Genomic DNA, 72,089 nt, shown 5'->3' with positions numbered 1-72,089 from the left:
AAAGACATCTTACTGAATCACTTATCTCCCAGTAAGGGACAACTGTGTGTTTTCATGGAGACACCAGTCTAAGTACCAGCTAAGTTCACAGTGTGTCCATTTACAAGGTTTTAAATGAGTTTGTGAGAAAGCATGAGCAGGTTGTAGCTGCATCTGCGCTTCCCACAGGAGGCTTCAAAACAAAAAGATACTCTTTTTTTTTTTTTTTCATAATAGGAGTATTCTTAAAATAGGAGCCATGGGAGAAAGGAAAGCTGCTCAAGGAAAGAGCAGTCACGGTTTACAGATTATTTTATCAAGGAAGTAACAAAATGTGCTCAGAATACTTCTATTACAGCTACCTTTTGCATGCAGTGCTTAGCTCAGGCTTTTACGTGCCAAATACCCTGTCTGCACTGAGAGTACCTCTGCACGCACACCCGATAACAACTCCTCTGTCCTCGGCTGTTATCAAACCTCTGACCTGCCAGAAGTCCCACCGCTGCCTGCTCAGCTAGCTGTGAGTCACAGGCAGGGAGGAGTAGAGCTGCCACCGACCCACACCACCCCACCATGCCAAGCTGTAGGTCATGCTCCAGGCTGGGGTTTTGCTTCCCTCTGCCTTATCATAATTGCCACACACTAGTGTATGTGCTGGCGGTGCATGACTCAGTCCCATGGAGGGATACATGATGTCAAGTGTAGCAAACAGCCTCAGGACAGCCCATTTAGTAAACTAGTCCGCAAATACCTACAAATAAGGGAAGAGCTTAAACAAATCAGGAATTCTCTGTGAATGAATCACAAACACTAAAACCTGCCCAAATCCAGCAAGTAATATTTTCCAAGGTGAAGTAGTGTACCAATGTGAAATGTTTGAAGTTTACAAAGGCAACTCATCCCCAGCACTTTTTCACAGATAGATCTCAACGTACTTTGCCAAATAGGTCGATATCATTACACTCCCTTTCTAAGTGTGGTGAAAGAGGCTGGCTTGAAGGTCAGCCTGTGAGCAAGAAGTGAAGCCAAGAGCAGAACAAAGGTTTCCTTTGTAACCTGCCAGTAACCTTCCAGTCTAAAAATCCAGATACTCTCTCTTGTTGGGGTGTGGAAGGAAGGAGGTTGTTTTAACTTCATATTTGTGCTTTGAATTTAATATGCTTTGAAGCTCACTAATTTAATTATTCAAAGTTTAAGGTGGTTTTTTTCCCTTATCAAATATATATTAAAAAAAAATCATAAAAGAATCTGTTTGTTTAAATCAAAACCTATCACACCTGCTGTAATTAGTCCTTAAGTCCATCAGGGAGGTATGTCCAACAGTTAACACTTAAATGGCCCCATTCTCCCCTTTATCAGAATTATTTAAACAAACCATAAACAAGTTCATATGATCCTACTGCTGAACATCACGACAGGATTGTCACAGGACGCAGAGACTTTGCAGAAGCTGGAGGAGACACTCACTGGAAGAGTCCATCTGTTACCATTCCACAGCACAAAACTGGTTTGCAAGTTTACAGGGCAATGGAAGTACAACATTGGTTTAGGGGTTAAGGAAGGAGTGGTGACAGGAAATTAACCTTGGCTTCAGAGAATACCCCAGGCAGTGCATCATAACAGTGACCTCTCTTCTCTCACCCAAACCTCTTCTCTGGGGCAGATGCCAACAAGACCACTGTCACTAAGGAAAAAGGAGAAAAGTGCCACCAGGCAAAATGCTTGAGAGGTGAAGGAGAGATGTGCGGAGGTGAAGGATGGGTCTGCTGTATTTGTCCTCCTCAGCTGCTGAGAGCAGGAGCAGAATAATTCATGAAATTTGCCAGCAAAATTTTTGGCAGTGACTGCTTTGTTTCACTGTGTGCACATTACAGAGGTTCACGGTAGTGATGGAGGAGGACTACAGGGCACCAGCAAGATACTCCATTTCTCCATGTTCCTTTTAAATCATTCTTTCTTTAGAGATTCATTGGTATTGCAACAGGTGTTACTTCATGTGATGTCCAAGGCTGCCTATTTTAGTTTACTGTTTCCATCTCTTCCAGCCCAGATTTCTACCACATTAGAAATATTGCCCACCAAGCACTGGTAATACAAATGGAAAAAAAACCACTGCCCTGCTTCCAGCAGAGCTTCTGACTTGGGCATCAGCCTTATGAATGGCTTTATTTAGAGTTTCCCGAGAAGCAGTATCAATAACATCTAGTACAGCACCAGGTCCATTATGTAGTTCCTTCAGTTATAAAAAGTAGGAGAAAATTTGTTTGTTTGCTTGTTTTCAAATGAAAAATTGAAGTCCATGACTCCCTCTGAATAAAAGCCATCAAAAAAGAGTGAATGAAACTTGCTTTTCTAAACCATGTTGGTGTGAACAGCACCACAGCTTGCTTATAATGTGAACACCTGTTCCTCTACAACATCCAGTCCATCTTCTCACAAGAAAGAGAGAAGAGGAAGGGTCTTATGGACTCTGTTTTGCTCACCAAGAATTAGCCAAGAGGGAAATCCTTCCTTCAAGGCAGTTATTTTTTCAGCATACACAGTAGGAGACACAAGTTTATTAGTGACAATCAATCACATTTCTGCTCTTAGGAAGGCTGGTTCTTCTGACAGGGGAAGTTGTTACCATCAGAAAAAAGCTGACACTTCCTCCTCTGAAAGACAAGCATCATCCTAGCAACAAACCACGGTGGTGTTTAGGCTTTGTTTTTTTCTTTACTCCTCACCATTATCTGTTGTCTCAGCGGTATTTACCTAAACTCTGTTTATGATCAGGGGTTTATAATGAACTGTGGCATACCAAAATAAGTAGATGCAAGACTTGGGCCTTAGCCAATGCAGAGTTCAAGGACTTCACCTTTGTCCTTTGCTTGTACTGATAGTTGTGATGATCTAAACCAGTCAGAAGCAGAAACTTTAACCTTCCACTGGGAATGGAAACCACCAGCATGGCTATCCTTACGCTAACAGTCATCAGCTTTTAAGGCAAGAGCATACCAAAAGGTCAAAACAGCCCAGGGAAGAGCTACCACTGCTTTTCTGTAATGCTTTTGCTCTGCTCCAAATACCGTGTAACAGAGAGTCTCTGAACTCAGAGATTTGCTTGACCTGTGTCCAGCTCCCTTCAGTTAGTGAAGCACATGAATACAGCAGCTGGAAACATGAGAAGACTCTGGACAAAGAGAAGAGGTTAACTAGGGAATGTTTAAACTCCTTTATTACAGCTTCAAGTGATCCCTTCCTAAGGGCCAGAAACCAGGAACTGGCAGACTTCTAAGGGCTCCTTTTGTACAATTCCAGGCCAGAATATTTAACCTCCGTCTTTGTCACGGATGATAGGAGGCAGAAGATTTTGCTGCTAGATTTGCAAGGACCCTTACCACTCCAGTAACTTCCAAAGGTTCTGCTGTGGCTGGGACAATTTATTCCTTTAGGCCATACCAGGGCAGTGCTATTCTCAACAACATCTGCGATAACATACAAAGCTGCCTCCCTGACGGCTGCTTTGCATTGCTGCTCCCTGCGCTTAAGGGCTTTAGGGGCACAGGCATGCCCAAAACAACACTAAGCAAGCACTGAGTATCTTGCCCTTGTTGGAGGGTCTAATGATGTACGCATTTCCGTTGTGGCTTCCCCCACCTCTTCACAGGGTAGGAGCTGTTACAGATGAGGGTAACACAGGACAAGGGGGCAGTGTTACCTACCTTTGACGTACTTACGAAGCTTCCTCCCCAGCCCCACTCAGGAAAACACCTTAAAAATTGAGAGGCAAGCTACAGGAGGTCAGTGTTTGGTGAAGCACCCAAGAACTTGCCTAGGAGCTTGTCCTTCTCTATTTCTTTGCCATTTTGCAAATAAAACGGCAGCCCTGTGTTTTTTCAAGCCCCAGTCCCCCTTTGTGAGTGCTCTCTCAAGAGAGCCAGCAAGGCAGGTCAGGTTCAGCTGACCAGGCGCTGAGGACAAGGAGCAATGCATGGTTTTAGACCTGTCAGAGCTTTGCCACAAAAGTCCTCCAAACCCCCATCCAAAACAAAAGCAGCTAACAGAAGAAATAATCCCTGAGCACATTAAAGCAAATTAAAATGGATAATATTTAAGCTGGTTATGAAATCAGAAGTAAAGGGCAAAGCAACTCAGCAACTCACTGAGAGCAAAGCAAATGAATTTGGCTCTCAGAGGTTTGTTCCATCTGCAGTCAGAAGAACTGATTTCTTTTTTATGCTGTTATGAACATGTTGGAGTCTAAAAATGTTATCAGAAATATCTTCTCTTCATCTCCGTGTGTAAGGGCCGATAAGAAACACCATATGCAAGATTTGCTACCGGTGCTTTTGTACAAGTCATTTAGAAAGGACAATGACAGGAGGAGGAAGTTGAAGTCCAGTCCACTTTGCCCAGATTTGACTTAGTAATTGCTACAGTTTCATGCAATGCAGTCCATAAACTTATCTCTCAAGTTTGTAGATTGTCTGTCAACAGCTGAAAAAAATAATCAGAATTCTAACACAAATCCTCGAGATGTATATCCTTCGTAATCACATTGCCTGAGTAGTCAGTATTAAAAGTACAAGGCAGACTGATGAAGTCTGGATGGCCTGGTGGATCACATTAAATTTTTCTGAATAATTTTTGTTTGTACATCTCAGCTGCATGCGCAAAGGAAAGACCCTTTAAGAATAAAAGGTCCTAATAGCTATATAAATATGACAAGGGTGAAAAATAATAAAATGGTCATAGGACACTTTTCCAGTTAAAAAAAATACTGCTGACTTGACTGGTTATAGACATCAATATATGCTATAATAGAAATCGGTATCACAGGATTACTTCCCAGGAGAACCCTGCATGTATGAGCAGTCCCGGCAACTCATGTATTTTCCAGCACCTAAGACACACTGGTGTAGAAGTGTCTCTCCTCAAAAACGGAAGTTAGAGATACTTGGTACCAACTTCATCCCCTGCTGCTGGGGGTGAAACAGCTCCTGCTGCATCTGTCACTGTTTCTCTGCTGCAGCAGGGGCAAGAGCAGCAGTGACAGCATCCCATTGAACAGGCGTAGCAGGGGTTCATAAATAACATCAGCATGTCAAATACATCTGAATTTGAAGTCCCTCTTACTCTTTCAATTTTGAGGAATAAAAAATGCATCCATTGTATCAATAAATTTGTAATTTGAATGACGTCAAATAACTGATGGTGTCAGCTTATTGTATGCCTAAATGCAAATCTATGCTAATAGGACATTATTTAGCTTACAAAGCAAACAAATTAAAATTTAAGAAATGCCAATAGGAATATTGCTTTTGCAATTTGAGATAGAACCTCTTACGGATGCAGGCATGTACACACATCAGTATGAGACTGCTCGTGACTCAAGTTCTCCAACACTTATTGGAGATATGGAGTATCTCATGTGTTGCATCTGTCCTTCAATATACAAGGCCAGCACTGGAAACTCCTCTTTGCTCTCTGCTGACAAAGGGATGGAGCAAGTCCTAGCCAAGATAAAGCCTATGGGTAGAAGAAATATTTTTAATTAACCCAATTAGTATAGTTAGAAAACCTTCCAAGCAAACAAATTCTTTATAGGTCAGAAACAGAAATAGCAAATTCCCCAAATAAAGTTGGAGGTGTTTGTGCTGAAAACAAAACAAACAAAAAAAAACCCAACAAACAAAAACATCTACAACCCTGGGATCTGAGCTCCATAGAGGCAAAGACTTCTCTGTGGCACTTGATGCAAATCTCCGTAGGTGGTTAATTGCCTGCTGTAGGGGCAGATATTGCTTTCCCCCTCTCCTGAGATATGCTATATGTCTGGGAGAGGCCCTTGCTCTGTGGCAGTCACTGGCTCCAGCTGCAGAGGTAGTGGGAGAGCAAAACCAGGTCCCCCAGCAGCTATGGGTGGGAGAACAGTTGTGGCATGAGCCATGGGAGGATGGGGGTAGCACAAAGCAGGAACTAATCCCTCTCCACCCGTGACAAGTCCGTGCAGCTCCACAACCCAGCCCCAAAACAGGGTAACCCGCAAGGCAGGTGATATCCACCCAGGTATGGCCCTGAGCTCCTTCCCCACCTAAATCACTTACAGCCAGCCTAAGGCACCACTATGCTCCTGCTGCCCACCAGCATTTTGGCACTTGCTCTTGCAGATCTGTCTTCTGAAAAAAGTTATTTTTCTTGTGTGTTTCCTCATGATGATGTCCAAAAGGTCGAAGGATTGCCAGTGCTGCACTAAGAAAATAAACACAGATAAGTGGAATGGGTAAATGAAAACATTACCGAAGTGGCAGGCTGGGTGCAGCAGATAATGAGCTGGGTCTGTTAGCAGGTTGAGCTGCCTCTCTGCCTCTTTCATTTGGGAAAGCCACTACCAAAAGCTTCAACTCACAAGTGAATTATCAGGGATTTACTGGAGGGCAAGCAGGAGCAGCAACTGGCCTGCCAGCCTCTCCAGTTTCTTTTCTGAACTTGCTTTTCAACTTATCTGTTCCTTTAAACTTCTTCTAAGCATGCATGCTTGCAAGTCACCTCAGGTTAGCTTTGTCAGAATAAAACCAGATTATTCCACATAACCAGGTTTTGGCTCTTCCAAATTCCCCTGAATGTTGAAAGCTATTAATCTGACATGTTTTCCAGCCTGTGATTCTCCTAGCATGGCTTTGTGGTGGCCTGATGTCACACCTAACCACAAAAGACCATGATCTAATATACCATAACTGTTAAAAAATATAGTGTCCAACACATTGGTTTCCTAACCTCACGGGGAAAACATTTATGCCATAAAACTTCTTAACCTTTAAAAAAGAAGGGCCCTTAAAGATGGTATTTTAAATACCATGAGGTATATAGGGGGAGTAGGAATATTAAAAGAGTGAGTTTCCTTCTTTTTTTTTCCTTTTTTTTTTTTATTTGGAGAAAACAGAAGTATTTGGTACTTGTGTAGAATAAAGAAAATGTTCTAGAGACAGGAAAGGATGTTTTTTAACGTCCAGGTCTCTTTTGTACCTTTTATACTCTTTTATACACTGTCAGTTCAGCGGTTTGGCATCGCTGGAGCAGTATAAAGCAGCCTCTGGATGAGAATTTGGTTCAGGAAGCATGGAATTGCAATTTAAAAGTCAATCATTTGCAGGCTTAAACTGAAAAAAAAAAGACTTTAAGGAAAGGATACAGGAAAATGCAGTTCATCTATTGCACAATGCTGGTGGTGGGGTTAAGGTGGTGGAAGGTGCTTTCAGGACATTGTGTACAGGCAGGAAACTGTGAAGGGACAAAAATGTAAAAGAAGATGAACCCTTCGGGACAGACGTCAGCATCACAGCTAATCACTTCTTTTCAGCAACTGAGATTCTGCCCTGATTTACAAATGTGCTGTTTGTGTTTAGAGCTAAATCAATTTATCTTGAAATGCAGCCTTTTCCTGAGGGCTTGTGGCCTGTAAAGCTCTCTGCCTCTTTTTTCTGCCCTTTTTTTTTTTTCCCCTTTGCCTGGCAATGGCTACATTCCCATGTATAACTAAGGTGGAAGCTGGCAGTCCCCCAGAGGCGGGGGAAAAGCTGGAAACTTCCAGGTCACGCTCAGGAATCCAGTCTTCCATGAGGCACGGGACACTGCTTCTGAGCAGGAAAGATGCTTACAGCTGCTTTCTGTTCTCAGAGACAAGTTTAGTACTGTCACTGTCTAAATTAACTCATTCTCTGCAGACCAAGAAATGCAATCACTGCTACCACTGGTGATTAATGCATGCATTTCTATTTCCCCTTCCTTTCAATGAGGCAAGGAAAGGGTGCTGTTCATTTCTTCCCTCACTGAAATCTCACAAGCTGATGGTCCTGCAGCTGGCTGTGACATCCCAATGACCCCAAACCTGGAGGTGAAGGTGTGGGGACACCAGGGGGAGGTTCTGATTGCAGTTCAAGCTTGCACAAAGCTTTCTGGTTTGCAGGCATTCTAAGCAATACCTCACGCCAGTCTGACCCCAGGCTGCACACCTGGGCTGATGCAAACACAGATTTGGACTAGAGATGCCTGCTTCAGGCCAGCTCTACCTTCAGTGCCCTCAGGAAGCACTGAGTGCTGCCTCAGATCTGACAGGCAGAGCCTGGGGCTGCAAAAGCTGGGAAATCAGTCTAAAAGTGGATGTTTCAGTAAAAGTTTGTTTTTCAGCTCTGTTTTGCTGCCTTACAGTGCATCAGGGTAGAAATGTGGGCAAGTGGTTTTTGGTACAGAGAGGCGCCTTTTCATTACAAAAGAATGTCCCCACCAACCACAACCCCATGTAAGGAAAAAGCAGCGACTTACTGGTATAGCTGTCAAGTGGGAAAGCAGAATTACACTCTCTGTTAAACCTTACTGTCATTTTAGTGAGACTTTGATGGTTTCAACTGTTCCTTACCAGGAGTGACGTGGGCATGGAGGTCAGCATACACCCCACACCCAGCTTTTTGGGCTGCTAAAAAGCAGAAGCCTTTCAGAGCTATGCCAGGCAGAGTTTCTTTGCTCCCTGATGTGTTGTGGTTGTTTAGGTCTGTGTGTTTATTTAGGTCTGTGTGTTTACCTACATCAGAGAAAACATGGGAGGAAATATTTCTCATTACGGCATGATGTGCTGCAGCTGAGGTCTTGACTTCCAGTTTACTGGATCATCTGGCATAACTACCATTGTGCATTTGTTATGTTTTGACTGAAGGATAAATGTCCCAGTGACAAACTGAAATGCATGGAGAGCATTACAGACAAAGGTGAAGAGAAAAATTTATCTTGCCTTATACAGAAAGCATGCCATATTCAGCTTGATAAGTTAGCCAAGGGAAAAGATAATATTCATAAGCTGTTACCAAAATGTAAAGGTTCCGGAGCACAAGGCAGTCACTGCTGGGTGTTTGGATGAATAAAATATGGATTGTTATTCAAGCATGATCCTGAAAATAAGAAAAGAGTGGAATAGCTTTTATTCCGATTTTGTAGACAAATTCTGCCTTTATAATGGAACGATCTCAAATTCCAGGCACCAGGAAAAGAAACTTGGGAGATACAAAATGTGGAGGACATAGGATGGCATTTTGGAGCACAACTTCATCTGCTGTAAAAAACAAAACCAAATGCTGAACTCTTTAACCCAACCATAGTATCCTGCTGATTCAAGAAGCCCTTCCATTCAAAGAATGTAAACCCTGCTATGACAGGAGCTGAGAGCTCTCTTTTATGGAGAGCAGGAAACTTTCCTAAAGGGCGAGTTTATGACCTGGCTGGAGAGCTGGAAATAATTAAGTGTTCTTGTCAAAGGTCAAAGTCATAGGGTTAAATTCCTAGGAACTCAAAACAACCCTCGGTGACTGTTCCAAGACTGATCATTTGGCCCTTTTCTGCCCACAGTGGGAAGGCAGCAAGCAGCCTGGGACAGGAATGAGCCATGCCTCAGTTATCTGCCCTTTCCAATTCCAAGTCTGACATTTTGAGACTCATCATAGGCTCGTGGTCTAAAAAAGCATAGCTGAAGTTAGAAAAAATAAGTAAATCTGGGAATAAGAATTGAAGCCAAATGATCTATTTATAGCAACACCAAATATGAACTAAACGTGAAATGACAAACTAAGATTCTGATTCAGATTCTACTTCTGATGTAACCCTGCCAAATTCAATGGAGCATTAGACTCTGCAGCAAGAATCTGCCTCGAGATGAAAACAGCAGCACTGGTTTAGCCCTTGGGGAGCTGTCGTGCTTTGCTGTATACATGAAAGCTGCAAAACAGTCTACATCTGTAGGGACTTCAGTGCTTAAATTTGAAGCCATGCATGGTGTTATTACTGAGCAATGCTCAAAAATGTAATGAGGTGGAAGGGGCAATTCACTCATTGGGTGCTTTTCTACCATATGGCAAACTTAGCCTCTCAGAGAAGCAACAGTCTGTTTCCCCTTGTGAAATGCAGCTTAAACATGGTGCAATAACAAGTAGCATGAACTTGCTAATGTCCCCAACACAAGCTATAAGCACTTCCTGGTGAGACATATGGCTTACAGCTCCATTCAATGTGTTCACCAGCCTGAAAGCAGAAAGGCAAGGAGGTGGACTGATACCTCCTGCACACACCACATGCTGCAGGGAGACATGCACTAGGTTATTGCCCTGAGAATGGCTTTCCCCACTGCCTTTCGTTCAAAGTCTTTTGTCCTTGCCCCTCCAAAAAATATTTGACTCTTGCTAATGCCCTTTTGGCAGAAATGAGTGTCTTTATAAGGCAAAAAAAAATCACCCCAAAAAAAACCTTGGAGAGTGTTTCTCAGCTCTAATTTAGTATGGGGTCAAATTGTCATAGGCCAAACTGATTTTCTGGCTATACCAGGAAAGTTTTACTTAGTGTTTTAAGGTAAAAAGTATCTTTATTCATCCTTGTACAAGGAATCAGATCATTCTCTCTCTGAGTCCCTTGCTTGACTCAAAACAATCTGGTATCAAATTTCTCCGTAAAATGTCTCAGGTTGGATCTGAATTCCAAACTTGGTGGACACCTTGCTTCACAATGGGATGAACTGAGGCCAAATAAAACTCCTGGTGAGATTTGGACTAGTCCAGGTCTTGGCACTGTGGGATGGCTCAGCCTCTACTGTAGATGCCCCTTCTGCCTGTGCCTCTTCTCACGCTCTTGTTCTGACAGTCTGCAAGCTATCCTGCTCCATCCATTTATCCTTAGTCATCCCCCTCCTTCTTCCTGTTCATATTTCTAAAGCCGAAGAGCAACTGAGACCATGCAGTGACCTTCTGCACTGACTGCTCTGCCTTTTGTGAATCTAAATTGATTTTCCTTGCAAGAGAACATCCAGGATGTACCCTTTGACCTTCAGCCAGAGGTTGTGTATTAGGAGTAAGAGAGAATGTGAAACCGGCATTTGACTGTCAGCAGTGGCAAGAAATACGAGCCATACTCTACTAGAAAACAGTCTGTTTTTGTCCAGTGCCTGGAAACATGGGAATTACCAGACTTGCTTAGACACAAGGGTCAATATTCCTTCTCTGACGCTAGCCAGCACCAGATGCTCCAGAGAAAGGTCTGAGAAGCCTGTAGCTGGCAGATACAGGATAATCCCATTCTTATCTCCCTGCTTTGGAGAACAGTATAGCCAGCATGCACACGAATACAGGCACATAAAGAGCTCTCTTCCTGGAAATATCGCAGTATTCTGTGTCACATAAAGTACTGTTAAATACCTACTGCAATAGCAAGTAACTGACCCCAAGAACCAGCTCTGTGAAGGAAGGGAAGGAATAAGACAAGGCATGCTGAGGGTTCAGCAATTCTGTTTAGCACATGGGTTTCTATAACTGGTGTGAAGCAACAATTCAACTGAGAATGACCAAAAAACCCCAACCCTGTTCACCAGCCCAGAGCCAGCAGTCCAGACAGGAGCTAAAATACCATCATTTTGACAGAAGAACAAGGTTGTTGGAAAAAACTGCCAACCCTCCACCCGTATTCTTCTAACCTGTGCATATTCTTGATCATGATTTAGTGTCCTTTTTCCATGCATCCAGGGTCAGCTGTTAGGCTTCCTGATAGATTTAGGCAAGTAGTCAATGACCTTCAAGTCCACAGTCAGGGTTCAGTTTGCTCCTCCCAGCACTTACCTGCTGGAAGGAAGATGAAAAGGGACCAGGCTGAGTTTGGATATGTTTCTATGCTGCCCTTTCTACCTATCTAGGATTTAATAACATTTTTTCATAACAACACTGACCCACAAGGAAAAATAGGCTTTCTCTGTTTAAGCTGTAGCTGGGGATTTGATGTGAGGTTTGTCAGGGATTCTGGAAAGCTACTGGAACAGACACTGTAGATTTCCTGGCCCAATTTCTTTCTGTGTTTTGAGTTTATCTGCTGTTACGTAACTCAGATGATTATGAAAACACTGTTCAGTACCCACAGCTCAGATGACAGGAGGAGGAGGAGGAGGAGGAGGAGGAGGAGGAGGAGGAAGTTGGTGTTGACCTGTTAGAGAATTTTGTTATTGATACAGTTGAGGAAAACAGATCTCAGCACGCTTTGCTTGTTTAATTAGTGTCTGTTTCTAAGCCTCACATGTCCCACAGAACTCTTTCTGTAGCAGTAATTAAAACAAGTAAAATTGTAGAGAGCTGTAAGATCACAGAATCATGGAATAGTTAGGGTTGGAAAGGACCTTAAGAGCATCAAGTTCCAACCCCCCTGCCGTGGGTAGGGACACCTCACACTAAACGATGTCACCCAAGGCTTTGTTCAACCTGGACTTGAACACTGCCAGGGATGGAGCATTCACAACTTCTTTGGGCAACCCATTCCAGTGCCTCACCACCCTCACAGTATAGAACTTTCTCCTTATAGCCAATCTAAACTTCCCCTGTTTAAGTTTTAACCCATAACCCCTTGTCCTATCACTACAGTCCCTAATGAAGAGTCCCTCCCCAGCATCCCTATAGGCCCCTTTCAGATACTGGAAGGCTGCTATGAGGTCTCCACGCAGCCTTCTCTTCTCCAGGCTGAACAGCCCCAACTTCCTCAGCCTGTCCTCATACAGGAGGTGCTCCAGTCCCCTGATCATCCTCGTGGCCCTCCTCTGGACTTGTTCCAACAGTTCCATGTCCTTTTTATGTTGAGGACACCAGAACTACACACAATACTCCAAGCGAGGTCTCACAAGGGCAGAGTAGAGGGGCAGGATCACCTCCTTTGACCTGCTGGTCACGCTCCTCTTGATGCAGCCCAGGATACGGTTGGCTTTCTGGGCTGCAAGTGCACACTGAAGCTGGCTCATGTTCATTTTCTCATCGACCAACACCCTCAAGTCCTTCTCCTCAGGGCTGCTCTGAATCTCTTCTCTGCCCAACCTGTAGCTGTGCCTGGGATTGCTCCGACCCAGGTGTAGGACCTTGCACTTGGCATGGTTAAACTTCATGAGGTTGGCATCAGCCCACCTCACAAGCATGTCCAGGTGCCTCTGGATGGCATTCCTTCTCTCCAGCGTATCAATCGAACCACACAGCTTGGTGTCATCGGCAAACTTGCTGAAGGCACACTCAATCCCACTGTCCATATAAGCAACGAAGACGTTGAACAAGACCAGTCCCAACACCGATCCCTGAGGGACCCCACTCGTTACTGGTCTCCAGCTGGACACTGAGCCATTGACCACAACTCTTTGTGTGCGGCCATCCAGCCAGTTCTTTATCCACCGAGTGGTCCATCCATCAAATTGATGTCTCTCCAATTTAGAGACAAGGATGTCGTGTGGGACAGTGTCAAACGCTTTGCACAAGTCCAGGTGGATGACATCAACTGCTCTACCCCTGTCCATCAGTTCCATAGCCCCATCATAGAAGGCCACCCAATTGGTCAGACAGGATTTCCCCTTAGTGAAGCCATGCTGGCTGTCACCAAGCACCTTGTTGATTTTCATGTGCCTTAGCATGCCATCCAGGAGAATCTGCTCCAAGATTTTGCCAGGCACAGAGGTGAGACTGACTGGTCTGTAGTTCCCTGGGTCAGCCTTTTTCTCCTTCTTGAAAATGGGGGTTATATTTCCCTTTTTCCAGTTTTTGGGAACTTCACCTGACTGCCATGATTTTTCTGATCATTATCTGATATTGCTGCTATTTGATAGCTCTTCAAAGTATGAAGCAACCTTTATCTTCCTAATGCTCTTAGAAAGAGGCCCAACACAAGGGGACATATAAGTCTGCTTTCTAAAATCAGTGGGCATAAAAAATAGGATTGCAGTTTCTTGGCAATGAAAGTGTTTCCTTGGTATTAGTGGAGGAAGCTATTTTTAGTTTTGTTCTGAACTCTTTGTGCGGGGCCTCTCTGAACCAATTCAAACCACAGAAAGTCCTCTTCCGTAATCTGGAGAATATCATCATACTCCCTCTCTCTTGCAATGTAAGTTATTGAACAGCCAAAGAATAATTTCATGGGCAGCTTCCTCTGGAAAGGTTCCTTAAATAAAAGCTCCCTCTGCCCTCTCTCATCCTTTGCAAACACACTTCCATCCAGCCAGCACTAGCCCCTCTGCAAGCAAAGGAGAACACCATAAGGACAGCCAGGGCTGAACTCCAGGGTTAATTCTCTTCTAGGACCACACATGGTCTTCAGCCCCTGCAGGCAAACTCGTGCTCTCTGTTTTTTTCAGGCAGGGCATCATTTAGGAGAAACAGTACATTCAGATACTGCTAATGCACATGTGAGACGTGTGACCATGTGATGCAAAAGCTAATGTGATATAAATTCATTCTGCTGGCTCAAGCTGGTTAAAAATTGTTGATGGTCACCTTTGCATTGGCAAGATTAATGCCAGGCCAGACCTTACCATCACTACAAAATCACCATATGAGTGCAAAATCAGCATATACACTGTACTGCAGGTTCTGGCTGACTTGGCAGGGTCTGGCACACCCATCATATTAAAATGTCACTATGTGTCCTTCCCTGGTGAGGACCGAGTACATACTGATGAGTGACCACTCGACATAGTCTTGAAAAAACAAACCATGATGTTGGGCAGTGCAAAGCCTCAGCAGGTTTAGCAGTGCTGTTCATCACATTGCACCTCTGCATCATGATACTGGAGGGAGAAAGCATGATGTCCACTCTCTCACATGCATGTTGGCCCACCAAGCAGAAAACCTGTCCTCACATCAAGCCATAGCCTGGTGTTTCAGCCAACTGCCCCCCATCAGGTGGACACAGATGCCTGAGACCCCTGTACTTGGGATCCTGAGGATACCCACCACTTGAAGGTTTAACTCCTGACTGCTCTCCAGGGTGTACTGAGAGCCTGATGTGTGTTGCCGTGCACTGGTGCTTAATATAAACGTCAGCTTGCAACCAAGATGCATCCCCTTATGTCTTGGACCATGTCGCCTTCCCTGGGGAGCACAGTGCAGCACTGGCCCCTTGCTGCTCCTCTGCTAGAAAAGCTGAGCCTTGATGTTCACAGACTGTTTCCCAAGCAGCCCCACAAAGCTGTTTGGCAGCACCTGCCCTGTAACTGAACCCACTGAGCTCTGCAGGGCAGGCCTGAGCTTTCCAAAGAGAGCAACCTCAGGATATAACAGGAGAAACTGGGGGCCTTGCAGGCCCAGAGCCAGCACCATGCCGGCCCTGAGGATGCTGTTCCATGTGGTCAATCTCTGTAGCTATTAAAGAATAAATTGCTATATAAAGTTGTGCTGCAGTCATGCAGAGCCTCAAGAACATGATGGTCATCAGAGAACTGTTCAAATTCTGGCAGCTACTTACCTGCTGTTAGAAACACTGCCGAGGTTATAAAAACTTACAAGGAAAACATATCCTGCCATAAGCCCTGCCACTGGGACTGAGGCTGTGTTAGGTACCTGGTCCTCCTGCTGCACGGCCCTTTGCCTGCTCTTTGTGCTGAAACAAAACTTTTTTCCACTGTGAATGGTTTCCTATGGAAAAATCAGGGGTTTGGTTAAATGAAATTATCCATCATATACATCTAATAGAGAGAAAAATGTTACTGTTTGGGAAAAAAACAAATCCCAAACCATATGCTCCCAAACTCAGAAAAGTTCAGCCAAAATACTGCAGGTTTTGATTACCTGCCCAACTCACTGTTTTCCATGCAGAATGTTAAAAAAAGTAGCTTCTGTACTAGAGGGACCCTACACCTTCCTATTTTCTCATCAAATGGATCATAGAACCATTTTACTGTTCACAGGGAAACAAAAAAGTTATGTAGGCTGTTCAGAATCAGCCTTTTTTCTGCTTGTGCATTCATGTGGTATTATACTTTGAAGAAAAAGGAAGCTATATGGCAGTGGAATTGTTCAAGGTTTTTTACCTGGAAGAAAACAGGGATAATTGCTTTCTTCTGATCTTGAAATAAGCTTTTTTCCCCTGGAGACTGCAGGAAGAATTTCTTGTATTTTTCCACTAGCAATGCCCTGTTTCGCTTGATTCTTTTCTGTTGGTGCTCCTTTCTCAGAGGTCACATTCACCCCTGTGCCAAAGCCATGCCTTTCTGCCTTCCAGTTTCCTCAGTAACTTCAGAGAGCTGCAGGAATTAGGTGGCATAACTGAGAAAGGGGGTTTGGTCCTTATTCCTGTAAAGCTGTCTTTTAGCAAGTCGAATCTCTTCCAGGCAGAAGAGATGAGGTGAAACAGTTCTCTTAAATTCAGATGATGTTTCCTGAAGAATATCACTTCATCTGTGTTCCCCATCCACCTCTTTTTACTGCTCATCCTTCTTCCTGCTAATTAAGTCCCCGACTAAGGATAGTAGTAACGTTAGTCTGAATTAAGAAATAACTGCTCCATTTGTTACCTGAGCTGTTTCCAGACTCTCAGTTGATTTCCAACTTCTACCAAGCCTGGAAGTTCTTACATTACAGAAATGAGAACATACATCAATGCTGCAGTGCTCTGTTCTAAACAAAGCCCAGAAGTATATCCTCATTCCTTTATAGCACCACAGTGATAATTGAAGCTATTGCCAAAGTATAACTTGACACTGAAGAATGGGCATTATTAGCAGTATCCCACTGTGTTTTATGGGAATGGGAGGTATGAACATCCTTCACACGAACATAAAATATGAATAATGAAGATACTTGCAGGTATGCACTCTCAAAAGTAAAGCTTGAGTCCAAAAGCACTGCACGTAACTTTTTTGCCTGGAAGTGATTAAATGCAGATGGCTACCAGGAAAGCTGGATTTCGCAATAGCAGTCATATAGCACCCTTCAGACTATTTGGCTAGTAATTTAAGTTAGGAAAACTATTCACAGAATGTGACCTCTGGAATGTAGCTATTCCAGGAAGATGCAACATATTATCAGGGAGTGAATTCCAGGACTGAGTTATTTCTGGTAAAAATTGAACGATGACAAAAATATTTACAACTAACTTATAAAACAAAAACATTCAAATATTTGTCAGGGAGTTTATTTACAATGAACATTTTCTGCAGATCTCATTAGTTTTTACTTGGGAGAGAAATAAATGGATAGAGACTTTGGAAATGATCCTATATGTTCATTTACAAGATACATACAGCTCCCATTAATTTTAAACAGCAGAGTAATAAACAGCAAAGACTAACAAGACACGCAACCCACAGAACTGCTGCAAGTGCCCTCACACATTCTTCAGCCTTTCACTGAAGTTCTCCATTTCTTCACAACTGGTCTCCATATGAAAAAATAGCTCAGTCTCAATGCAGGCTTTTACCCTTGTCCAAATAAACCCTAAGCAAACGTAAGTCAGAACAATGGCACTCTACAGCTCTTTGCACAGGAACACAAAACTGCAAGCACAAGGCACTAGAAACATGAGGGAAGGCCTTATATACTTCCCATGTTAAACTGCTCACCAGCTAAAAAGTTTCTGTTCGCACGACCAAAAAAAAGGTGAAAGGGCTTCCCTATCCCAGGTCATACAACACCTTTCCATCTGTACCTTCAAATGAGGCTTGGTTTTATCACACTAATACTCCTTCTTTGCTTCTCCCAAGGGTAGAGGTCTCCATTCAGGGCTGGCATGAACACTTGAGTTCATCTGTTCTTGTGTCAGAGCTCTCTGGAGTAAACAGCTCTTTTTCTGGTCTGTATTTTTTGAAGTATTTATATACAGCAGTTTGAAGCTTTTGTTTTGCTAAGCTAAACAAACCATCAGGCTTTTTAGTACCTTTTCCTAACAAAAAATCAACTCCTGATCATGTACATAATGAACCGAACACTGATCTCTGGATCTACCCCAGTATGAATTAATTTTTCTTGGAAGTAGGTGACTAGTCTTCTAGATGACATCTTGTTGCTATATTATGATATAGCATTGACATTTCTATGCCCTCAGTGGCAATTCATGTTGAGACCACTTTTCTTTAAGAGCAGGTCATGCTAGTGACTCAGGGTGACCTTACAATCAACCAGTACACAGCTAGTGTACTCACATCCTTCCTTTCTATGTGTAAGAAAAACAAGCATGGAGATCGCACGTTCAGGCTGCCCCACCAGTTCTTTCCCTTAAAGCTTAGCACCTACACCGCTTTGGCCAAGAAATGTAGCTCTGGAGAGATGTAGGATGTTCCACCAAAACAAATCTTTGCCCATGAGCACCTCCCAGCCGTCACCAACCCACAGACCATAACATGTGTCACATCTATGTTTTTCCCATTTTCTCTACTGTGCACACACTCTTCTGTGATGCTTCCCCCAAAACAGGACTCTCACCCACCCTCCTCACTCCTGTCTTGCCAGAACAACATACACAAATCAGACTCTGCACTCAGTCATCTGTGGAGTCAGGTTTGCTGTTGCCTCAGGGCCAGCCTTGGCTGCTTTTCATAGTACCAAGAAACAGGACAAGCTCTTTACTCCCAGATATTCTCTATTGCTCTGCCCTCTTCCTACTACACTAAAAAATACCGAAACAGTGTAATAAGCTCTTGCTCATGCAATGCTAGTTACGCACTTCATTATTTTAGGGTAGCTAAAGATAGACCTTGGGTTTTTTTACTTAAGAGCATATTGAGCAATCTAACCTTAGCACAGATAAAGTATCACAGAAAAATTTTAGTGCAATAATCTATCTGCCCTGAGAGAAAGTCATGCCTCAGAAGCTTTGAGTTAGAAAGCAGTAAAAAGGGAATTTAAAGTGAAACTGACTACAAATTATGAAGCTGATCTCAGTCACTCTTTTTACAGTAACTTATTTTTATTATTTCGTTTGACTGCAAACGTCCCAAAGGTGGGACATGCATCAGGACCCTGAGCATAACTGAAATGGATCTATCTGGCCAGTTGCAATGGCTTGGCTTGTGCTATACTTTCCCTCCTCACTGGTCCCAGCTATGCTAAGCATAGCAGCAGCCCCGTCAAGCCAGGACTGCTGTGCACTGTCTGCACTGTTCCATACAAACTGCTCCTGTGTTTAATCCACCCTGGCACTGAGATGCATCAGAAAGGACTCTGCTTACTCTTCCATAATCCAGCAGCGTGTCACTCAACATGAGTACTTAGATATGTATTTTCAGTTTTGTGAAAAACACCCGGCAGCCACTGTTGCCTTTCCTCTTCAAGCCACCACTTTAGTCAGCATCCAAACCAACAGAAGCCTGAGCTATTCTGTTTCCACTGAGTGAAAAACATACCAAGTCCTTTGTGCTACAGCCTTCCTGGCAAGAAACAAACCTCTTTAAATAGTACTTATTTTCAGAGTGCAATGTCAAACCAGATGTGGGACCAGATTTACTTTAAAAGGCTCCTTCTGGGCCATGAATCTTCCAGCAAATCTCTAATGCCCGGACCACAATTCTGAGCAATTATTATAGCCTCCCTCCTAAGCCCAGTGAGACTTATCATTTCACATAATTTTGACACTAGCCCAGCTGAATTTCAGTGGATGATTTTATTCTTTGATATCTCAAAAACTTCAAGACAGCTTCATTCCCTCAGAAGAGAAATGAACTCAGTGCATTGAAATGAGAGGGAGACCCAAGGTAGACTGTACCAGGTTTCAATATCTCTACATTTGGGATTCCTTGAAAGTAGATATTTTTCCAATGAAAGAGGAAAGGGCTTCCTGGAGTGTTTGGTGGGATCAGACCCCAACAGCTGAAACACAGATCTGTCTGAAAAGAAAATTTTTCAGGAAAACTAAAGGAATCTGTCCCCAAAAGCTCACTAATACACACTGATGCAAATGCAGATGCCCATGAAGTGGAATTAGTGTTTCTTTGGACCAAGTCTCTCTAACTCCTTTTTCTTTATTGCTGTCACTACTCAAGGTTTGTACTAAGGATCACTTTAAATGAATCCATATAATGTATAGGCCAGGGGAAGAGGAAGCACTTTTTAATAGCACCAAGAAAAACAGAAGCCAAAAGTCAATCCTGATGCAAAGGGACTCTGCAGATGATACTGCCAAGAAGAGGATCGAGAAGGTATTAAAAGGGTGCCAGAATATCTTATTGGAGGCCACGCTTTATGACAGAGCTGTGAAAAGGGTCTCAAGCTCTTTGGTTTTCAGTCCACTGCCTTAATCAGATATAGCACTTTTATGAACCCTCCAGCTTACACTGGGGTGGCACATCTGCCTCTCCCTGAGTACCTGCCCTGATTGCAGGCTTCATCACAGGTTAATTTAAAATTAATAATTAATGAACTGTGTTATGAGCAGAAAAGGCTAGGACTAACAAAGAGGTAGTTTAGATAAACAGAAAAATGTCATCAGTGCTGCTTTTTAAGGTGATCAGTCAATCAGCTTTAATTACTTATCCCTTTTGGGGCAGAACAGACCTGGGGACAGATTGAAAAGCTTTTTTTTGTAGTTTGAGGCACACAGAAATGAGCAGATTTACCTTCTGCACTACCTTCCCCTAGGAATGGCCTCAGCAAGTTCCCCACTCTGAAATCATGTGCACCGAGGTGAAAAAGCTCAAGTGCAACTAATTAGCCTTCTGTAGAAATTACTAATTAGCACCTGTGGTCAGGACAACCAAAACACCTGTAGTCATGCCTTGTCCAACACAGGAGTTTCCCTCACACTCCCTCCTCCATTAGATGTTCTTTACTTTATGACTGATGGGAGTTTTGCCATTGGAGAAAGGAGTAAGATACCTAATCGTACTTTCCCACTTTGTGGTTTTAGATGAATGGCCAGGCCTTGTCCCAGCTCCGTAGTGATGAAAGGGGGCACCCCAAACCTCCATCAACTCCCAGTCCCTACCTGCGTGGGAAGAAAACCTCCGTCTGTGACACCCCCTCCCTATTCCTTAAATCCATTTTTAAAAGCAACTCAGGCTCTTGGCTTCTTAGCTGTTTGTGATAATGAAAGTGAGTGTCCTAAAGCACATTTCTTACTGCCCATGACCACAGTCACAGAGGTGATGAACTGTACGAGTCAGTACCAATCTCACCACACACAGCACCACTGAGCTGCAGCATGGGAAGTTCAAAGCCCATGATCTGACTTTCCAGAGCTACAAAGCTCTTTTTTTAGCACTGAAACAAGGTTAGAAATATCTTCAAGTATTGCAATTGCCAAGTAAATAATCATATTAAAATGAAGTTACAATTCAGCATACCTCCATTGAATTTGCTTCCTGCAAGATGATCACTGAACTCTCCCTATGGTCTCTCTTATTGTACAAGCACTCAGCCTGAACAGCTGAGATCTTGTCAAAAACAAGGTTTGCCAATCAGAGAGGAAATGACTAAAACCGGAAGAAAAACATTTGTGGTTTCTGTCTTTTACAAGTAAGACAGGAGATGGAGTCAAAATGTATTCCTACCATCAAGGCTTCCCTAAAGAGCCAGTGGGCAGACATGGTTTCCCTGGGACATGTTAACCTTACCAAGGATGCGAGACACCTGATGAGAATGGTTGGTGGAAGGCATTAGGAGCAGCATCTCAGGCAAGGTAAGTGCTGCACGGCAAAACCCCTCCATTGCAACTGCTGGTGTTTTGGAGAGGCGCATCTGTCTAATAGCTGAGCCAGAGCCTGCAGTCTGGTGCCTCTTCATTTAGATATGCAGTGACCATCTTGATTTTTTTAAACAATCCTACCAATTAATTTGAACTCTGTACTTGTTAAAAGCTGTTAACTGCGGTTTTACTCTCAAGGGCTTTTTTGTTGAAATCCTGTTTTCTGTGTGATAACAGTTGCAATCCACATCCTCTGACCATTTGGATACTGGTAAGTTCTTTCATGAAGATGAGTTTTATGAGAAATCAGAGAAGTCCTACCTCATTTCTAAAGGCAAATCAGGAAGTTGGCTGGCAACTGTGAGTTTGTTTGCAGTTGCCACTCCTGTTTGAGAAGGGGCCAAAACCCATCTACTTGCTGTGTACTGAGAGGAAACACATTATAAACCCTTCTGGAGAAAACCCATCCTTACTCTAAGCTGTGCATTACCAAACAGACCGCTAGCTCTTAATTACATTATATTTATCAGACAGGAAGTTTCTAATTTCCTTTTTAGTGTTGAATATAGAGTAAAATCTGCTTCAGTCAGTCCTGGATGCATAAGGACATACTGGTCATTCTCTAAACAGAGATTTAGGATATGAGAAAGCTCAAAGATACTTTTAAAATAGAGTTTTAAAGACGATAAGAGATCATTGTTTGCAAGTGCAGATTTCACCATACATCTGCCTCAGTCATTCCTATCCATCCCTAGGCTTTCCAGGCTATAGATTTTCACATGGTTGAATTTACATCATGATTTTTCTGCTTTGTTTAGGCAATTCATAGTGATATAGGAACATAACATGATTGTTATTTTGGTGGTATGTGGTGGTGGACAAACTGTTTTCTAATGCTGGTGACATCTGATTTGAGAAGCAAGGAAATTTGGCAAGAAAGCATATGTGAACAATATTTTAATGATGGCCATAAAGCTGTGTTAGTGGTACACGTCCCTCTCACTTTCTGCAGCTGTTTACCACTGATCTGTGATTGTACAGAAACCAAGCACAAATACTCAGGAAATCTTACATAGTGACCTGCACCAGGCAGTCCAGCCTCCCTAAGATACATCATTCAGGGTGTGGTAGGATATGACAAAAGGAAATTATTTGGGTCACATTGTGTGTTGTAAGCAGAAAATTAATTGTTCTGCCATCTTTTGGCCTATCTGAAGGAATCATTTCCTGGGCTTAAAAACAGACTCGGATAAAATGCTTGCAAAGTAAATTCAGCTAAGTAATTTGCAACACCCTGTGAATTTTTAAAGGGGGACTATTGTTTCTCCTACACTGAACAGTTCCCCTTACTTTTCTTCTTAAGACCTGTTCATATTCAGCCAGGAGGACAAGGAAAGGCTGTAGTGGCCAAATGCCACCAAAAGCAACCCTCAGCAACCTTTTTATAGTCCGTATCTACTAGCTGAGGATATGACAGCCCTCTCTAAGCCAGAAAGTAACAGAGAGAAAGTCCAGCTCAGTTCTGAGGCTTCCTCTGAAGCAATGTTGCTTCACGGGGTCAGATAAAAAAGTTACCTATGCTGGTCAAAGCATCATATAAACAGTAGGCAAAGCTTAACCAAGGATGGGAATGGGAGTGTTGTGCTGAGGCTAAGTGCCTGGAACGTGAAATTTTTTTGTCTGCTTCTCAGGAAACAAAACAAGGCTGATAATAGCAACTTGTGTTTTCAGACAAGCCACAATGCCTCCTGGAAGGAGCTTTGACTCTCCTTCACGGTGGCTTAGAGAGATAGCCTACCCTGGTAGCAGACATAAATGAACATGTTGGGACCAAGCCTTGAGGGTTGGTGAGATGCAACACCTCGCAGCAGGTGCATTCAGAATTCAGGTCTGGGACAGAGGAGATGAAAGGAGTGCATCAAAAGGAGCGTGACCAGCAGGTCAAAGGAGGTGATCCTGCCCCTCTACTCTGCTCTCGTGAGACCTCCCTTGGAGTTTGTGTGCAGTTCTGGTGTCCTCAACATAAAAAGGACATGGAACTGTTGGAACAAGTCCAGAGAAGGGCCATGAGGATGATCAGGGGACTGGAGCACCTCCCGTATGAAGATAGGCTGAGAAAGTTGGGGCTGTTCAGCCTGGAGAAGAGAAGGCTGCGTGGAGACCTCATAGCAGCCTTCCAGTATCTGAAAGGGGCCTATAGGGATGCTGGGGAGGGACTCTTCATTAGGGACTGTAGAGACAGGACAAGGGGTTATGGGTTCAAACTTAAACAGGGGGGGTTTAGATAGATTATAAGGAAGAAATGCTTTCTTATTAGGGTGGTGAGGCACTGGAATGGGTTGCCCAGGGATGCTGTGAATGCTCCATCCCTGGCAGTGTTCAAGGCCAGGTTGGACGAGGCCTTGGGTGGCATGGTTTAGTGTGAGGTGTCCCTGCCCATGGCAGGGGGGTTGGACCTAGATGATCTTAAGGTCCTTCCCAACCCTAACTGTTCTATGATCCTATGATTCAAATAGGGAAGGAAGAATCTGGTGTTTCAAGGGGGAAGGGGAATGAGGAAGGGTGAAGTAATTTGAAGAAGGTACAGCATTTTCCATCACCCTCCTAACAGTCCCATGAACTCCTTCTGCCAGTTGTCCTGCCTGCCTGTTCCCCAGGAGTGAATTTTCTCCTTACCACTTACCATACATTTGGATTTGCATGGTGTCCCAAACTTGAAGAATAAACTTGAAGGGGCTATTACATAAAAATGTAATGGATTTCTGCACTGGGATCTCCTAAAGCACTAAACTGTGCATCTAGCCTTTCTTCCTACATCCAGATTTTTGGGCTTTCTCAGCTCCTGGTGAGGTTGCCCCCAGTAATCCATGTGTGCTAATTAAGATGATTCCAGAACTACTCAGAATATCTTTGAAAGTAGGTTACAGGTAGGGATTTTCTGTTTGCTTGTTTGTTTTTCTTTTATTCATTCCCTTTCTCTCACTTAAATTTGCTTTTCAGAAGAAAGCATTCTCCAAATGCTCTACCATACTGAGTTAGTGGCAGGCATTTTATCAGACGCAGCATATTTTAAGCAAGTATCGGCTTTTTAAAGAAATGTTGAAGTTGTATTTTCAAGACTCGAAACTGGAAAGTATTGTTCTTGCCACTCAGTGGAAAAACAACTTGAATGAATCAAATACTAACCAAAGAGTATGTCATGAATACCAAAAACTTAAAACACTCAACAGCATCTGGGGAACAGCCTGAAAAACACAGACTGTTCTTTGCTTGTGAGTGGTATAACAGGTGGTATAATATATGCCGTTACTTGGTTTGAAGCATGTAGTCAGCTGTGCTCAGACCTTCTGACATCCTGTCTAAGACCAAATCAACACTTCTCCTCTGTCAGCAGAAAAAAAAGAGATCTAACCAAACAGAACAGAATCTTCTAACCAGAAGATTCTGTCAGGCCAGCATATTATAGGGTAAAAATTAATAATCTTCCATTAACCTTTATAAACCCTCTTATTTAAAACTCTGTGGTTGCATCTACATGGCAGGCCAGAAAACATGCTCCATAATTGATCCACCTTGTATTCTTGTTGGAGAGACTCACAAGATACTGCATATTCCCTCAGGCAAGGAGCAAACGGGAATCAAACCCAGATGAACATTCTTTTTCTTCCTTATGTCCAATTACTCACCAACATCCTCCTGTCGTATGCCTGAAGTGCACTGGGCTCCCTGCACAAAAGGGCATCCAAACAAGTGCCCATTGGTGATCTTCTATTTATCTATCATAGAAAGCCTGATCTTGGTTTCTGGACCTTAGCTGTTGTGATGGAAATGACTGCAACATCCATGTATTTAGCATGAGCAGAGAAAGCTTCAAAGGATTTTGTGGCCTTTAGGGATGCTTAAACCAGAGCTGATCTAAGCACTGTGACATTTTCCCCTTCTTTAAAGCAGCTTGTAAACGTGTTGGCTCCCTCCCACTGGTTGTCTGCTACTGGAGAGGGACCAAAGGGCTCTTCTGGAGGATGACAAGGTGTACTAGGGACTGAAACATCTGAGGAGAGGATATTTGTTCATGTGGTCATGGTAAGAATTAAAGATGGGAAAAGGAATCTTACTTTACAAATCCATCTAAACTGTAAGGAATTACCTCTGTTACCATGATTCATAGGTTGAGGGAGGCTGCCTTGGTTAGCTGGGCACCAGTGTGTCTTTTCTCACACATTTCACACGATGTGTTGAGACACATTGTCACATGATGGCCTAGTGCAAGAACTTGCCCTTAGGGGAGTAGATGGCAATGAAACACCCACATCACTCTCCCCAACTTTGCTCCCAGGGCATAAGGAAACAAATCTAATTTCACTAAAACTTTACCTCCCTCCAAGTAGTGATTTGTTCCACTAGCGTCATTTCCATCTGAGCAGACAGTTTGCCAGTCAGCATCTCTAAATGTCTCATACAGGACACCTCAGCAGGACTTTATTTTGCCTTATATGACTCTTATATGTCTTTCTAAAGATAAGACACTCTGGTATAAGGACAGCACTGATTGTTTGTACTCACCTGAGACAAAGCAGTACAAAAAAAAAAATGTTTTCTAACAAACAAACCATTGTTGAAGAAAAGGGAAAGAAAATGCTTAAGTAGGTCTTCTACCACAATAATTGGTGAGTTTTATCCCCTGCAGCCTGGCTTAAATATTGGACAAGCAGTCTTGTGAGCAGCACACCCTCAGTGCTGTGCTGAACTCTTCAGCATAAGTATTCTGGGCAAGAAGTATCACTGATGATGAACTATCCCACAGGTATTTCCTAGGAAGAGCTGTGCTTCTGAAAATCAATCTTTCTCCTTCCTCTGGCATTAACAGTTTGCTGTTGATAGACATGAACAGAAAATCGTGCTGTTCCCACACTAATTAAACAGCAAATTTAAGGTGGTGCAGAGCTTAGACTCCTGTTGCTCCCCACCCAGGCCCCACAGAAACATCTCACTCAACCCATGACACCTTGATCCAAGGTGACGGAGGTGGAGATTTTATGGCCATTTAAGTCCCCGTGCAGGTACACAGCTCACTTTGCAGCCTATCTAGGGATGTGGCCCTCTTCAATGGAGATGAGAAAGGGCTCCTTTTTTGCCTTTAGCGAGACAGACATTCTTCAATTTATTTTATGGCTACAGATGACATAGCTGTCTAGAGGCACTCTGGTGAGGAGGAGCCAGCATGGGGGTGGAGAGCTGCAGCTCTGCCCCTCCATTTGATGTGGTCTTTTTTAAAGGTCACCCACTGGGACCCAACATCAATCAAACTATTTTTGTAAAAACAGCAGTGATCCCAATGAAGATTTATATAACACATTTGTGCTATAGCTCTTGGTCCCTTTTTCTTATATTACTTAAAGCAATATAATAACTTTTGCAGGCATATCATAGGAGACTGCCAACATTTCAAACATTTCCTTGATGTAGGATGATCACAATTGAAAGGAATGTGAATTTTATCCAGCCATCGGTAAGGTTTTGTTTTTCTTAATCCCTGAGACTAAATCGCTGGATAGCTTTTAGCCTCCAAACTAAATCTTAATTGAGACCTGCTGTCATTTAGGTTTCCTCATGATTCTGCTAACCAAAGCACCAGGGCACCTTTGAGGAAGAGCTATGGACAGAGACCCTTAGTACTTCTCTCTGTTGGGAGTGGGCTGGGCAAGAGAGGTTTACAATACTTAGGAAAACGCAATCAAAGTTTCTTTTCAGTCCCAAAGTTCCTTTGTTTGAGTCCTCTCCTAGTTAAACTTGTGAACAGTGTAACCCAGCCAGGATTCCCACAGATTGGAAAGCAAGCTGGTGTTTTGTGTCCCAGGGTGCTGTCATTTTGCTTTACACATGGGTGATTTCCACCCCACCCCCCCCCCCCAGTGTGAGTTCAGCTTATCTCTCAAGAATTGTACAAAACAAAACCCAGAGCCTTCCATCCCCCAGAAGAACTCGCTAGCAGTTGGCTTTCATCTCGGTGTCTGTGGAGGTGTTGAGGAAAATGAGCAATTCAGCTGTGATGGCTGTGTCACAGAAATTAGTTGTAAAGATCCTGATATAGGGGAGAAAATGAGGGACATTTTAATGTCATTTCTACTGAAATAACTTGGGATACCTCCAAGCACTCTGACAGCCAAATGGCAATATTTTCCCCAGCAAAATAGGTTAGGTCTCTTTTCAACAGGAGCAGAGGGCAGTTTCTGTCCCCATTGCCAGGATCATCCACAGATGCAAGGAGATGGGAATACAAACATCAAGTACAATTCCGTTTGCCTTCCCAGTGGCAACAAACCCATGCCAACACCAATGAAGAGCAAATGTCCTACCAAAGGTGGGAACAAGGAAGGAGGAGGATGAGCACAGCCTTTTCACCATCTCCCTCAGCCCCCCATCTCCATGACATGGTCTGGAGGCTTTGTTTAATTTGGAGGAAAACTGAGCATCACTCACAGTTCTTTTGAGACTAGACTGGGAGAGAAGCACTGAAGTGGTAATGCCAAGGCTTAGCTATAACTAGGATTTTAGCCCCAGGTCTCAGTTAAAAACTAATAATTTAGACTGACTACTCAGGTTCTGCTAGAGTTTGTGAAGACAGGTCATTTCTCACCCTGAAACAAGCACGGAAGAAATGAAATCCAGGAACCTCTGGAGGGACCTGTTTCTCCCTTTCTAGAAGGGCTGTGGATTGCTAGCCTGGGACTGCATGTCTGACTTCCTGAGACATAAAACGAGGTCAGAGGTGTCTGGGTTTCTGCACCATGGCTTCTCCCTTTTAAACAGTGAATATAACTCATTCCTCTTTTGCAATGGAGTCGCAAGGTTGAACACAACAGTGAGTGCCCATTGTGCACACAGAACATGCCAAGTGCTGGAAAGAAAATAAAAAGCCTGAACACAACCAGCCTGAGCACCTCAGCATTTCATGGTGCAAAGAACACCAGCAACTCCCTGAAATAAAATTAACTATTCTTTTTATGTGAGCTGTTGAGAGTTCCTACCTCAGATTCTTACTTCTATTTTGTATCAGGATTTAGCTAAATAATGAATCCCAGTGAGCATTTTGCTCTAGGGAAGTATTCCCAATAAATACCAATGGGCTTTTGATATTTTGAAGATATTCTAAATGCATGGCTTACACATAATTACTAGTAAGAGTGACTATTTCTTCTTAACACAACTCAATCACTACAAAACTTCGGCAAAAATCCTACCAATTGAATAGTACAGGCTGGGGAGCAACTGACTGCTGCAAGGCATGTGGGAGCTGCGGCAGAGAGCTGGTCATAAGTGTGCCAGCAGCACACATTAGCAGCAATGAACGCTAGCAGAGCACTGGGCCGCACCAGCAGGATCACAGCAGCAGATAGTGTGAGATATTTATTCCCCTTTGCTTTGCGCTCATTGGAGCACATGTAGACACTGAGTTTGGTCTCTCATACACACACAATATGTGAAAGACACTAATAGCTTAGGGTGAGTTCAGTGTAGAGCCACCATGATGGGTCTTGGCTGGAAGATGGGTCATAACCTGTGAAGAGAGGCTGATGGACCAGGGCTCATTCATCTTAGAGAAGCAATGGCTTCTCTAATCAGCGGCCCTGCAGTACCTACAAGTAGGATATCATGAAGCCTGAGCCAGGCTTTTCATCGGTGCATGGTGGGAGGATAACACAGAAAGGTTATACTTTGAAAACAAGATACGAAGGTCGTACATCAAAATGAGGGAAGTTTCTGACTTGGCATGAGGAAAGTCATTTTCCCCATGAGGACACCCAAGCAGCAGAGCAGGTTGCCCAGAGACACTAGCCTTGGGGGTTTTCAAGACCAACTGGACAAAGCCCTGAGTGACCTGAGCTGACCCCATAGCTGACCCTGCTTTGAGCAGGAGGTTGAGCTTGGTGAACTCAAGAGGTTCCTTTCCTACCTTTATTATTCTGAGATTCTCATACTGTAAACTGTCATCTGTGATTAATACTTTTAATTTTAAACTTTAATTTTAAACATTGTCAGTCATCACTGGGTAGCTCTTGAGAGACCACAGGGCAGTTAAACTATAATAACCTGTGGGTCTTTTCTCCAATAGCATCATATCCATTTAGTTAAAGATCTTCTCAAGCAAGAACTCAAAGGTTATCATCAGTATAACTACATGAGTGGTCATGACTAAATGCCAATCTGCTAAGACCTGGTCTGGAGCCAAATGAAGTAACTGCAAAGTTTGAGGGTACACATCAGCTGACTTGAGATATAGATATCCAAACCTGAACTCATTACTGGCAACTGAATTACACTCTGTGAGAAGACGTAAGTCCACATACTTAGGCAGAAAGCTAAAATAGGTAAGACTGATTAGTGCCAAAACATATTTACTCTCCCCTGACTACAAAAGGAGTCTGACTGCTTCAGATATAGCTGCGTATAGTGCACACCTGTAAAGTTAGATGAGATGGATGCTAACCCCATTAACTTCAATGGACATGTGAGTGGGATGGACTATGCTTGGAGCCTGTTGAGGTCAGTACAGTCAGATTCAAAAGTAAAATGTACAAACTCCATGCAGAAATACATTTATGGTGCGTTTTCCAATTTAGAGTTTTATTCCCATAACTTTGCAATTGTAACAGTTATTTATTTGGGATATATTTTCCTTCCTATTATGGGTGGAGCAGTCTTGAGGACTATAACAAGAGAGTGGGTGAAAATTCACAGTGAAGAACATGAGGAAGGCAGAGGACAAAAATAGCCGACTCCACTAACACATCTTACTTTTTCTCTGAGGTCTATGTACATTGTGTTGGGCTTCTTCCAAAGTCCATAACAAAGGCAATACGAGCCTGTCCTAATGTGCCAGTGAAAAAGGCTGGTGCCATCATCCGTGTTACCAAGGTATATGGTTCCAGCAGGTGGGGATGAGCTGCCCAGAGTAAGAAGGGCTGTGGGGAGCCAAAAGAAGTTGGGGTTAACCTTAATTTCACAGTTTGTTTCTGTTGGCAGAAGCAGGAGGCCACACGGTGAAGTGAATTGAGACACTGATGTGGGTTAAAAATACTGGCGTGGGAAGGGAGGGAGACTGGAGAGTGAAGAGAGGAGGGCAGCAGATGGGAGTGGGATGAAGGCTTGGACCACTGGTCTCAGCAGCAACCAGCTTGCGCTGGTTGGAACCTGCTGTGTTGAAAACCCAGAAAGCTGAGGAGCTGAGCCTATGTGGGGGGGAAGGTGGAGGAGGGTCTGACTGCTGCCTGAAAACACCCCTAGTAGGGAAACAAGGCAGAAAAGGGAGAGTGACCAAAGACAGTGTTGTTCCCACATCCTGAAAATGTGTTTATGCTGGTCAGTAATTCCTTTAGGTTGGAAATTAGAATGAGGTTTCCTTTCATCTTCATTTCACTTATTTTCTTTCAGCCTTCAGCAGTTTTGCCTTCATAAATAAAACGATGTCCAAACTAGAATCCCTTCACCATCCACCCACCATTAGCGTTCTCTGAAAAACAAATTCAATGTCAGCATTCTAGTGACAGGCAGAGTCACTGTAGCATGAGGATGTAAATGACAAACAGGTCTCAGAGAAGCAATAGCTTGTATTAGGCAAACTGAAATTAACAAAACAGACAAGCTTCCAAGTACACAGGTCTGAAGAAACGCTACATGCCCAAGTCCTACTTGTTTTCTCTTCATAAATACGCCGGCTTACTAGACATTGTGGACTACCCTATCAGCCTTCACTGCCTTTTCAGTATTGCTTAGTTTCCAGCCCCCAGAGTTCATGTTTCCATTTCATTTTACTTAGTTTTATAATGATTGATCACTCCATTCTTCCTATGCCACCTCCAGGCACCCACCACTTCTGCAACTACATAATGGAGCTAATGAGAGAAACCATTAAAACAGGAGAGAGATGTTCAGGAGGCAGAGCACAAGCCAGAAAGGTCCTCCACACAGCCAAGACACTTGCCTTTTGTAGGTCAGACATTCTTTGATACAGACCAGTTCCCGAGTATTCAGGTCTCATATCTACACTTCTTCCTGCATGTTTCCCCCCTCTCCTCACACTAGTATGAGAGCAGACTGCCTGACACTTGCTCTACAAGTAGCTGGCAGCAGCCACACAAGAAACTGTGGCTTGGGCTGCAGAAAAAACATACACTGACAAGCCACATGTAGAAACAGCCCCCCACCCAAAGGAAAGAATTACAATAACCATCATTAGTGACTGCCTCAACTCCCAAACACCCAGCAAAAAATTCAGATCCATTTCAGAACCTCTCTTCCCACTTTCAGAAAGTAGCTTTGCAATTGCCATGTAATTACTCAGAAAAAGAAACATTATATAAATGCAATTATCTCCTCCTTGAGTCACGGCACTTGCTGGCTGTGTGCTGCCTAGCAGCAGGCTGAATTCCCCGACCAACCCAAATGAGACAGTTCTGTGGAAAGCTGACACTGTGTTTGGGAATGCTAAGCCAAGCAAGCAAACAGTTTATCAAAACAAGCTTTTCTAAATCAGTCCCATGAAGCAGAACAAACATGCGGGCAATACCATTGGAAAGGAAGATATGTAGGGCTCCAGTCCTTTAAATCTCCTCTATACTTTGGTTCTACAATAGCTATGAAACAAACAGCTACTGAAAACAAATACATTTAAAAAATCACCCCAACAAATATTTTTATCATAGTGACAGCCCCAGTGTAGATACGAGCATGCTAACATCAGAAGCCCTTCTCCAGCTTGTAAATTTTGTTCCATTTGGGAAATCAATCTGAGCTACACATCAATGCAAAGCAAAGGTTCTTCCACGCTCCCAAGGCGGCAAAGTACATCAAACAAACATGAGATGTGTTACTCACTGCCTGTGCAAAAAGCCTTGCTTTGCAGTGTTTGTGCTGGAAGCATGAAGGACGCCTTACAGATGCAATTGGGAGGCTTGTGTATTTGTGCTGCAAGCACTTATTACTGGCTGATGGCACCTTAAGCAGGGTTATTCAGGTACAAAGCACTCACATACAGGATGGATACTCACACACACATTTGAGTGCACCGTCGCAGCTCACGCATGCCAGACAAGATTCATAAATTGCCCAGGCAGACCTCTGTGGTGGTGGAGACAGATCATTTATGAGAAAGCTGGTTATCTCTGAATTGAGTAATGACCCTCTATGACTCTCTCATTCAACTCCCGTCTCCCTATCTGAGACACCAGTAGCCCTCTGCCCCTCACTCCTACTTTGCCCCCACCACACATCACTCTTCAGAGTGTAATTACTTCATATAAACCATATAACGAAGATTGGTGTGCCTGCTAGCCTACTCCTTTCAGTCCCTTAAGTTAGCAAGGAATAGATTTTCAGGCTGCATATGCTATCTAACATCAAAATGCCTTCTCTTGCATCTAAGTGAAGCCAAATGCCTAACACTTCTGTTCCTACTGCACCTATGGAGGAACGCTGGCGATAGTGGTTCTTACTTCAGATGTACAAGCCAGTATTTTCAGCCACTGACAGGTTCCTGCTGTCCCAAAACTATGATTCAGATTCCAGAGTAGACCAAGAAGTTCATCCTGATCTAGACTGTCCTACGTATATACATACTTCTGTTACCTCTCCATCTTTAACGTATTTATGCAGTTTGCCTAATACTGTATTCTATGTCATTTATATTCTGATGCTATATCAAATGTGAAAGCCAGTTGTAAACTGACATAAATACTCTGTTGCCTCTTTTCTAATCTAAATTAGTCCACCTTCAGCACCTAACCACCTAGCTATATCTAGAGACAGTTTTTTCTTATTAGTCATCTCTTTACTTTCAGGTGCTAGTGGAAGAATATAAAATCTCCTCTTTGACAAAATAAATCGATTTAGCTTCTTTTGTCTCTCTTTAGATGGCCAGTTCAACCTATGCCTGCGCTGCTCAACCATTCTCTGTTCTCTGCCCATCTGTCAACAACCTTTTAAAATCGTAAACACCAGGCTCAGTATTTCAGAAATGGTCTCATTAATGCTGTACACATGGAAATACCACCTCCTTGACCTTTACTCAGCAATCTGCTCTAATCCGAGACAGTAGCATTTGCTTTCAGGTATATTGTATCACACAGGGAGCACATGTTTAGCTGGTTATCCATTATCAAGAAGCCTGAGTCGCTGGTTTCCAAAATACAATCTCCCAGTCAAATGGCATGCCTCTAAAAGTACACTTTTGGCCTGTGAGTACCTTGAATTTGGCTGAAGATTTAAATACATGGGTTTTTGGGGGGATGAAATCAGTTTAACAGATAATTCAGAAGACCCTGAAGAACACTTCCGTCCTTGACATTAGCCTTTATTCCTTCATCGATGGTTGCATCATTGTCTTTGCTTAATGAAATATGACATGTGCTCTCACATTAAAAAAGAAGTAACTAAATAGCCCTGATCCTAAGAATGAGCCTTTGGTATATCTGTCAGGAACATTGATTCTGAATGCTTCCTCATTTATAATCACTTCAGCAAGTGTGAACATTAGCCAGATTGCAAATCATTTAATGTCTTTAATTAGTGTTACATATTTATAGCTTTGGTTTTTACTCAGAACATTATATGGAACAAAATCATATGCCTTATAGAAATTTTGGTAGAGGTATGTTTAAGTAGATTACCTTTACTTATAAACCATTACTTCTACCAACCAAACAGGTAGCGTTCAAAAAAATTACTTTGCAATTATTTGACAGAGAGTTTTCATAAAACTGTACTGATTACCATGAATTGTGTCATCTTCTTCTAACCCCTTACTAACTTCAACTCCATTATCAGCCTTCCTGTGATTTGCCCTAGAATTTATCAGATTACCACCTGCTTTTGAGTCATCCTTCTCATCTTTTCCTTATTTGATCCAACTTTCTGGTTTGGGCTTCAACATCTTGACAACTGACTTCATTCTTTTCCAGTTCTTGGTGCTAAAATATAACGAAGTCAGGTGCAATAAATGAGAACACACTTTTGCTCAGACTACAGTAGTGAAAATAGTGATTTTGTCTTGGCCATTTTGATTTCCTCTACACATTGTCTCCTCTGCTGGGTTAGAAATACTACTACTACTACTACTACTGCTAATAATAATAATAATAATAGCATAGTTGTTTTCCAAAAAATTAAAATAGAAAACCAGATTAAAGCACTCAAAATGTTCACCTTTGCTCTTATTTTTGGTCAGGGGATGGAACCTGCTGTAAGAGGTGTAGGTGGAATCTGCTCTCACTGAGTTTACTTGAAGTGTTGCAACTCCATCAGTTCAAACCATGTCATTTGTTAAGTTTTGTGCACCACCTAAGACAAAACACAATCTGACAGATCCCTTCACCAATGCGGAGGTGCACACGACCAGCAAGTAATGAGGATAACAGTACAGCCTTCCTTCAGCACCTTCTTTCCCTGAGAGGAGCTATGTGTTAAGCAAGGAAAAGTGGCAGAAGCATTATGGAAAAAAAAACAGCTCTCCTTTCTAAGCATCTCAACTCTTGATTCCTTTGGTTCATGCAGGATAACTTTCTGTTGCATTCACTATGCAAAGGCAGCCACTGAAGGTGGAAGAAAGGGATGACTGACCTTCAGGAGATGTCAATTTCTGCATGGTACATCTCTGGGCATCATCATTACTCTGGGTCTTCCCAGCTCGCGCTATTTAAAGAAGGCATAAAGCTGTGATAATTTGAGATAAGCTGCCTGTGTAAAATGACAGTGAGTCACAGGGATACCCCAGCCTGGGCCCAGTAAAATAGACTACTAAAAACCAGTACCCCAAATTCCAGACTGGAGTCTGCTGCTGTTTCTAGTTACATAAATGGTAACACAATTTATCAATTCACATGCCAGTTAGCACTGCTACCTCACACTAACTCACTGCTAAATGCCTGTAACAGAAGCTCAGGTGACCTTCCAAATCCAGGTGGAAGGTTTTAAGAACTGAATTATTACTTACATACCATGGGAAAGTAATTGATACTCTGAAGTGTCTTTGACTAATGTACTTTGTCTAACATTTCGTCTGCTCCAAAATTGTGTCCAATTTATCACTTCTGGCAAGAAATAGGATCACTTGTGTGGCAAGCTTTAGTGATTAAGATTGAAAACAATTTGTACAATGTTATTGCCACCTGTATTAAAGAAGGAACAGCTGCTACTCCTCACAACAACTTTGAAGGGTAAAGATAGATGGCTAGAAAGCTGCATGCACATTTGTGTGGGAAGCATGAGGAAGGGAAAACACTGGCAAGACCCACGCTATAAGCACATCTGGGCTCAGAGAACAGACATCCACTATTAAAGGAATGGCTCCCTGATGCTCAGCTTTGAAAGTGGAACAAATATTTAGTGCTGGCTCTGAATTTTCCAGCTTTCGAGTTTAAAACAACATGAAACAGACTTTGCAGCATGGAGCCATTCCACGCCGATTTGCTCATTGGGTTTATCTTATGGGGCTATTCTGGGGATGGCCAGCCTTCAAGAGGTGATCCACTATGCCTTGGCTGGCTCCAGAGTCAAGCCACCAAAGATCAGCTCAAGGTTTCTAGGGGCCCTGGCAGCACTTGGTTTAAGCTCCATTTTCTTGATTATGGCAATACATGGTAAGTGTTAAGGACTTCTTTGAATTAAACAGAAGATACCAGGGATGTGACACAAGATGATTAAGGGGCTTTTGGGATGAAGTCTTGTGCAAAAACTTGGTTTCTTCCTTTTCATTGGGGATATGCTTCCTCTCCCACAACATGCCCTGGTGTTTTCCTTTGATGAACCCTCTCACACCCAGCAGGAAGGGCAACAGCTACTGCAACAGGAGAGTGGCTCAAGTGCAAGGGAAACCATGCACTGGGCTAAGTTGGCTGACATAAAGCATGCTTATCAACAAGCAGCAGGCAGCCTGATCTGTTGGAAGGGATCTCTTTGGTCAGCCTTTTTTCCTCAATTCAGGAAAGGGCATGGATCATTCTTCCATCCCTCTCTTCAGTGTGACACAAGAGGGTCTGTGGCACAGAATGGGCCTCCCATTGCTGCAGGGAGGTCTCTTCTTCCTTCCTGTAGGGTGAGGATTTCAGAACAGGCTGAAGGGAGAAACGGACACTAGAAGACAGCAGTGGAGGTAGGACTGGGGTGGAGCTCAAACCACCTCAAGTTTTCATTTTGTCCAGTATCCATGTACATGCTCACATGTTCAACAGCAGACCGGCCCAGACTTCTCCGTACCCCCCTGCTCAGAGACAACATACCTTTTTCTTTATTAGTGCTGCCTGGAAAACATCAGAGAGAAAGCAGATACCCATAATGTCGTGTGGAAAAGGCCTCTGGTTTGCCTGATTTCATTAAGAGACAGACTGGATCAGATTTCCTGTCCTTCTTGAAGAGTATTTGCAAGGTTATCTATTGTGGAAGACACAGCTTTTACTACTGAATTCATAATAAACTGGACTGGAAACAATCCTCCTACATGGGCAAAAATGTTTGAGACTTTGAGAGAATTGTTCCAAAGAAAAATCTAAGTTTACAAAAAATTAAAATCCAAACCACATTTATCCCTTCTTTCCCCTATTTTGTTAGCTTTGAGCACTTCAAAATATGTTGATTTTTTTCTTGTTTCAGGGTTCGTATAACTAAGTCAAGTGTTAAAATGATTTTGAGCTGTAGTTTTAGTTTTGAGCTAGTTCTTTACCCCAGAAATATCAAAACAGGGAATTTAAATTTAAAAAAAATCTGATTTTTTTTACACCTAAGTCTCTTATAATTATTAATTCTCATGAAAAGGGTTAGTTTTAGACAAGGTAGGATTTTGTTTTGCTACCGAAGTGTAACATGACATTCCCAAACAACTTATCTCTAACAAGGCAGTCAAATGCCTTGTGTTCATGTCCCAGGGAAACTGTTTTGTAAATTGAAAGTTACTGCTATTGCAAAAGCAGGAAGAAACTCTTCTGACCTCTGCAGCTTCCACGCGTAGAAAAGCACGTTCACAGTGCCATCAAAAAAACTGACCTATTGAAATACTCCTTTGAATGTACAATCTCCTCCTCTGTCATCCATCCAACAAAAAAAATGCTTATATGCAACAAGGAGTTTGTGACCACTGGCAAATAGAAGCAGATGATACAGTGAAACTGCTTTCTGATTGCCCCTGCAAGCATCTGAGTGCTACCAGGGCCACCAGAAGGTTCCAGATCCCAATCTTGTCCAGTGTTAATCACTTAGCACATTCCAAAACTGTGCTATCTGAAGAAGAGCAAATCCATGTCCTCTCTGCCAAGGTTTGGATCTGCTGCCAGATTTGACAGAGCTGGCACAAGTAGTGGGATTCACTCTTCTTAAGGCAGACAGACCCAGGGGACCAACTCGGGGAAGAATTAACCGGTGGTATTTTAGACTGACTTCCCATTTGTTGCATGTAAGAACAATCACACATTTCTATGGATGTGGCCAGGGAAGCTGATATAAGCAAACTGCCACCATTTCATTTGCTACTGACTTTTTCCTCTGAAATCAGTCTCGGCTACAACTGAACACAGGGCAGTATCTCTGGAAGAGGGAAACCCCAACTCTCCACAGTGCTCCAACAGGCAACTCATCCACTGAACTATTTGCAATGAAGACATGACACCCTGTCCAAGGTTCTGTCCAAATTAGTTCTCCACAGTTGTATTGTAATGAATTACCAGATTTATCTGTAGCCATGAACCACAGCACATGAAATAATTCTTCCATACACAAGTTACTGTTCAGATTGAGTCCAAATTGCCCAGAGATCAGAGTAACGGGTACAACAGCTCTTATGCCCACTCCTGAAATAACGTGTCTGTGTGCAGTCCTGAACACACCAGTTGAAAGGGATGGTCCTTCCCAACAAGAGGAGCTGCGGACATCCAGCTCTTGATCATTGCTATGTGGCATACCACTGGACTGAGCCCTTGAGACTGCATACTGCCACACGCCAACATAAATGTGAAGTAGGCTTATGGACCTGGCAAGGGAAATACTCTGGTTTGATTATTGGACTCTTTGAGTAATTACAGATTTGCACTGCTGTGGGCAAAAGCATTCCCAGCTACTCTTAAGAGCTGAATTCCTCTGAAGCAGGCCCAAGTCAAGGTGGTGCATTAGTTCCTCATACCATCTCCTGGAGGTGGTACACTCTGCAGCGGAGCTGCTGGAGCATGAAAGCCTTGAGAATTGCTTTTGTACATGAGAAAACTGTGAATACCAGGGTTATTTGCCTAGGTTGCTCAGCCACCTAAACAAGCCATGTTTCGTTATGGCACAGGCTGCCCTGTTTGCCTGCTGGTGGGCATTTGGCCTGTGTGCTGCCTTGTGTTCACCTCACTGTCTTCGCTGTGAGCTCATCTCACCCCTGAGCCAGCAAATTCCAGGCGAGCCTCCTGTGCAACAGTGCAGACCTTGCTACAAACAAGTGTTTTTCATTATTGTTGTTTAAGGAAAATGATTTCCAGAACTTTGAAAAAAGAACACAACAAAAACCACCAACCCCCCCTTATATATATATATATACATATATAAATACACACAAATTTCTGTGGGAGGCTTGGTGAACTTTGAGAAATATTTGTTACCAAGTGGTATGCCTTTCTTTTTGTCAGCAAGCCCAACACAGACATTTAGGCTTGGATGACCGTGTAACTGGTATGCTAGTGAGATGTTTATGTAGGGATGTAACTTGCTGTGATTGGGGGAATTAAAAACCCACAAAAGCAAAAACACAAAACAAAAATAAATGGCTTAAAATGTCACAGGTATTTTCATATTTATCCCAGTGCTGAAACCACTTTGGCAAATTTTAAAATTCTGATTATTTGATAGGGTTGAAAGTAAGCCAGGGGAAATTAGGATGAAGTGAATGAACTGTTATTTCTGAAGAAGAACTGGATTATTGCTGAGAGGAAAACATACTTACCTCCAACCACCATACACACATCTCATAACACAGAAATGGATGAGGTTCTATTTCTAGGGCTTCAAATGAGTAACTGACAACTGACACTTAACTATGCACATTTAAGCATGTGTCCTTCTTAGGTAACTCCTGCCTTTTACATAAACACATTTGGTTTCAATAAAAAGATATGACTGGGGGTTTTTAATTGGATTTTTTAATTTTTTCAACAGGAGAGTCCAAACTAGTCCTTTGTCTGCAATTACCATCCTGACAGCTCAAACCATAGCTAACTTCATTAGCAGTCATTCATCTCATGAGGCATGTCACTAATAAACTACTGTCACCTTGGATGCAAGTCCCTTCCACTAATGTTACAGTTTTTCAGATAGTCCAGCAAGACTCTTAACTTCATATGGAAAATCAAGCACAGCAGCAGAGGGAACCAGAATATTTCTGCAAGCCTGCAGGTATAGGAGCATTTGGTCAAAGGCAGCTACTCCACTCCTAGCACTCCTAGTGTTTGGAAGATGGACTTTGCTGGTCAGACACTTGTATAACCCATATAACTTGTATAATGCCCACTATGGCAGGCATTTATGTGCAAAGCAGAGATGACTAATATCTTGGCCAAATAAGTTACAGATGAAAAACCTGCTGGCTTGCTCATGTTCAGATTTAGAGCAGCTCTACAGACTGAGACTTCATTTGCCTAGTTGGTCCAAAAGGCCCAGTTTAGTAGAGAGCTAGAGCAATTACTCACAAGTTTGCATAAAACAAAACTCAGGAGGTTGTGTTCCTCCTTGTACTCTATAGCTCAGCTGCAAAGCCAGTAAACCAGTTCTGTTTCTCTGTTTCACTTGATCACCCATGCTTTAACTGTTGTGAACATGCTTAAACCACCTAGTTGTAAAGTCCTGTGGGAAAAGGAGGGAGGGAGGGAAAACTCCTCTGGTCTGCTTTCAGCTCTTCAATATTAACCAGCTGCAAGTCTAGCCTCTTGATTCACCAGTGCCCTGGCCCTCAGGCCAGAGTCACAGAGAAAGTCAACACTGACAATGCAAAACCAGTATAGCCATGCTGAGGTTCCCAGTTCACCTTACATGGCAAAGGGAATGCAGGCACCAAATGTAAAAGCTGTCTGCAAACCAAGTGATGAGATTAATCATTAGCTTGCCAACTATGGCAGTTTCTACACTTCTTTATAGTTCTAATTTCATGTTATTTTCCCTAGAAAGTTTATATTAGACAAGACCACTACCCATCCCAGCATCTTACAACAAAACTATTAACTAGATTATCTGTCCTCCTCCTTGTCAAGTCCAAGTGACATTTACAACTACTAATTCAATGAGCTGATGCATCATGCTGAAAAAGAATTACAAGTTACAATGAACTTTCAATCACAATTGTAAAAATAGTCCTGGAAGCAGTGCAATTGCCAGTTACTCATCCGAAGCCATAATAAATTTAAACTTGGATACTCTGCGATGGTTTTGTTCATTTTTCATATATGCTTTGTTTAGAGTATGGACTTAAGCAGCCAAGAAATCCCAAGAAAGTGGGAGAAGACAAATAAAAACAAGAATTAGGAAAAGGTGAAGTCATAATATGGGCAGTAAATGGACTAAGAGATCCACAGGAGTGTAAGAACATAAAGCTTTTAAGGTAGGATGAGGAACTGGATCTCAGTGATATGCCCTAACACATGAATTCTGAGCGGGGATGACAAAGTGGGTGCCTCAGAGCTGGGGAAGAGGGCTGCATAAAAATTATTCTACCTCCCATAACACGTGTGAGGCTGCAAACTGGGGAGAGAGGATAGTGCTGCTTCTTTTGTCATCTCTGCCATGGTGGCAGATGCTTGTGACAGAGGGGTTGGGCACACCAGCATAGCAACATCATCACCTGCAACTAGACCTAGGAGGAATTGTAAGTCATGTCTCAAACTTGGGAGGAGACAGTGTGTAAATTTAAAGCATTTGATGTTTACCTTACCTTAACTCAGACCAGCTTACTCATAATGGTTAACAGAAGGAGGGGGTGGGTGGGAAAAGGGACTTCCTTCTAGCATCAGCTTTGAAGCTAGAGCTACTGACCTGTAACCTTTTCTCCTGCTTTCATCACAGCATACATCAAGCATAAGCTAGTGTACAGTCAGGCAGAAGATCACAGCTGCAGTTCTGGGTTATGTTCACATCAACAACAGCAGTTTGTGATGATGACGTCCTCAAGGATCCTGTCCATATGCCATGGGTGCCAGTCAGAGTGTTCTCATCCCCCTTACAAATGCGTGGGCTTGCACTGGGTGGAACACCATCCTCCCAACAGCTGCCCAGGCAGAACCCAACGAGTACCTGCAGCTGCTCTGCACTGCCACGTCAACCTTTATTGTTCATTTATTGCCTGGACCAAGCTGGTCCCTGATAAATTGAGTTTGTGAGCCAGAGACTGCAGAAGGATACAGGCTGATGCCTGCCTGCTCACTGGCGTATACCAGGAGGGCTTCTGTTATGCTTATGGGAAAAGTGGGGCTCTGGGAGGCAGCTACAGGCATGTTTTACCTCCCCGAGCCTCTGCTCTGCTGCCTACAACTAATTCTTCACTCGAATTAGAACATGGCGACTCCTGCTGATATGCACTTTCAACAGGACAGCTAAAGCTTTTATCCTCCTTAGGCCTTCAACTACACTACTTTCTCTGCTTTTACATTAACTCATGTCTACTTTGTCTGGGTTCATGAGACTCTTTATTACCTCCTGTTTCATATGACTTACCTTCTCCTACCCCTGTGCACAGTTAAAGACTTGGTGGGTGGCAAACGTTACACACACACACAATGGATAAGATAATGTGAATCTGTAGGTCTGCCCAGGAGCAAGTACAAGGGCAATCAAGACTTCAGGGCCTTGGGATCTGTGGTTAAGGGATCAGGAGCACCGTTAGCATTCTCTATCGTTCCAGCTGCAGGGATTGGTGAGGGAAGAAACAGGAAGAGCTACTAGATCAACACCTAGCTCCGAGACCGGTGTCACCAGCAGAATTTTGGGATTTTTTGATAGTGGATCAGTTTACGTTGTACAAGGCCTGATGGTGATAGACAGGGTACCCCTGTCTCAAAGGGGGAAAAGGATCTTTGCACAGGAGTTAGCAGGGCTTACTGAGAGCTTTAAACTACACTTGAAGAGGGAAAGGTGTAAAAACAGGCTCACTAGAACACCTGCAAATGGTCATGTAAGAATTAGGGTTTCTCCCAGTGCAAAAGGTGGTGGAATCAATAGCCCAAATAAGTACATCTACACCAACGCACTCAGCACAGGCAGCAAACAGAAGGAGCTGGAAGGCACTGGGCAGCAGGAAAACTATGACACGGTGGCCATCACGGAAACATGCAGCTGTAGTGCTGCAACGAATGTCTGTAATCTCTTTAGAAAGGATAGGCAAGGAAGGAGAGGCAGGGGGGTAGTCCTGTATGCTATAGAGAGTGTTTTGATTGTCTAGAGCTTAATGATGGTGATGACAGGATTGACTTTATGTGTAAGAGTCAGGGGGAAGGCCAACAAGGCAGGTGGGAGCAATGTTTACTCCTCTCGGCTAAAACTACAGCAATAATCAGTCACTATTCCCTTTATAGTCCTCCTCTCAGACAGCTTCCAGCAGGTTTGCGGCCTGTTGCAGAGAAACGAAATGCAGCCCAGACCCCTGCTCCAAGCTCTGAAGGAGAAAGACCTCTGGGGTAATGCTCTTCAACCAGTTACCCTCCAGCTCACTTAATAGATTTGAGAGGTATTTATGTTTAAATGTGGTAGTTAAAGCTGCAGTTAAGTAGCAGCCATCAGGTGAGGCCTGTCCTGTTCAGCCATGGCAGAAATAACTCTCAGTTCATGAACTGGGGCTGATTACAGGATCTGTGCCTATAGTTTGACCCCAAAGGTAGGTCATCAACCTACCAGGCATGTGAACACCTTCAAGCAGGATTTTCCAAGTGAGAAGCATCAGGCAATTCTCACTGCAGGTTCCTTGGGAATTTGGGTACATTCTCTGTAGTACCTCTGCAATCTCTCAGCTCACATACACTTTCTGAACAGAGAAACCAGTCACCCGTTAATCAAGGTTTATACCTCAGCCACTTATCCTGGCTCTTCATTAACTTCTCTCAGCTCTCGCCACCCCTACTAATACGTCCCATTAACGCATCTAGCCAGAACTCTTTCAAACAGCTCCACCATAAACAGAGCAGGTTAGATAGTTATTTCCAGCAACAAGTGACTATTTTCTGGGGTCCTGAAAATCCTGCCATTAAGAGTTGTCAAAGATGAAACCCTCCTGTGATGCAATGTTGGGGACTCTGTTCCCAATGCCACCACAGATCTTCTGCCCAGCTCTCATACAAGTCACCTCACGTCCTCATACCAGTGCTTGCTGTCTCACTGTGACCTGCTCAGGTCACAAGGACTGCCTGTGCAGTCTGTCCCTCGGGCTGTTCTCTTAATTAGAAACTAATAACTCCCTGCAGCACTTCATTCAGCACAGAGAGTTCTAGAAGAGCAGATACCTGAAAGAGCAACTTTTGAAATAGAGTGGTGAAAATAATACAGGAAATAAAAGGGGAATTCAGTGTCAAGCAATAAATAATATGTTTGTGGAGTAAAGGCACAGAGTGTTTGTTCATTACGAAGCAAGAAAAGGGGAAATTCCTTATGGCAGATCTGGAAGGCATATGGGTTGTACCTTATTTTCTTTCCTCAGTGCTATGAAAGGGTACAAAGTAAAATCATGCAGTATACAGAGCAGCAGTTAGCCCTTTCAGTACAATGTTGTCCTTCTTTAGAGGAGCTTGGCTTAAGATTTTATGTTTGCCTTTCTTCTTTAAACACAGCTGACAAGGAGTTCTTTAGTGTTTTTACTTTTAAAAGGATTTTAAATGGATTTGTCTTTCCATCATTTTCTAGTACTATGATTTACCCTGGTAAACCACATGACTCATAGAAGAGTAAATTTGCTTTTGGCACTGTTTGGCAAACAAATGTTTTCTGTATGCCCCAGACTGCACAACTGAAATGAATGTATTAATTGAAATGTAAGGGTAATAATCCCAAATCACTTGTTTGAGAAACCCTTTTACTTCTGGAGTGCTATTTGGTTGCCTAAGCTATGAAGTCAAGTGTTGGCTGAAAGCTCAAGCATCCTGCAGCCTTTGGTTCATGGAATTTAGCACAAGGTTACTGCTGCTTAACATGAAAGCAAGTAATGCAACCCCCTTCAAGATTCTCAGGAGTAAGCAAAAGTGGTGAATGCTGTAGGCATTTCATATGCAGGTTTCATACCTCATTCTTGGGCAGTACCAACAGATGAAATAACAGGCCAACAGACTTCAGACTCTCACTTGATGCCCTTAGCAAAACACCATCCTTCTTTACACTGTTGTACAGATCCCTCAGCTAGCAATTTCTCACAGCTGTATCTTTCTTCCTGGGCTGAGTACACACCAGCAGGTCAGCAATGCATCTCAAGAAGGCAGGAGCGTTGCTTGGATCGAATACCTTCCCTGTCCTGGATACTTGAGAGCCTTCACTTCAGAAATAGCTCAAACAGCCTGAATGACAGTCTCGCTTCACAAGCAAAGGAATTGACATTGGCGTTACTGCAATGGCATAACTGCACCCTACAGCTATGCTTACAAGATTCCCACACCTGAACTAGCCCCATCAGTGTTAGCACATCTCCCAGGTCACAGGAAAGATGCATGTTCAGCAGGAACAAGAAATGCTGCATGAGCTTCTTTGACTGCCCTTCCTCAAGGTCGCATCTTGCAGAAGAAAAATCGGCCTGGTGGGAAGACAAGGAGGAAAATAACATTCTTGCCCTCAGCTCTGAGAGGAAAGACCACAAGCAGTACGTGGCTCACACGACAGGGGCTGGAGGAGGAAGATGAGAGCAAAAGAGATTGCCAAAGCTTCTACAAAAACAGAGTCCAGAGAGATGAATTAAGCAAGGCCAACACCAGCAGCTTTGCAGCAAGGCAGAACATAGCGCTTTCATGAAGAGTTCCCCTGTAGCTGTCACCCACCTGGCCAAACTCTTTGGCCCAATGTCTGATCACAGTTCTGGATGCATATTGAGTGTATGCACAGGGAATGGTACAAGTCATCTCTGACCCTTTCATCCATCAAGACCAGTTGCAGCAAGTCCAGAGGAGGGCCACAAAGATGGTCAGAGGTCTGGAGCACTTCCCGTATGAAGACAGGCTGAGAGAGCTGGGGTTGTTCAGCCTGGAGAAGAGAAGGCTCTGGGGAAACCTCATAGCAGCCTTCCAGTATCTGAAGGGGGCCTACAAAAAAATCAGGAGAGGGACTTGTTACAAGGGCATGTAGTGACAGGACAAGGAGGAATGGCTTTAAACTAGAAGAGGGTAGATGTAGATTAGATATTAGGGAGTTCCTCCCTCTGAGGGTGGTGAGACACTGGAACAGGTTGCCCAGAGAAGCTGTGGCTGCCCCATCCCTGGCAGTGTTCAAGGCCAGGTTGGACAGGGCTTTGAGCAACCTGATCTAGTGGAAGGTGTCCCTGTCCATGGCAGGGGGTTGGAACTGAATGATCTTTAAAGTCCCTTCCAACCCAACTTGAGCGGTGAGAAACTGGGTTCAACATACTGAACACCTTTTAGAAGTCTGGGAGGATAAACAAACAAGAAAACCAAACCCTACTTCACAACCAGAAACTGGCTGCTATTTGCACACAAAAATATAACTTCTTTTTCTCCCCTGGGAAGGGCTGCTTTTGTGCTTAACACCCAGACAGACAAGAAAAGCCCTTGCCAGGACATCGGTTTTCCTCATTTGCTGGGAGCAGAGAAAGGAGACTGCTGTGCAACCTTTACTAGCAGTCTCACCCTCAGCTGAAGGAACCTACAGCTTGCTCGGTGCCTTTGTTATAAATCTGTTTTGGTTGGGAAAGGGGGCAAATGCTAGTGCCATGATGTGAGCATATTCTAATGCAGCAGTTAATTCTGCCTTCTTTTATGAAGTTGTGCAGACAACACATTAATGCTGTCTAGAAGAATTTGGAGGCGGGGGGGGGGGGGGGGGGGGGGAAGGCATGCCTCTCTGCATGCTACCGAGAAGATAGTGAAAGCATTCTGAAGTTCAGAAACCACTGTCATACCCCAGAGACGCCCCTGACAAGTCAAGAGAAACACAGCCATTCCTGACAACCGCTTTTCTGGAAGTACAAAGAGCGAAAGTTACTGAGCTCTTCAAAAAAAATAAGTAAATCTGCTCTATTTCCAAGGTTTCCTTCAGACTGACTCTCCTGGCAAGCGGAAAAGATCCCAAAGCCAAGTAACTTTACTCAAGCTCTAGCTCATCTTGCACGTCGCATGCTAGAAGGATTACGTTATGGCTTACTGCAGCCCTAGCCTGAGCCTGGCTAAAACTTCACACCTCAAACGTGTGGCATAAACTCTTTGCATATTCCTTTAACTCAGTTTTCTCACAAACTTGCTCAGCTATTTCCTGACTATGGGTTGTTTCTTTTCTTGCAGTTCAGGTCTTTCTTTGAAACATGAAGTGTCTCAGAAAATTCACATGGAGGCACTGGTTATGAGTGGAAAGACACCTATATACCTGAATGCTCAGGAGGTGAATGCCATGCATGATAGCAGGTTTTGTGTCTCTCATCAGGACAAGCACAGGGCCTCAGCAATGTTATGTTTCAGCTACTCAAGACAACAAGCAGGTTTAAAAAACAAACTAAAATGACCTCTGAAAGCAAAACTGGTCAGTTTAAATCCAGATTAATGATCTCCAGTGCAGAGATCAATCCTTTATTTTCTGTTTGCATAATCCACATGGTGGTCTGGCTCTAAGCACTGTCCCAGTATAGAGAGAAACAGAAATATTTTAAAGAAGACAAAGCTAGTCAAACTCATGAAATATTATATTTTCAATCTACAACTATGGATTGGTCATGCTTTGGTTTACCAGCTGCTTTTCTCTAAGAGTTTGTTCAGTGAAGCCCACAAAGAAGCTGATTTTACCCTGGATGAGGTCTGTTGACCTTTGCAGCACAAAGCTGCAACATTAGGCTGCAGATGAACAAGCTGCTGCAATAAGCATTCCAGAGCTATTGAACAACTTCGGATATCAGCCTTCCTGATAAATGCATTGGGAGCAGTAAAGTAAGGCCATGCAGCATGCACCCATTTATGATACCTGCCAAAATTCCTCAGCCCTTAAAAGGGATATAAAAGAAATGATGTTGCTGATTAAAAACACATACCACTGACAGTGGCAAAGTTATTTAATCATATTTTGGAGGGAATCAGAGTTTTAACCAGGGGTCTGTCTCATGCACCATCTGGAGAGGTGTGCAGGGAAACCCTGCACAGCGCAGAACTGTTTGAATTGGCAGAATGGTTAAGTAAAGGAAAAGACCTTTCTCCTCCTTTGTTCATCTGTTTCACTGACCTTTTCTTTCAGAGAAGAATTAAAAAAACAACTTGGATCTATGAAGAAATATCTGGAATAAGGAAATCCTGCAAGTGAAAAGAAGTCTTACAACTGGGAAAGGCAAAAAAACAGCCAGTGTAACCACAATGCTGGATTTTCTATGGAGATAACCATTGTCGACAAAGCTCCTGTGTTCCTTCGATTAACATACTGTAGGTGGAAGCCAAAAACACTGAATAATGGTAAGTTTCACTTTCTAGAAAGTCAAAAGCTGTTTTGATAGAAGCATAACTGCATTTCTTTTCTGTTCAGCAAGAAAATACTCTTTCTTATAGGCTGACTGAACACCCACGCTGTTCAGAAGTCAGGCAGAGCACTCCTTCTTAGGCTTGGTCACAACCAGTCTTAGTGCCAAAGCTAGCAAAAGCTGGTATCCTGGGTAGGGATAACGCTGCAAGTCTTGGCAGTAAATGCATCTTCACTAAACACACTGCCAGGAAGATTTTCTCCAGTGATGGAGAGGGAGGCTTAACTCTAGTAAATGATGTTTCAGAGACTGGTACAGCACAACGAGGTACAGAATCCATGTACAAAGATGTGAGCGACTTTGTCCATCTCTCCATTCAGGGAGCACTTTTGAAGACTGTGCTGATGACTTCTTATATTTAAAGGAAATTTCTGGATGTCAACGGGAAGAATTCAGCATCTCCTATAAACAACCTAAGACATTTTAGGAGGCCTTGTACCCCACAACTTTAAAACCTTCACGAGTTCCGCATTTCATGCTCCCCATTTGCTGGTCCACCGCACCATAGTTCCCATGCTATGTTGCCATGTGGGCAGCACTACAGGTAAGGCAACTAGGCTCAGGGCAAAGACAGTGAAAGACAAGGAGATAAGAATGCTAGTAACCTACATATTTATGAAGTATTTCTTCTATCAGCCTAATACGCAAATGTATAGGCATGTCTGTGCATTACGATGCACCTATTCTCCAGCGTTTGAAATCTAGATGGCCCTTGAGGCAAGAGTCATGCAGAACAAAGCACACGGCAACACTAACTCCATGCCATAACAAACATTTTATCAGTAATAAGACCAAATTGCGGCTGAACAAGCTTAATTTTGCTCCTTAGCTTTCCCCCACAAAGGACAGTCTTAGAACCTACATCCTTACACAGGTGATAGAAAAGATATTACATTTACGGTGTAATTAAGTAAATCATGTCAGCCTCCCAGAAATGAACCCATTTATAAATACCCTGGAGTCTTCCTATCTTGCATGCACCACTTGAACACTTGTTTAAGGTGCTGCCAGGGTGCCTGTCATCAGTAGGACAAGGTTGCCAGTAGAAACTTTGCAGCAAAAGCCTGCAGACAGGCTTGCTTATCTGCCTCTTCATCTCCAGCACCATATTCACCCTTAAGAAAACTATTTTAAAGGGAAACCACAATGCAATTTTGAAAGGGGCCTGCATTAAAGAAATCGAGTGAACTCGGAATCAATGATTTCATAAGCAACATAAAAGAAGATTTTTTCACTTCTTATTGCTTTGAGAAAAGAAGCCTAATGTAAGGTTGTTCTCTGGCTTGGTTTGATAGGGGACAGGAGGAATCTCAAAGTTTTCCCCGAAACCCCTTAAGATTCCAAATGCAATCTGCATCTCTTCATGTTTTTCAGTGATTCTTTTAACAGAATTCCTTTTCCAGAGACCATACTAGTTAAAGGATTACTACTTGTCCTTCACTACATTTACTTTCCTCATCTTTTACTGTTCTCACTGTAAATGAAAGTCATGGGTCTTTGTACCCCTCTTAAAGAAGATAAGTACATAAATTACCACCAAAAATATGCCCTGAGTAAGTCATGTCAGTTACACAATTAAGCATTTTCTCCTTCTCATGATGTGTTTTATTGAGGTATAAATCAGGACTACAAGGCAATCTTGCACAGACAGGAATTTTAGGGAGGGGGTGCAGATCCCCTGGGCTTGTCTAGAAAATGAGAAACACATTCATAGATGATACATCTCACTGTGTGCAAGATTCGCAGGAGCTACAGAGCACTCCGTCTAGACTGAGATTTAACTTTCTCATTTAAAACAAGTGAAATAGGACTGTGCTGGATGCAATTGCATAAAAACTTTCTGTGTTGGATTAAGGAGGGTTTTGCAAAGCCCAGTTACACTGAAGAAATTGTGCGGGCAGAATGGAGTGTTGCCAAATCACAGGGAGTAAGCAGGAGCTGGAAGGTAGCAAGCGAATCCCTATGTTTAGCAAGACTGCGCTTACTTTCTTCTGTTAAGCAAAAACTTTCCCTTCTTTCCTGCTACTAAAGGCAGGCAGGATGCTTATGGCAGACTTTGCTTTCTTCCAGTCAGGACTTAGCTGCAGACCTTTCTCATTTCTCTCTAGGAAAGTATAAACTGAGGCCAAATAAGAAACCTAGGCTTGCTTGCATCTGGAGCGTGCCTGGGAAGACACAGCAGGATTCAGATGCAGTTTTTTTCTTGCACTTAGGAACTAACCAAAACCACCACTATGTACTTGGGCCTAAGTGCCCAGATGGAAGAGAGAAGGGAAGTCTCTGCTTTGCAGTGCTGCCCAGCAGAGGTGAAGTACACATCTCATAACCCACCAAACAGAGGAACCAGATCACTACATTCTCAATTAGTTAATGGAAAGGGGGCAATCACATTTGTCTCAGTGTCCTCCCATGCAGACGTCCCCTCCCACTAGATCCCCAAACTCTGTATTTGGGATTCACACTGAAGCACTAGTCCTTGGCTATCTTGCTAGTGCTACAGTGCTTTATTTCTCCAGACAGCTCTGCACCCAAAGATCTAGGGCACTAGTATCCACCTCACCTAACAATGACAATTAGCGTAGGTTGTTCTCCCCACAGTCAGTAGAACTGTATTACACTGAATAAGCCCTGGAGACAGCTACCCCTCAACATCTCAGCTAGGCAGGATAAATTTCACCCGTCCTGAGAAATAAAATTTGTAGCTAACACTAGCACCTTCCAAACAACAGCCATCTAAGCTCTGCCCATGTATCTTTGTGCTTGGATGGCAATGGGGCAAAGGCAATGTTTTTTCCTCTGTGCACAACCCAACCTCTTTGGCAAAGCCACGCCCATGCCTGGATTCAGAGGAGCTGTGTAACCAAATTAAATTGTCCTCATTTTGAGGTACAAAGCACAGCTGAAACAAGCTGAAACACGTCTGCAGGCTCTGATGGCCCCCAAGGAAGTTATATTTGAATCAAGTACCTCCCTCTTGACGTGCAGAACCTTAAAGCACACAGCATTAATATTTTATCCTTATGAGCCTTCCAGCACTGCCAGCTCACATTACATTATTCTGGAGCACAAGACTAAGAAATACACATTGGTTTCTACAGTGCCCTTCCAGAACCTAGATTTTGCATGTATCTCAGGATCCTTTTATTTAGAGAAAGCTATACATTTCTTAGTCAGCCTTCCGTGCTTTATCTGCTTCTGCAGTTCAGGCAACAAAGTCAACCCACCTGGTTTGTGCAGGCGGCTGCAGCATCACATGCCCTTCCTGAGGATGTCCTTTCTCAATGTGTCATTGGGGATTTTCACTGCACACACCCCTGATGCTTTGCATTACAGTAAATTGAGCTGCTCTGTGACACTCATCCAGCAAATCATCCCACCCCTGACCTCCTGCACAAGATCCTTGGCTTCCAGTTGAACATGTACACCCTGCCTAATTGTTAGGGTTTCCAAACAATAGCTAATCACAGGCTCCCGTCAGCAACAGGTTCTGAATCAAGCTTCAGTAGTATCATCTGACCAAAGACTGGCAAGGGGGGAAGCCCCTTGCCAAGCCAGGAGGGAAACTGAGATTAGTAACTGCATTAAAACCCATGAAGATAAGGTGGGAGGGCTGGAAGAAGTCCACATAAAGAAGGTGAAAGCTGACAAGAGAGCACAGTACTTTTCAATCATTTATTTTGTTTTGAACTTTAAAGGTGCTGTAAAATGTATTTATACCCGATTCCTTAGTTTACAAGGAAAGCAAGTTGCCTTAAAGGTTTTAAAAGTGGCCTCAGCTGAGCAGCAGTTCTCCCAACCTGGATTCTGGGGATTACATCTCACCCCATGAATAATTCTTTCATTCATGGGGGCCATAGCGTTCCATTTATAACCTCTACCTCAAGTTGACATAGATGGTGTATTTTCCTCTCCATTAAAAGACAGGAAGATGAAGGCCTGAAGTAGCAGCTGCATGAAATATACTAAATTACACAAATGTTGTGCACAGAGCTTCAGGTTATTAAAAAATATCACAGAGAAACTTGGGTTTAGTGTCCAGTGAAGCAGTAAGAAAAAGAGCACCTCGTAATGAATCCTGAAATAAGATATTAAGCGCTTCAATTTTTCATAAAAAAAAACACTCCAAACTGGATTAGAAGTGAAGGCAGAAAATACACAAACTTGTAATATGGATAAAGGGCTTTGTATGCTTTCCATTTGTTTTCCATCTCCTGTACAAGTAGTTCATTGACACACATTGGCCATGGTTTACCTAAAGGAATCCTTGAAGATAGCCTGGCCTTGGGAGCAGCTCTTGCATTTGCTGTTCTTCAGTGCAGCAGAAAGGCTTCAGGGACAACTCGTAAGTGAGAAGCCCACTCCTTGACAATCCTCACACAACAGAGTAGCCTTAGGAGCTGCTGGCAGACAAATCAAAGAGTAGAAAAAAAGCCTAAGCCTGCTCTATTTTATTCCTGCATCCAACCCAGTAACTCCTAGAGTGCAGCCAGGTACAAGTTTTGAGCCAACTTAGTCCTCTCTCTTTTCCAAGTATGACAAAGGGCAAGTGAAGCACATCTCAAGCTCCAGCCTACTGGAGACTAATAAAAACCAGAGATACAGAGATTTAGCTGAAGTCTGGATTATGGGTTAATGCATCCTTAACCAAATTGAGAAGGCTTCACAGAGTTACAAGGATGAGTGCAGAAGGGAGAGCCTGGGGATGACATGTTCATCAGCTGCTGAGTAACCCAGTATTTTAGGGCTGCGCTGTTCCAGCTACAGTGATTCCTCATACAATCCTTACTATTAACTTGCCCAATTAAATACAGCCTCTGGTAATTATGTTTCACTGTTGTGTAGGGTTACTACAGTATGTATGTGAATCACAAGAAGCAGCCGAAGTAAACTCTCTTTGCAGCAATATATAGCAATTTTTGGATGGCCATTTATACATAAACCCCTATTGCATGAACACCATTACTATTCTGTCCGGATCCAGAATAGCAAGCTAAATACAGATACAGAATGGGCTGGACTAGATCAGGGCTAACATTTAATGTTCGGAACCAATGTTTTCACAGACAGAAGCAGCTAGGGAGAAATCCCTTTTGCTCTTCTCAATTCTGATCTAACTGAAGCCATTACCACTGAATAGCACAAAGGGAAAATCAGAGCAAAGCAAAACCCCTTCCTCTCACAGTTTCTCTAACTTAATCCAAGCCAGAAATACTCGGGTTTTCATAAGAAAGATGAATCTATAACACATCTAGCAAACGAAAAACAGTAAGCCGAGCACAGCCCACCCTGGAAGCTGCAAATGTGTGAGCAGGCCCATGCAGGTTAATAGGGCCAGGCACAACACCTGCAGGCTAGGCTCAGACTCAGGGTAAACATTAGCCTTTCAAAACAAAAACAAATGAAAGGCTTTGGGTTGCTCCAAATGAACATAAATATTTTCCTCCAGGAATTGTTTTGTGAGTGTTTTTCTTCTTTTCAACTAACAAAGAGCAAGGTAGAAGTGAGGGAACTTTCTGAAAATACCTTAAGGCTTTATTTGCTTTAATCCTAAAGTGAGAGGATATATCATCTATTTAAGTCCTATGAATACACGCATTTCTTATCGGCTGCGTTAGAATGCCATTAAAGAACATGGATTCATTAGTCTTCCTTTCAAATTACAGTGGTTTTGCTCATAATGTCTGAATATCTTTTGGAAAACTATTTTTCACGAGCCTTATTTTATTTTATTTTATTCTTTTTCTCCCTTCTCTCATTCCTGACATTTCCTTATGCTTATGATTATTTATTCAGCATGGCATTTTACTGTAAGAGAACAGCCAAGCCTTGTGCACATACATAGCGCAGATTTTCCACTTTGAGAGAGCTGGGGTTTTTAATTTATATATGGTACAAAAAAAACAACAACTTAAAGAGTGAGTAAGTTGAAGAAAAACTGGGAGGTATTATCTGTGTACAGCTTGTGGTGAGTCAAATCAAAGCCGTATCATCACCTGCAGCTTTTGAGAACTTTCGTACTTGGCCCCAATCCCAGCATTACATCTTGAACCTCTCTCTGCTATTGAGCCTGAAAAAACATCTTGACTATATGAAGCTGGCCTGCTCAAGGGGACCGCAATGCCACCAGCAGTTGCACCCCAAGCCTGCTCAAGGGGAGGTAGGAAACACATAAGGCAGCTTGTCTCAGGCTTTCTGCTTGAGAGCTTAGAGACAGACTTGGCTCTGTAATTTTCCCCAGACACCCAGAACTGCTCCCAGACCCTGTTTGACTTTCTTCATGGTTGAGCCCAAAGCCACTTGCAACCAGCAGAAAGGCCTACTCTTTTCACAGGGTTGCAGAGCTTGCCTTGCTGTTACAAGCACACCACAGTTGTCTAGGCCATGCAAACAAAGATATGTTTCTCTCCATCATGCAAGCAAAGCACAATGGCAGTAACATGGGCTATTCTACCTGTCCACAGCTATGCAAACCTTAGCAACTACAGACACCTGGAAAAGAAACTGATGGCTGCTTCCCTCCCTGCTAATGAAGTATTTGAGCTACAGCCATTGTTTATTCAAGAACCTAATAAGAGAAGTCTGTGGCTATTTTCTGCTTAACATCATTAGTTAAACAGAAATTGATTGCAGATGGAGAACAGCCATTGTGTTCTATTAGCAATGATTTGTTTCCTGGCATTTAAGTGTGGATACAGGTTGGTGGATCTGTTCCCTTAGGCTGTAGACGCTGCAAGGTGTGGCCACATTCTATGTTTACAAGCTATTATCCCAGCTCATCCTTGGCTTTTTCAACTCCAGGCATGTCAGCAAGACTTAAAGGCTCCGTGTGAGGGAACACGAAAAGAGCTTGTTTTGTTTGCTGTCAGCCAAAGATTGCTGACATGCTTTAACTATCTCTTAATAGAAAAGCTATCTACCACAGCCAATTATTACTTGCTTTCAACAGAAGAACTCAGCAGCCTTGAACAGAGATGAGAAAAAAAGAAATCTAAATGGCTTTTATATGGTTTAAGTTTTCAAGTGAAACACAAAAGATAGCCTCAACCCACAGAGTATAATTTAACTGGTTCTTGTTACTCCCCCTATGGTGTGCCAGACCAGACCCAAGAACTACCCACACCTGCAATAACCAGGATGCAAGCTCGAGCTCCGTCAGGCCCATTTTTCTGCATTAGTACCTAAACACATGCAAGATCCCACTCACAATTTTCATCTGGTGCCTATTAAAAATGAGACCAAGCTAATTAAAACAAGCAGTGGGTGTTTTATCAAGCAAGTATCTTCAGAATTTTTTAGTGGCTCCCAGAGCATAGTTGGAAACGGTGCAAAATACCATTATACCACTGCTGAATATTGTCTCTGAAGCCTGTCTCTGGTTTCTTTGCTATCAGATTTCCCCATTCTCTGGCTTTGCCCCTTTGCTACTCAAACAGTAGGCGCCCCAGCACCTTCACAAGCAAGAGACAGCACTGGTAGCGTATTTTAAGGACTTGGTTCTCAGCATTAACTATACAGCATATATACAGCTACTGCAATAAGTCACTGGCAGATGTCTTTTGCAGTGTGTTTTCACCATCTGACAAAGCTTTCCTACCCACCCTGACAGCTAGAGTACACAGGAACCTCTGTATTTGATACAAGTAACTGTCCGTGTAATCCAGCTGCCTTGCTAAGGTACAAATAAGGCAGCAGTCTCCCCAAAGGAGAAGCCTGTCCCTAGTCTCAATTGGTTACACATCAGTTCAAGCCTTGAGCCTGAAAATTTATAGCCCTTCTAGTGGCTTCTAATCCATGCCTATCGCAGAGCCATCAAATACCTGCTGGTACCCAGATTACTGCTGGGACAGATAAACTCCACCAAAGCAGATTGATAGAGCCTTCTTCCAGACTCCCCACAGTCCACATCTCCAATTGCTACCCTTGTCATCCTTGATCCCACAAAGTTATACCTTCGTAAAGCCCAGAGATGCCAAAAGCATACTTACCTATTTCTTTACCTTTTCCCCCCATTCTCTGAATGTTTTCAGGGAGTTTCTGAATCCAGTTGCAAAATGTTTTCTATAATGGCATATTTAGCAGCTATAGTAGTTAATGCGTGACAGAGATTGTAATCTTTCAAATGCAAACCTCAATATTCTTCTGACCTTCCCTAATATTATGGTACATTTCAGTATAACATCTGACTGATGACCAAATTCAACTCTGATTTGCAGCAGGTGATATTCAGCACGTATTTTCCAGCAATTAAAATTTAATTCTCAATTAAATCCTCCAAATTTTTCTTTCACAAAGCTATCTTCTATCCAGTACAATGGTGAATAACGAGTGCTATAACAGGAATTCTTTCTCCTGCAAACCATTTTGTATTATTTCTCAATAATAAGCAGCATAAATAAATTGTTCTTTCTCACGACTAAAAAGTATATCTGATGTCACAATCTATACAATTTGGTACCTTTAATGAATGTGTTAGCACTGCCTCCTGTGTGAGCCTGTACAATGGTATGACATTTATTAGCCTATTCAATCGCATTACAATCAACTTGCAGATTCAGAGTTCATGAAAGACGTTTTTTGCTCTTAAGCAGCAGGACTGCTGGCAGCATCGTGTGTGTTGTGTGCAACTGTGTGTGGTGTTTTGTGCACTATCATCTGCAAGACTTTATTTTAGATCATCCCCCACTCAAAAGTGACTAGACTCTTATGGGTAAGAACAGATCTTACAGTAGGTGATCGTGACTAAATCTTCAAGGTAGAGAATAAGTAAAGAATCAGCTGCAAATGCAGTTAAGATTAATGTATTAATCATCTGCTGGCATGGCACACTCTGAGAAAGAGGCAAATTAAAAGGTATTTGTGGATCATTATCTAGGATTGCCTTCTACTAAGAGCAGTGGCAAGACATCTGGGTTATCAGTGATTTTTGAAAGTCCTAATTCCGGTTCTAGAAAATAGAGGTTGTACCAAGAAATTGAGTCTTCCAACTTCATCTACACTGGAAATACGCTTTTCAGATTAGTTCTACAAGCATTTTTGGCTTTAGGAAACTTGGAAGAGCAAAAGCCTGGGGCTCTGTTATCTCTTTAGCCTAAATCCTCTTCCCATAAACTATCAGTGTAATAACTTCCATTTACGTCAGTGACATGGCCTGGTGAGGGAAGGTAGTAAAGTTCTGCTGATTTTATCAGCTTAAGTGTGTGATCCGCAAAACTTGCTTCCCAGAAAATTAATCAACCAAATTAGGGTGCTGAAATCCCAGCTCTGCTTTTCTGACAGCAGCAGAATTTTGCCCAAAACACGTGTTCTCAGTGTTTTAAAAAGAAAAGTAGAGAATGAATCTGAGAACATCTCTTTTTTTCCATTAATTGTCCATCTGGAGACTGCTGTGCACTTCAGAAACAGGTGTTTTGTAACCTGGCTTTACCTGCTACCAAGAAAAGCTTTTTCTTTGCATGCAGGGAAGAAGAGTTCACTTACGAAACATCTGTAAGCTGATCAAAATCACATCTAACAACAGAGACAGATGCAGATATATGTTTTCAGAACCAGATGTCCTTCAGAGGGCCATTTGTAAGAAGAGATACAGGCTGTGTTACTATGGGGGAACCTCTCATGAAAAGAGCTTGGGTGCTCCTTCTAGCCAGTCTCGGTCAATTGCAAGTGACAGTGTCTGTGCAGGAAAGATGTGTTCCTACGCTTTGGACCATTGCTGGACCTCCTGCCTTGGCTTCAGAGCAAAAGAAGCTGCATCATCAAGGTTATTCCCAGCCCACATTCCAGCTGAGGAGCAGTGAGGGTGGGACAGAGAGTAAATTCAACATCTAATCCTACAGAAAACACAAACTGTCATGATAGGGCCTCTTGTTTGGAAATGCAAGTGTCTTATATCCCCAAGCCAAAAGAGCAGAAAACCTTCCTTTCAGAAGCAGCAAGAAAGAAGGCAAAGAAGCCCTTTTTGCTCAGTCACAGCCAGGAGGAGAGATACTTCATAGTCTTGTAATGCCCTGAGAGAGCAAAAGTAGCTTCACACACAGATGTGGTTTAGTGGAATGAATGATGATGTGCATTTAATTTATATTTTGAATTACTGAAGCATGATGACTGGACAGGGTCATCAGCCATCAAGTTCAGACCCAGGTCTGAAACAGATCCAAGCATTTCAGAGCACAGAGCTTGGGTTTTGCTTTGGGTCACTGGAGAGAAAATGGTCAGCTACACAATTTAGCTGTGGAACCATCTCCAGATTTGTTTAGATTCATAGCCTTGGCTTGGATACATTAGTGGTAACAATTGTGAGAGAAAGCGCAAAGGAGGGAAAAAGATAAAATAATGGCATAAACTCCAGTAGCTCCTGGAAAAAATACATTTGACCTTTATTATCTAATAACTTCTAACTCTGACTCTTTTGCTTTTAAAATATTGTCCCTGGCAGAATGGAGTCTGAAGAGAAAATAGACTCTAGAAAAAGTGTGAGACTCTGGGGAGAAAGTTATTTACTGTCAGTTTCATAACCACCCCTGCACCTCTAATGAAATTTCATTCGTCAGATTCAGTGCAACTTCGTGACAAGCCAAGCTTATTCTGCCTGCCTTTTAGCTTAGAAACATCCTTTTGCTCTTCTGCTCCCAAGCAGTGCCTTTATTTCATTTGAGAAAAAAAGAGTTGCAGCTTGTAGTGAAAAAGCCGATCTCGAGCTTTCATGGACACAATTTCTTATTTTAATATGAAAAAGGAGTTCAGATTATGAACTGGTGTTAACACCATGTCTAATAAAGCATGATCCTCACCAACAGTACTTCAAACAGAAATATATTCAGCTTTGGCAAAAAAATCCCAGCCCACAACTGGTTGTGATTTTATATGGACTCACCCCTGTCTGGGATGAGGCCACCTAACAGGAGCCTGGACTCAGCATCCTTCCAATGTAGGATGAAATCTGTAGTTATTAAAGGGGATAATGGATCTTACTTCTTAGTGATGTTTTTTTTATATGTGTGGCCTGATTTGTGTACGTAGCGTGCGTTCCATTCCAGTGGTGGGTAAAACAGCCAAGCTATTTTGACTTCTCCTGGTTAAGGTACTACCTTCAGCCCACTGACAGTTTTTGCATGTTTAGTTTGTAGGGTAGAGTTGTCAACAGAAACAGTCTCAGGTTTTTATTTCTTTTCATGGAAAAGGAGAATTAGGAAGAGTTAGCACAAACTGATAACACATCCCCCATTGTTCAGGAAGAAAAAAGACAGTGATTCATTTCAGACAGCCTGAATAGCTGGAGACAGAGCGCTGAAATACGGCAAGGAAATTGCCACCCTAAACAAGTTCCTTTGAGCAATTTGATGATCTTTTTTTTCTTTCTGCCTGAGTTATGAGTCCTTGGAATGCACATACCATTGATTTGCTTGATAATTTGCACAAACAGCTCTTCCTGAGGTCCTAAAGCCACTGTATATCCCATAGTGGAAATATTAACATGGTACAGAGAAACAGAGTCTGACTGTTTGTTAGAGTCAAGACTACCTAACCTTGTAAATGGACACGAGCAGCTCCAGCTTCTCCCATGATCAAAAAGCATTACCTATCCTGCAACTAAAACACGTGTTGTCACACACACAACAGTGAATGTGAAGATATGTATACATAAAAAAGATATATGACCACCTGCCCCTTTGATGAAGCTTGAAACTTCTTTTTAAAACTACTCAAATTCGCATGGAAGAATCATTGCTGCGCTCCTGGCTGCACATCAGGTGGTGTGACCACCTGTATCACATGGAGTGCCTTCTTCCTGGCAGAAAAGTTGTTTGTGCAATGAGCTGTTTTCTCTTGGTAAAGAGGTTTGCTTGTTTTTCCCTCTAAAATATAAATATAACCATAAACATAAACAGACAAACACCATTAGATGGGATGAGATTGTGTGGGTGGTTTAGGTGTCTAATTGCCATGTTCTGCACAAAGTATGTGGTTTTCATCCCAAGAATCCACACCTCAGCCTGCAGACGCTGAACCTTGTTTTCTCTTTTATTTGGGTCCAAACTGTTTTGTGCCTAATGCACATTAAATATGGGTCCTACAGCAGGATTGCTCATGACAACCATGCCAAAACCCATGCCCAAGAGGAGGCTATGAGGACTGTGCTGCTGACTCTTTGACCAAGGCCCAAAGGCTGTATCTTATTTCTGGGACATCTTTGTTTGCCTGATTGGAAACAGGCACTTGATGATGGTCTCTCAAACTCCTAGGGAGCCACTTAGCCACCATGTTACATGTTATCCTGGAGGGGTCCTCCCACTGTCTTACTGGATGGACTCATTTCACTCTGCTCCCTCACCTAAACTGGGACAGATAATGCAGGACGCAACAGGGCAGATCAGTAGCCCAGAAAGATGGCTGCTCACCTGGGATGTGGCAGCTGGCCATGGAGCTGCCTTCCAGCAAACATTCAGTTACATCAGATGCTCATCAGTAAGAGATGCAAACCGTAGGATACCTCTTCTTTCAGCCAATTTTTCATCTTTCCTAGGAAAGAGTGGACAGAATCCATTCGAACTTTTCCTCTAATACCTTGCCAGTCTCAGAGGCTAGGGGAGTGTCTCACTGTGACTGGCACTGCTCACAGCCTCCATCCTGGGGATTTACTTCCAGCATCCTCTCATCTCCATGTCTACCTCCTCCTACAGTGGCACAGCTCTCAAATGGAGGGTCTGCTCTTACTTTTAGGGGAGCACGGTGGGCACTCTGATTTCTAGCAGTAGTGGAGAAAGTTCAGTGACTTGCACAGCTCAGCCTCCTGTGCTTCTAATTTGAATTTAATTTTAGAAAACTAGAGCTGAAAGAGACCTTATGAGATCATCTAATATAATGTTTTGCCCAGAGGCAGGGTCTGATATGCCTAGGCTAATCACAACATGTTTATCTAACATGTTCTGGAAAGCACAGAAGAAAGGAGAGCCCATAACTTCATTCAAATATCTACCTGTTTCAGTACTTTGTACTCCCAGAATTTATCTCCTTTTGTCTTATAGTCAACTAACTAATCTTTGCTTCAAATTAGTTTTCTTCCTCTCCCACCATGTTCGAAAGAAAATATTAACTTGGTCTAGAAAGTAGTTAGTAGACAATTTTACAAAACAAAAGGGAATTGCTAAAAAAAAAAAAAGTAATCTCTTAATGCTATATCACTGTGTATGGGGCCTCCTTTTGGAGCATTGCTGTGGATGTGGCAGCTCCTTGTTTATTTTGAAAGGATAAGCTAAGCAATCACTCAGTGACGGGTAGGAAAAGCCTGAGGCTGGAGATTAGCATGTAGCTTTCTAATTAGACCAGAATGAAAATAGATCTAAATCCACTGAGTACACAAAATAAGTTTGCATACTCAGTAATTGATAAATAATTATGGGTCCCTATAACAACAGTAAATGCCTGGTTGTTATTTTGTAACCTAAGGCAAATGAGTAGGGTATTTGTTTTACTTAAGCTGACAAAACTTGTGAAAGAGGCCACCACAATGACATTCCAGAGCACAGGAAAAGCTGTAATTTATCTGCTGGCTGGTGAAAAAAAAATATGTTTTCATTGTTATCCTATAGAATAGTTGAGGAATTGCACATCTTGCTGGAAGGATCCAAGGAACTAAACATTAGTTGAACAGTCTAATTCGGTCCTACCTCAATGCAGTATAAATAGTCATGTACACCAGTAGCAACAGAATGAGCTCATCCCTGAGAAACCAATGGAAAAGTCTGACCCTCATTTCTTTACACAGAAGAAATCACATAAAAGCAATCATGCTGAGGTTTAAAATATTTCAGTACAGACACAAACTATGCAATGACCATGTCTTAACTGTCAGCCAAAAAGTACCTGAAAATCCATCCTAGTTATCTAGAGAGTGAATAGGAAACAACATGGGGACATTTTATATAATGGCTGATTGTTAAATGCTGACCTTTTTTTGTTGGGTTCTGATTTTAATGGTCAGAACTCAATTATGCAGGAAGAGAAGAGATTTTTCAGCTGCACAAATAGAAGTTATGCAAAGGCACTACCAAACCCACAAGTCTGGTTAACATATAGAAAAGTAGAGATCTGTAGTAACGCATATGTTGAAAGCATTACAGCAACCACACATATTCCCTTGTGTTTAGTTCTGAAAGTCAGCTACCAATGCAGCCTATGTAAATGTGCAACCAGACACTTCAGGGACCACTACAGTCTGCTAAACTTGTCAAACTAATTCTTAACTCAATCTACAAAATGTTTATCTGTATCTGTGTGCACCTGTGTGTGGGGTGTACATGCCTTGTCCTGAAGGAAATGAAAGCTGAAGGGATAACACTCTGTGCATGTACAAGCATATATTCACCATGTGCATGGCTGACCATTTATCTGAACTTAAGAAACTCACAACTCACGACTTCCAGGGAGCCAACGCTGATAACTCATCCATAGCCTAGTCCAGTGAGATGAAATTATGAATTGTCTGCAAAGCCCTTGGTTTACATAAAGCAATACCTCCAAGAAAACCATCTCTTTGCAATGCAGAAACTTCCTTTGTAGCAGTTATGAAGCTGCAAGTTGATTTTGCATATTGAAAATGTTGGGCATTTGTTGGGGACTTTGCAAAAGGAGATGATCTATCTGCACAGAGGAGTACCCCTGCATACTTTATAAGCCAGCTTCTTTCTGTACTTTTGGTATTTGGGATTAAACTCTGGCAACAGATGTAGTTTGCAGGCCTGGGAGATATTTTATTTATGGGCATTCTCAAAGCAAACTACTCAGATTTCCAAAGATTTGGAAGATTCTTATGTGTTTAAAAACACTTTATTGCGTTTCTGTGGATGAGTTCCAGATATTACAGTGTCCTGCAAATCCTTCTAGCTACCTCCTTTATGGCAGCCTGGAGTTTAGACAAGGTCTTATTCACAACAGACAGGTCCTTTACAGCACTACCTGAAAGAGCAGGAACTGTTCTGATGGGTAGTAGGACAGAGCCTTAATCTTATTTTGCTAATGTGAATTAATGAACTGCTTCAGCTGTAAGCAAAGCTATGATGAGCAACAAGCATGAAGTTTTCACCCAGATTCTAGTGGATGGTGTTTATAGCAACAGACACTCATAAAAAGATAGAGAAGTGAGAGGTGCTAGCAGCCCAAGTGCTCCCTGGAAGAGAGAGAAGTAGATCAAGAGTTTTCGTTTCTTTACATGTTTGTTGTTTTTTGGTTGGTTGGTTGGGTTGGTTTGTTTGTTTCTTAAAGAGGAAAACCCCCAATTATCATAGAGATTTTATTTTCTGTCATTTAAAAATTCAGGAAAATATGTTTAAATCTTAGAAGATAAAGTGAATAAAACACCTTCACATAACATCTGTACTCTTCATAACTAGAAATAGGGTAGTTCCTCAGACTTGCAAACCCCTAGTTTCACCTTCCTTTTGTGCATGAAAAAAAATGAGAGAAATCAGGTGGAAATACCCCAAAACACAAGCATGTTGTTTCTTTTCCCAGAAAGTAAATAATGACCAGAAAAAACAATTTCATGTAGAAAAGCATGGGTTGCTTTTCTGTTTGTCAACCTGCTGCAGTATCCTTGCCTGCAGTATACAGATCATTTTGAATACACAGAATGACAATTTGCCGTTGTCTCAGTATCCTCAGGATACTGTGTTCATTTGATTTCATATACCAAAAACCTGATACACTGCAGTCACTAGCTAGGACCTATATGAATGCTGTTTCCCATCCTGTCTTCCTGCTTTTTCAGTATAAGGGGCCAACATTAGTAGGAAATACAATATTCCTACATATAGCATGGAGCAGAAGGAAAAGAGCAAATGAAAAAAGGTTCTTCAGTGACACAGGTAGTCCCTGCCAAACTAGCCTTGTATTCCTAGAAACGTGGAGCCATTTTGGAAGAAGTTTCAGAGGAACCACTGCATTTGCTTCTCCCTGTCATTTGGTTTAAGGAGCAGACATCCCCACCTACATTTCTTCCATGTTCCTGGGAAGTCTGCTCTCATAATTGAATGAGAACTGGTTGCAGGAAGTAGCTCCTGTGAGCACGGTGAGGCCCTTTGCAGACTTCAAAGACAGAGGGCTCAGGCTAGACCTCTTAAGCACTGACAAGGAACTAGCAGATGTTTGGCAAGCAAAAAGGTGGCATATAAAGATTCCTTGTACTCCGCAGTTTTGTGGGTATGGAGTCAAGACAGGATGCAAAATCTACTTAGGTACTTGCCATGGAGGATTAAAAAGTCAACATTTATTGTGGTGGCACCTTCAATAGGAGCAGAAGCCAAAGCAAAGAACAATCACTTGGATGAGAACCATTGTACTGCATGTCTCCATTTGTCCCCTCTGTCCTACTACTTATTTTCCTACTGTGCCCACCATGCAAGTTAAACCTGAGTCTACCCTTCCCAGCCGGCGAGGTGTAGTTCAGAAGACTAAAACTGTGGATTTCATCTTTTTGTGAAGAATTATGGTGAAGCATTTGTCACAACTGGAACTACACAGCAAACTTCCTCCAACTCCATTTGGTGCAGCTCTGTGTTGCAACCTATAGAACAGAAAAACCACATCCTTTCTGAATGCAAGCATAAGACCTAGAAACTCCGAGTGTGAAGTGTAATTTCACTCTATAAAACCAGAAAGACACATTTTATTTCTGCACCTAGCAAGGTAGCTAAGACTGCTGGTGCAGAAAGCAAGATACTGATACAGAAGTTACTGAATCGGTAATGGATTTAGGTGCTTTTTTTTGTTTCTATGTACAGCACAAACTAGTAGAAACAGAAAACAAATTAAGAGAGTAGTTTCCTTCTGCATCTTCACCTTCTGTGTGCATTCCATCAAATAAACAGGCTTTTCAGAAGTCCTAGGGAAAACTTACTGGCTACTTTGAGCTCTGGATGCTTGACTGCAATGAATCATCTTCTGTTCCTTACTGGACCAGGGAAGAGGCCACTTTGAATTTACAGGATAAAAAGTGGCAGAGGTCATGGCCGCCTAAGCAAGCAGACTGTGACAGCTTCACAATGCATGAATTTTCACTTGGCTGAACCTTAGGGATCAGAAATTGGCATGGATTCTTCTACTACTATTACTCTGACTACCAAATCTCTCCTGTTCCCAGAATTCCTGGACCAATATTTTACCTGGAAATAGTTCAAACATATTTTGAAGAGGTGATGATTATTATTTTATGTGTTTTCTCCTCTGCATATCTGGTGTCTGCCAGAATAAATGCATTTGTGGACAGGAGAGATGCAGTTGTCCTTTGCTAAGCTTTGCTAAGCCAGGACATTCACATATCTTGGCCCTGATCCCACAGAAAATCAGGGACTGGCTTCAAAAGGCTCAGGGACTCACTTCTCAACCATCTATGCAATAGTGGGTATAATGCAATAGGACCTATAGGACACCACTGCCTTCCTGGAGTTACAGCTATGTCAGCTGGGATACTGTAAGATAGACCTGTCCACAAACTCTATGGTCAGGAAACCCAGGCCCCTCCTGGTGGACCCACATTTACTTTTGGAAGCCTAGACCTCAAACATTTATTTGCTGACCTACCACATACATAAAGGAAAAAAAATGTAGATGATGCATTAAATTTTCTTAAATGCAAGGGACTACACGATCAAATAAGTGTATTACATCTCTGCCATATATAGTTCTAGGTCAACATGCATTTAAACACTGGAAGTTGTTCTTTCAACCAAAATATAACCACAGTGTGGTCAATAAATGACTGACAGACTATAGTGTATATAATTATTCCCTTAATTTCCTCTAATAAAGCAGACAGCTAAATGAACCAACTTCTTCTCCAGTACTCCTTTTCTCATGTCAGTTGCAGCTGTGGTTCAGAGATGGGTTCATATTAGCATCTCAGCACTTTTTTCTAACCTGGTTCAAAAGTGGCCTGGTTCTGGTTCAAAAAAAAAACTGGTTCAAAATCATCTGGTTCAAAAGTGGCACTCTGCAATCAATTCATTTTTGAAACCTTGAACAGGAATGGATCACAGAGTCATGAATAGCAAGGAAAAAAAATAATGAAGAGATGACTTTTTAAATGAAACAAAGCCTTGATACGAGGAGAAAAAAAGACCCAAAGTAATTTGAAAATAAATCAGCCAACCTGAGAAATAGCACAAATTGTTTGTAAATAATAATGGACAGAGAAGGAAGCAAAATTCATCCAGCTTGTATTAGCTATCTGGCTCTGAACTTTGGAATTTAATACTGTTAACAAGAGAGGTCCTTTATTAGAGAGGAGGTAGCTGCTGCTTTGAAGGATGGACTCACTTTTAAATTTGAATGAAGTTAAATCTTCTCACACCCCAAAAAATTTTTCTGTATCTAACTACACCATTCATAGTAAGCACTTATACTGATCTGTATAAAGGCTTCTAAAGGTGGTAAGTCAGAAATATTACCTTACACATACAAATACAACCGTCACTTACTTCAACACAAGCTTTTTCAGCTGGACTGGTTCCAAAAGGCTGTAGGCACTCATAAAACTGTGCAGCTTCTTAGTGCAGTATAGGTTGCAGGTTCCCAGCACCACCAAGATCTTGAACAAATCAAAGACAGATGCAGTCATTAGGATGTATGCCTGGTTTAATTAAGTGGTTATATCACATGTATCTATAAAAATGGCATGCCTGATACACTTTAGATTCTCTGGGACACCTGCTTACACACAATGCATCTGAAGTCCAGAACCATGACTATGTAAACATGACTCACGAGTGTTTGTTTTTGTTTTCTAAAATGCAGAACAAACCCTGCAAGAGAAAACAACAAACACTAAAGCTGTCCATAGCTGCAGGTGTAAAAAGTCCTCTCTGCATCAGGTGTCTTTCCTTGTATTGCTGTGCAAAGAGAACGTCGAAAGATGTAAAGGCACAATGCACTTTTTTATTTACCCAGGCATGTGGGTGAAGTGGTGATAAATAGCAAAAAGGGATATAAATTCTCAAGTTTTTAAGGAAATCTTTCATTTCTAAAGATTGAAATACTGAAATAACCACTGCCAACCTCAAAGAAGAGAATTGAGGTCAGCAAACAGAGCAGCCTCAAAGCCTGAGGGAAGGCGGCAAAGAGGAGCACTTGCTACTCACCATATGAATGGCAAGCAAAAAGAAAAGCAGGCCTGACCTTTCAGGGAGACCTGGAAACAGCTCCAACAGCACTGGTCATTAAAACAAAACATAACAAAACATATAAAAAGGCATTAAGAAAACCTCAATCCAATGGGAAGAGGAAGTGATTTAAGGGGATTAGCTCCTGAAAAACAAAGCCCCACTCTTCCTCAGACTGCCCAGGAGTCCCAGAAATACTCTTCTACAGCATTGATGGAGCTGTGAAAATGAACAAATGTTGGCAGCTACTCAACAAATGATAGTAATGGGAGGTGACATCCCTGGACCTCAACCAGCTAGCACACAATTGTCTCATTTTCATGGTATGTCAATATAAATTTAGACTTTAGTGCTTTGCTTGTCTTGTGCTGTTATCTCCTTTCCAGAGCAGAACACAGAAGAACATTTATAACTTTACACTGACTTTGACCTGCAAACAAATGCCAACCCACAAAAACTAGTGCTGAATCATTTCTTCTCCCATCTGTGACCTTTTTACCCTCCTTCCCTTTCATGTCACTCCATTTCTTCATGAGTGACTCTCATGCATCTATATCACAGAGGCATTTGAGAAGATTTCAGTGGAGTTGTACTTGTTGAGCTGCAGGGAAATCTTCTCAGCCAGGAGTCCTTCATGTTGGGCAACACACACAGTTCCCCTTTTCTGACAGTCCTTCAACAACAACCATAACAACAACTACAAAACCCACAACAACCTAGTAACCTGTTTCACAAAACTGAAATGACCTAAAATCTTGGGATGATACAAGCAGACATGGTGGCAAGGCCTTCACAGATACAAAATAGACATCATTTTTGCTTTGGCACTGGAAGACTGGGATCTGTCTCAGACCCTCTGTCTTGAGACCTAACAGATGATAACGTGGAGTCACAGCTACACTTCAGCCAGCTTTGCTACAACTGGGATTACACCCCCTGAATTCTTTACAAAATTCTTTACTCTTCTGCTCTGCAAACCTAACTCATCTGGAAGTACTGCTACTGAGACCAGACAATTTAAGAGCGCTGATGCTTTTTTTTTTTAAGCTGCTATTAAAAGTCTGATGTCTTGCTGTACCAAGGCAAAAATTATCAATCCCTTGAGCTTCAAAATTATTCAGCGATTTGATCTTTAAAATGGGAGGGAGTTTATGGACTCGAAACAGGGCTGAAGTTACAGTCCTTGAAGTTGGTTAGTTGGTTGTGTGACTTCAGAAGACTCTGAATTTGAATCTAAGACTCAACAGAAAGCAGCTGCAGAGATGGACGAGGGAAGAGTTATCAAAATGAAAGCAGGAAATACAAGTTTCAAGTAATTGCATGGGGACTTTTGGAGAAGAGGTACTGGTATGTCTGCTAGATTAGATCTGAATTAGTCTGAGTTTACCATGGAAGAAGTATCTCTAATACCACCCACCTCTACTCAATTTGGAAATACCAGAAAAATTCCCTCCACCTGTGGTTATTTTGGCACTTCTGGGTTCCAAAGATCAGTATACAGAGATGAGTAAAAATCAGGGAAAAGCCTGAACCAGAGTTCCATACAATATCCATAAATCTGAGAATTCATTGCATCTGGTGCAAACTTTGTGGATAACTTCAGTGGGAGGTAGGCACAGGAGAAAAGAACTATGGTGGTTTCTCAAAATCTTAAAAACCGTAACTTTTCCAGAACACAATTTTATAGCACAAGTGGACAGAGACTCATCAAGGATCTAGCTCAGTAAAGTGCACACATACAAATGAATAAGAAGGGATTGACCATGTACATAAAGTTAAGCACACATCCAATCACTCTGCTGAACACAAACCACAGCGGTCATTTCCCATTTGGAAACCCTTGTCAGGGAAAGAGATGGGAAGAAGGAGAGTTGTTTTGCATGATATTTTTAGATAGATTCTTAATGGAATATTTGTTAAGCTTTCTTCCACCCCAGCTGCCCCCCTGCTTGCTGTCTGGGTTTGTGTGTTTTTTAATGGTTAGCAATGCATCACAGTACGGCTGCTGTTTAAATATTTGCCTGAAAAAAAATGTAGTCTGTGCTTAAGAAAAGTGGTTTGGCACAAACCAGACATTTTCAAACATCCATTTACCAGATGGATCACTTTGTCCAATTAAAAAGGGGAAAAGAAAAAGATGGTGGAGGAGCTGAAGATCGAGCGGAATGTTCCTAAGCACACTGCACTGTTTACTATGTGCATGTCTCCTGGCATCTTGTGAGAAGCTATCAATAAGTTCTTCAAAACTGTTCTTTTCCTTTAAAGATGTCTGCATTTTTCACTCTACTAAAAAGGCAGTAAATATACTCTACAATAGCCTGATGGAAAAATGTGCTGAAGTATTTCTATAAATCAAATGTAGCAGTTTGGCATTAGCTGTGAGGCAGTAAATTTAGTAAATTAGGACCAGATGATTTTAAAATAGAATCTTACATAACTTTCTAGCGTGATATATATACTTTTTTAATTTAACACAAGTTTGTCTGTCTTCATGAAGTTATCTTGGCTGCTACCAGAATGTGGTTCCATCTTTAAGAAATGTATTTTTTTGTTATTTATCAAGTGCAGAATGTTTTAAATATCAAATTAAGGAGGGGAACAGATTTCTCAAAAGACAGAAAAGGGTTAGGGTACTGATCCACATAAGGTGTAGGGTGCTTTGTATCCCTAATGCCCCTGGCTATTTCTCTCTCTTTATTTTGATTAATAATACTCTATTCCTCTATCCACCTTCCTTTTCTTGCCCTCTTTCCCTTTTCCCACAGATTTGAAGCATCCTTCCATTCCTCCCCACAGCGGTTACACTTCCTACAAATGCAACTTGGTCCAACAGTGTTTCTTTCACCTGTGTGCTTAGATCAGCATTTGGGATCTTGCATTTGTTGTGTTTTCCCACTTTTAATCTCTGCATCAGAAGATCCATCTCTGAGAAATAAGGAAAATGAAATGGTAAGACCAGTCTAAGGAGCCTATTCCACCAGCTGTAGTTGAAACCTCTGACCCTATCTGCACATATATACCCGAAACCCGCTCTCCCAGCACATCTTTGACTTTCATGTTTCTGAGCCACTAGCCAATCATGTCAGACCACAGCTTATGTTCTGGAGAGAGCAGATTGCAGATGTACAGCCTTCAGGGTCTTCTCCTTGGGCAGTCATTGTCACCATGGTCTTTCACTGGAGGCAACAGCTCCTGGAATAGTTACTGTGGACCCATCCCATGGCAGCTACGCTCAGGAGGGCATGCTACAGTGCCTTATTTCTGAAAGCACAATCAAGGTCCTTTTACAGTGTTTAGTTACTGTTTGGAGAGCCAAGGACAACACACTCTATCTCAAAACTTTGGAGTTACAGGGGAGCCCCTCCAGTACCCTGACACTCACAGGGATATTTAGCAGTGGTTTCCAGGACCTTAAGGCATAAAAAATGAGCTAGGCCACTCCTTAAAAGCCATGAATACACATGGAGGCAGATCTTTACAGCTCCCAGACAGGGCTGAACTCTGTGGAGGTGAAGAGTCAGAGCCCTGTGTCAACCTTTATGACTCAAGAACCCATCAGACTTCGGAAGCAAACACCATGAGTCAACTGGGATGTGAGGATAAAGGCAGGCAGAGAAAAGAATGTAGGCTTTGAAGGAGAGACCAGCAAATGGCTGTGTATAGCCCTGCTTTCATGCGATCCCAAGACTGGTGCTTATATCAGCTCTGCAAGTGCAAGTATCCAGAAGCAAGCAGAACAATAACTGTGGTGGATACTCCTGAGAGCCAACTTATCTGCAAGCGCTGCCTCCCTCCGCAGAGACACTCTACTATGAGGAGCCAATTAAGTCAAAGCCAAGGCCTGGGATGCTACATAGTGTGGGCCAAATCCTGGTCTCAGTGAAGCTGAGAGAAGCTTTGCCAATGGGAACACGCTCTGTCCTTTTCACCCCATCTTTGGCTACCCTCTTTCTGGAAGCATTCAGAGTTTGCATATGATAGCAATGAAAAAGAGAGAGAACAGAGTTCCCACGTTCCTTCTCTTCTAGTATTGTTTCCTGAGAGTCCTGCAACAGGCAGTAATGCAATGATCTTTTCTTTAAATGACATCGGACTGAAATGCCTGTTAAAAATAACAGAAGAGGAGGAGGGGTTTGGAAATCAGTCATTTTGCTTTAAAGAATGATTCAGGGAGTAGATCATAAACAGATTTAGATGGCAGCAAAGATAACCATTTTTGGCAGTTTTGTGGAGATGCAAATTTACACTGAGTATGAGATGAGAGCCTAAACACCAACACCCAAAGAAGAGAAAAATAAGTCAGACAGTGTGAGACATTTCATGTTCTATTCCCTGTTGTTATGGATCAACTGACCTCCACAGATCTTCTTGAGGTGGAAGAGAGAAAAGATGATCACCTTCTCATTGTATATCCTCCCTCCAAACATCTCCAAAAGAAGCAAATTTCCCTGAAATTCCTCAAGCCTCAGAACACCTCTCAGGCTAAGACTGTATGGGAAGCTTGGTGGTAAAGGCAAAAGAGAATTTCCCCCTTGGATTTATTTTTTTCCTTTTTTTTTCTTTAAATCCCTAATGTGAGTTTTATCAAATTTTCCTCTTTGCTTCCCCTCCTGGGGGAAGTATTTTCCCACTGGAAAATACTGGTTGCTGGCTAGTGGACAACAACCAAGCAGCATGCTGGCCCTACCAGGGAGAAATGCTCTTCATGCTATGAAAGGGTTGCTGGGAAGAGATGGGGAGAGGGAAAATGTGAGGATATAAAATATAACCAAAGCAGATCACCTTTGCTGAAAGAAGTGTGGGAGATATGCAACAAAAGGTTCCTAAAACCAGACAGAAGAAAAATA

The 72,089-nt window shown here is 42.5% G+C and overlaps 1 long non-coding RNA gene across 2 annotated transcripts; it reads left to right on the top strand.

Moving 5' to 3' along the window:
- The first annotated feature begins 21,210 nt into the window (after positions 1-21,210).
- LOC133267277 (uncharacterized) lies at positions 21,211-66,911 on the top strand. 2 transcript variants are annotated; one of them, XR_009742691.1, is made up of 4 exons: positions 21,211-21,390; positions 42,969-43,070; positions 47,815-48,026; positions 66,878-66,911. It is a non-coding gene; the product is annotated as an uncharacterized LOC133267277 (long non-coding RNA). The 2 variants fall into 2 exon arrangements; XR_009742692.1 differs by lacking the exon at positions 66,878-66,911 and adding an exon at positions 60,612-60,718.
- Positions 66,912-72,089: the final 5,178 nt, after the last annotated feature.

This window comes from Pezoporus flaviventris, unplaced genomic scaffold (assembly GCF_033815535.1).
Source record: "Pezoporus flaviventris isolate CSIRO_AGI_PZ_B2104156 unplaced genomic scaffold, CSIRO_AGI_Pfla_v1 ptg000007l, whole genome shotgun sequence".
Classification (NCBI taxonomy): Eukaryota; Metazoa; Chordata; class Aves; order Psittaciformes; family Psittacidae; genus Pezoporus; species Pezoporus flaviventris.
The sequence above is the reverse complement of the archived record's forward strand: the minus strand, read 5'-3'. Positions and strand labels throughout refer to the sequence as shown.